We start from the raw sequence: 72,089 nt of genomic DNA, 5'->3' as shown, positions 1-72,089 counted from the left end.
GTTAACGACATTAATATCCAGATCATTGATATACATGACCAACAACAACGGATACAGCAACGATCCCTTGGGCACTCCACTCATGACAGGTCCCCAGTCAAAGAGACAACTATCCATTACCACACTCCAGCTTCCCCAGCGTACCCAGTGGCGAATCCAGTTTACTTCCTCATTGTGAGAGCCAAGCGACTGATCCTTCCCGAGCATCCTCCCACACGGAAACTTGACAAATTTCTTCAACAGCATTGCAGGTAACTACCTGTTAAAGATCTATAAGATTGATTAGACATGACCTACTACGCACTGGCCCATACTGACAATCGCTAATGATCCTGGTTGTACAGATACTTCCCTTCGTACCCCATGACCAGCGTAGATTTAACACCGAGGATAATTCCTCATTACATAATACTTGGCGAGTCCCTTCCAAGCAAAGTTATCGAGATGATCCAGCGGTCGGTACTGACATTTATGGCCTATTGTTTGTTTTTTTTTTAATTCTCCTGCACTTTATTATCGGACGCATTGAGAGTAGTCTGGAAAAGCAAGGCGTCATGGCTTTAAATGATTAATCGACTTACTTAACTACAGCAAGATACGGTACGCTCGATCAAGCACAGAACATAGAATATTACAGCACAGTACACGAGGTTCTGAGAGGCTTTCAACTAATGTAAGTTCGATCTGACACATCCCCCCCGCATCTAAATCAGAATCAGAGGTTTCAAACGTACATTTCAAGAATCAGAACCAGATTTAATATCACAGACATACGTCGCGAAATTGTTAACTTTACGGTAGCAGTACAATGAAATACAAAATAAATAAATATAGAGAAAACAAAACTGAGATACAGGTGGCAGCGCGGAAAAAAGCTGTTCTCAAATCGCTGAGCTTTCAGGTTTCTGTATCTCCTTCCCGATGGTAACACTGTGTAGAGGGCACGTCCTGTTAGTGGGCAATGTTAATGATGGACGCCACTGTGATAAGATTCATCCCTTGTAACAATGAACAATGAGATACAGATAATCTGTATTTGCCAACAATTAGATTTTATTATTTATACTAAAACCACGTAGATTTACAAACTATCTCCTTTGCGCACCCTACTGGAAACCCTGACACTCCATGAACAGTCAATGAAGGGAAAAGGTATTACCCGGGAAAAGAGTTTACGCTGGCAAGACATTCCATAGAAACATAGAAAACACAGAAAATCTACAGCACAATACAGGGCCCTCGGCTCAGAAAGTTGTGCCGAACATGTCCCTACCTTAGAAATGACTAGGCCTACCTATAGCACTCTATTTTCCTAAGTTCCATGCACCTATCCAATGGTCTCTTACGAAAACCCTATCGTATCCGCCTCCACCATTGTTGCCGGCAGTCTGTTCCAAGCCCTCACCACTCTCTGTTAAAAAAAAAACTTACCTCTGACATCTCCTGTGTACCGGCTCCCCAGAACCTTCAGCCTGTGTCGTCTTGTGGAAACCATTTCAGCCCTGGGAACAAGTCTCTGAGTATCCACACGATCAATGCCTCTCATCATCTTCCATCCTCGTGTTCCCGATCTCCACGTGTCCGTGTGGCCCTACTTTTCGGCAATGGTTGGTCTCTGGCCGCTGGAGAGTTATCACCCCTGCATATTTGAAGCACCGGAATCTTATATTGTTCCTCATCAATTGAACCATTGGATCCCCAAACCATTGGCTCAAGGTCACCTGACCTACCTGGGTCACCTGGTTACTGATCATTGTACAGAGCTACAACCAACATATTGTACGTGGCTCTGCCCACCCCAGCCTTGTGTGTTCGTATGTTTACACCCTGACTGGTCCAAACCAGTTAATGAGGCAACCCAGACAGAGTCTAACGAGACTGCAGATTGCTTCTTTGATATGTCTGGCATTTTACATAACAAGTAGCTGCTCCTCTGAGCATGGTCTCAGGTTTATTGCTCTGATTAGATTGTCTCTGGGTCAAGAATCATTTCAGAGTCCGCACCCTTCACGTAACAAATGGCGACTTGTTTGAGAATGGTATCAGGTTTAGCAGATCATTACCTGAAGCTCCCTGTGTCCACATTCAGTTCCTCTAATTAAATTATTCCAGTGCAAGAATCAATTCATAGTCCAGAAAATGCGGGGAACCAGAGAAAACAGGTTTGCCTGCTTTCCTGTCCTTGATCAGTCTGTAGTTTCTACTGGCCAACAGTGATTTATGAGCCATTCAATCTGACGCGACGGTAACTTTCTCGGGTCTGCTGTCGTCTGAATGCACCAGGGTGGATGATGGAGGTTTTGTAGAGATGCCGAGTGCTGTAGGGGTCGAAGGGGTTTACAGAAATGCGGTGTGATGTAGCGGTTAGACCGGTTTTCTTACGGAACCCGTAATGGGTTAAAATCACCAGCAGTAATTGAAAACACCTGGAGTCTGGTATTGTTACAAACAAAACACTATTCATTAGTATCTACGTAATGTAATGGTATAAAACCAGATACATCAGACAGGTTTGCAGAGTTTATACGTTTAAGTGTGTAAATATGAAACCTCAATCTTCTTCAAACTTCGGAGGTAAATGATACAGTCTTAAGATGGAATGACGTCAGTTTAGTTTTTGATATTATGTTGAGTAGAACTGAGGAGAGAGAGAGAGAGGTGATTTGTTTCCCAAGTAAGCCGATGCCGTCAATCTTTCCGTTGTCCTCCAGAGTCCTGTTAAAGTCACCGACTGTGACCACACAAAAGGCTACCGTCTTCACGCGGTAAAGCTATCAGCCCAGTCAAGGGTTAAACACACTGATATCATTCCACCAGTGTCCCCTTTTCCACACTGCGAGTAAAATCTACCTTTTTGTAGGCACTGAAATCTCACCCGGTGTCTATTTCTTCTGTAGTTCTGTCCGTGTCTTCTGTGTATCCATGTGTTTTCCTGGAAAGCCAGTTGACCCTGTACATATCCCAAAGATGATAAAAGTCAGTTGCCCTTTATATAGCTTCGCCCCTCCGTAAACATGGAGTCTCACGAGCTGTTCGGTGCTGGCTCTCTCTGAATCAGTGTAGCCCACTCTCTCTCTCTCTTTTTCAAGCTACTTTCCGTATTGAATAATGTAGAGGATCTCGTCACAACTCTCTCCTGTTGGGAAAAAAACTTGGTTGAAGGACCAAAATTTTTGTCTATCTGTAGATCACAGAATATAAAGCAATACATATCTGATTAACATGTAGCAGACTACGGAATGTATAAAAATGCTAGTTTCTATTTTATTCTTAAACTTAACATTCACACAATCAATCCACCATGTTGTTGTCTTTACCTTTCACATACTTTTTTACAAAACCAAATTCCTGAAAAACCAAATCCTGGTATCTTCAAAATGGTGTTTGATCACACATTTTATCTTTTACACTTCACCACAGAACAATGAACCATCACGTGATCAGCTCCAAAAGGGCTTTCAAGAACGTTGTCCTGCACAAGTGCTAACTCCTCACTCATGTTTTCTAAACTAAGCCCATACGTTGAACTTTCAAAGAAGTCCTTTGTTCCAAGCAAGTCATTAATTCTATATCCAAGACCTTTAGTTCTATATGTTTCCATAAGAACAATTGCAGATGTCCTCCCTTGCTCCAAGCAACACTACCCTTTATTTTGAGAAGTCTCCGAACCCTGTCTCTCCAATTCGCAAACTTGAACAACATCACCAAGTTTTTTTTTAAGATCTTTAAATTTCAAAATATAGTTAAACAATTCAACGTTACTGTCTCAGCATCTGAGAGAGCTGCTTCTGTCAGCAAGGTCAATGATTTTGAAACCAATCCAGACTTCAGAGGTACTTTATTCAAAAGTCCAGAGACAGCACCCTTCTCAATATTTTCAATAACATTCACCTCACCAATTTTCATCTCATAGCCAACTTTTAGAACACTGTCTAACTCAAGTGATTGAGATTCCTCAATTTCCGCTGGTACCAAGTTTAACCCATTATTCACTGAACCAAGACTATCTGACACAAAAGGACTGCATTCCTTTTCAACCGAGTCAGGTACCTCAGACCTTAACTGAGTTTTAACTCGAGGTTCAGTACCCTGTGATTTCGCATGTGCTTTAACAACCAGAACACAGGCAATCGGACCAGCTTCCACTTCTAAGTTTTCATTACTAGTCCCAGTTTCAAATTCAAGTTCACTCTGATTATCCCAGCTGCTCTCTTGGAAGCTCTCATTCAGGACAAAACATAACCTCATGGGTTAAAAGATGCTCATCTGCTGACTTAGTATACCCTGAAGGGGTCTCAGCCACTTTCTCATTCTCCCTATTTAAATTTTTAACCGAAACTGAACCTCGGCCTCAGCTTACTCTTTACTTTCAGCAACATTCCCCACACATCCTCTTCAAACGTTCATTTGGATATAAAATGCTCCGCTATTAACGCCCGTGTTATCGACTTCATCATTCTAGTGGTCACCTTAAGCTTTAAGTTATGAGTAATTCCCAACAGCACATCCCTCTTAACATCATTTAATGCTTCATGAGATGATTCCATCGAAGCCTACCAACCTCACTCTCCATTGCTGCAGTATTTCCACTCAAAAAAAAAATCAGAATGAATATTCCCCTATAGGATCAACCAATAATCACTCAATTAAGCCCCCAACAAATTTAGAATGACTCCCTAATAAATTGACGTATACCGGACAAGCCCCCAATTATTTATAATTTGACGTATACCGGACAAGCCCCCAATTATTTACGTACCCCGTAACGTGCTAAAAGAATCATCAGAAATTGAATACACTGGAGTCTGGTACTAGAACATAGAACATAGAATAATACATCACAGTACAATCCATTCGGCCCACAATGTTGTGCCGTCCCATAAACCCTGCCTCCCAATTTAAATTCCTTCATATACCTTTCTAGTTGTCTCTTAAATTTGACTAGTTCATCTGCCTTCACCACTGACTCAGGCAGTGCATTCCACGTACTAACCTCTTTCTGAGCTAAAAACCTTCCTCTAATATCTTCTCGTCCCTTATCTTAAAGCCATGTCCTGTTTAATTGAGCAACTGTGCCCTGGGGAAGAGACACTGGCTGTCCACTTTATTTATTCCTCTTAATATCTTGTATACTTCTATTACATCTCCAATCATCCTCCTTCTCTCCAAAGTGTAAAACACTAACTCCTTTAATCTATGATAATAGTGCATACTCTCTAAACCAGGCAGCAACCTGGCAAATCTCCTCTGTACCCTTTCCAACGCTTCCACATCCTTCCTATAGTGAGGCGACCAGAACTGGACACGGTACTCCAGGTGTGGCCTAACCAGAGTTTTATAGAGCTGCATCATACCTCTCGACTCTTAAATTCTATCCCTGGACTTATGAAAGCTAACACTCATAAGCTTTCTTAACTAACCTATCTACATGTGAGGCAACTTTGAGGGATCTGTGGACATGTACCTCCAGATCCCTCTGCTCCCGTAATTTATTTTGTACTCTGCCTTGGAGGTTGTCCTTCCAAAGTGTGCCACATCACACCTCTCCGGGTTGAACTCCATGTGACACTTCTTAGCCCACTTATGCATCCGATCAAAGTCTCTCTGAAATCTGCAACAAACAAAACACTATTTATTAGTATCCACGTAACTTAGTAATATAAAACTAGATAGATCAAACAGGTTAGCAAAGTTTATGGATATTTAAGTGTGTAAATATAAAACCCCAAACTTCTTCAAGCTTAGGTGGTAAATGATACAGTCTTACAATGGTATAGGAATGACCTCAGTTCAGTTCCTGATATTAAGATGAATAGAACTGAGGAAATACAGAGAGAGAAGTCATTTATTTTCCAAGTAAGCCGATGTCGTCGATCTTTCCGTTGTCCTCCGAAGTTTTGTTAAAGTTACCGACTGTGACACACAACGGTGAAGCTATCAACCCAGGCAAGGGTTAAACATCCTTATGACCTTCCACCAGTCACCCCTTTTCGAGCAAAACCAATCCTTTCGTTGGCACTGAAAGCTCATCCGATTTCTACTTCTTCCGTATTTCTGTTCGTGTCTTCCGAGTGTCTGTGCGTCTGTCTGAAAAGCCAGCTGACTTTGTATATATCCCAAACATACTGAACGCCAACTGTCCATTATATAGCTCCGCCCTTCCGTAGCCAATGCTGACTCTCTCTCTTTGAATCGGCGTACACCAACTCTCTCTTTTTTAAAGGCACATTCCACAGTGAATGCTCCTCAGGATCTCATCACAGTTTTTACAGATAGCGAGATGTGTCAGCAAACTTATCCGGCAATATGGAAATGTAGTTTACTTGTAGTAGCAAACTGGCACATTTGTCTGTAACAAAATGAAACCAGCATCGTGTCGGAGTGTGTTGCAACATTATGCTGAGTGAACCTGAGTCCCTGACCGCAGACCGTAGTCCCTACACTGTATTTCATCTGCCACTTCATTGTCTGTTCTTCAAACACGTCTGAGTCCTTCTGCAGACACCCACTTTGCTCTAAGCTGCCTATCCGGCAGCTACCTTCGTAACAACTACAAAGTCGGTCACCAAGCCACCAACTCTGTCATCCAAATCGTCGATTTTAACATGAACAGAAGCAATCTCATTACCGACTCCAGAGGAACGCCATTGGTTACCGGTAGCAAACAGAATTGGCACTCATTGTGCTAACAGTTTCTCTCATGCCGGTAAACCCCAATCTTCGATACGTGCCAGTATCCTTCCTGTAATACCATGAGATGTGATCTTGGTTGGCAGCCTCATGTTGCTGCAAGTCGTTAAAACCATCTGAAAATCCAAGAGAAAAACATCCACTGCCTCACCTTTTTCTATTCTGCTTGTTATTTTGTCAAACAATTCCAAGAGATTTGTCAGGCAATATGTACCCTGAATAAAACCATGCTGAATTTGGCCTAATTTAGCATGCACCAAGTACCCCGAAAAATCATCTGTAATGGAATCCAACTACTGAGGTCAGACTAACTGTTCTATAATATCCTTTCTTCTGCCTCCCTTCATTCTTAAAGAGTGGGGTGACATTTGCAACTTCCTAGTTCGGCAGAAACATTCCAAAATCGAGACACTCTTGAAAGATCATTACTCATTTTTAAGAGAAACATGAGGGGGAATTGCTTCACTCAGAGGCGGTGAGAATGTGGAATGCGCCGCTAGAGCAAGTGGCAGGGTCGATTTTCAACATTTCAGAGAGGTTTGGATGGGTATATGGATGTGAGGGAATGGATGACTATTGTCCCGTTAGAGGCTGCTGGAACTAAGCAGATTATTGGCTTGGCACAGACTCGACTGGCGGAATGGCATTTTCCTGTGTTGTCATGCTCCGTGACTCTAATGACTTCACAAACTCTTCCACTACCTCTTTCTGAATCCTGAGGTGTACACCGACTGGTCCAGGAGTCTTATCTACATCCAGGGGTTCAAGTTTCCGAAGCACATTTTCTCATTAGTAATGGCATCTATGCTCACTTCTGTCCACGATACTCTTGAATTATTGTCTTTTTTTCGGATAAAGAAGATGATGTCAGAGTAAGAAGAATAATAGGAGAGGAAGAATAACAAGGAGGTTCTTCATCGGTGAAACTAGGAGAAGGGGAGGGTTGGTATTTTTTTTTTAAAAAAACCTCTTCAGGTGTTTTTCTTAACGAAACCAGAATTGAGCACTGCATACCTGCATGTGTAAAACTAATACAAAATTCACACCACTAAACCTAAATGAAAGCATAATCCAGAAACATGAAGAAATGGTCACTGTGGAAGATCTGGTGAAACACTCCTCTCCATCCACAGAAGACATCCCAGCGATCTGAGCAAACAATTCCTTAGCGAACTGAGAAATGAGTGCGCTTCGCGACCGCTTCCCTCAAGTTATACTGGCTTGAGCTGAGAAGCAAGTAAAACATAATAATTATTATTATTGGTTAACAAACCCTTTATAGGCAGTTGATCGTCCCTTCATCATCAAAGGTAGAAGAATTAATTAAATAGTAGACCTGTATTTTAAAGATATAAGCATGAACCTTAGACAGGATAAGTGCAGAGCAAAATTATGAAAGTTGCAGTAGAGCTGGTAGCGTGTGAACCAGATCAGCCAGATACAATACAACTGAGAGATGGATATTTAAACATAAGACCAAAAGACATGGGAGCAGAGTTAAGATATCGAGTCTGCTCCGCCATTTCGTCATTGCTGATCCAATTTTCCTCTCAGACCCAATCGCCGGCTTTCGCCCTGCATCCCTTCATGTCCTGACAAGTCAAGAATCTATCAACCTCTGTCTTAAATAAGCACAAAATCGTGGCCTCTACTTCTGCCTGTGGCAACGAATTCCACAGATTCACCACACTCTGGCTAATCTCATCAACGTTGCAAATGGACGACCCTCTATTCAGAAACTGTCTCCTCTGGTCCTAGACTCTCCCACCATAAGACACATTCAGCCATCATCCAGCCCATCGGGGACATTCGATAGATTTAACTTGTATCACCCATCACAGTCTCTTCATATGACAAGATATTCAGTTCTGGAATCATTTCCATAGACCTCTGTTAAACTCTTTCAAGTGTCAGCCCATATCCTTTCTGAGATCAGCTGCCCAAAACAGCACACAATCTCCAACTGAGCTGTCGTGCCTTTTTCAGTTCACGGCTGGTATGTACAGACCACGTGAGGTCCTCGGTGATGTGGATGGCAGGAATTTAAAACTGTTCACCGTCTCAACCCCAGATCCATTGATGTCAATAGGGGTTAGCACGTCTCCATTCCTCCTGTAATCCACAACCAGCTCCTTTGATTTGCGACATTGAGGGAGCAGCTTCTTTTACATGCCGTCACTGTGTCAGAGATATAACCTTTTCCCTGTAGACAACTTCGTTATTTTTTGAGATGAGTCCAATCAATGTAGTATCCTCGGCAAATGTATTTAACAGATTGGAGCTGTGGATTGCGATAAAGTAATGGGTATACAGAGAGTAAGGGAAGGGACTCAGTACATGGCCCTGAAGGGCTCCTGTGATGAAAATCAGAGGGGTGGAGGTGAGGGTGCCCACTCTTACAGCCTGCTGGCGATCTGAGAGACAGGGTCAAGGACGAGATCTCTGAGCTTCCTGTGGAGCCTGGGGGGAATTATGGTGTTGAATACTGAACTGTAGTCCAATAATAACATTTTCACATAAGCATTTTTCTTCTCCAGATGTGTAAGGCGTCGGTGGTGTATTTAGAGATATCATAAGTGGTCCAACGCCCTCCTTTCGTAAAAAGGGTTACATACACTACTGACACAGGCCCGTGTCAGTCACCAAGTAATCTCCACGCCCCGCTGTGTCCCCACAACCTCGTGTCATTCCGCATACCCATCCCATTGTCCCACTCTTTGTCCACTGCCCCGTGTCAGGGTCCAAATTAATCACACCACCCGCTGCCGTCCCACAGCCCTGTATCAGTTCCCAAAGTAATTAACCTTGTAAGTGGAATTATGATGAAATTAGGCTGAAACATCGAAGTATCAGTCGGGAACGGAGGTGTCCTGGAATTGCAAAACTGAAATGTGATGTTATTTTAGGCTGCACTTACATGGGGTTCTGGACAGGTTTACCCCATTCAGACAGGGGAAGGACGGCAGGGTGAAGGAACCATGGTTGACAAGAAATGTGAAACATCTTGTCAAGAGGAAGAAAGAAGCTTTAGGAAGCTCTCAGGATTATGATAATATGAATATGACTGTAGATTTACAAAGTAGCCGGGAACAAACCGAAGAATGGAATTATGATAACTAGAAACATCTACAAAAAGTCTGCAGTAACTTTAAGGAATATCCCAAGCCATTCTTGATGTATGTGAAGAAATGAATAACTAGAGTGAGTGTAGGACCTGTTGGGAATAGAAGATGAAATAACCCCCTGAGTTCAGGGGAAGAAAGGCAGATCCTGAATGAAGTCTTCAGTACAGTATTCACCAGTCAGAGGGACGTTTGTGAGGAAAGCGTTAAACGGGTCATGTGCGACAACATATCGAAATGAAGAGCGAGGATGTGCTGGAACTTTTGAAAGAAGAACATTAGGATAAGTAAGTCCTCTTGCGTGGTCAGGGAAATCCCTGGGTGACTGCTGGAAGCGGTGAGTCCTACTTCAGTGACGAGCAAATTATTGGAGAACATTCTTAGACACAGGATTTAGGAGAATTTGGAGAAGCATGACTTGATTTGAGAGAATCAGTATGGTTCTGTGAGGGGCAGATCGTCTCTCACGGGCCGGGTTCAATTCTGTGAGGATGAGGCGGTCAGCCTTCGGCTAAACATGGTAGGACCTTTCAGAACGTTAGAAAACTTTGTATCCTGGAAAAATTGGCCTGTGGATTTAGGACTAACGCCTAAGAAGGCAGAGAATAGTTGTGGATGGAACGTTTTCCCTTTGGATTCTGGTGCCTGTGGTTTCCCGCAGAAATTTGTTCTGAGACCCCCGGATTTCTGTGCTTTAAAAATAATATGAAGAAGGAACAGTGAATTACTGTATTTTCAATGATGTGGACGTTGGGGGAATTATGGATAGTATAGAAGATAATCAGAGTTTACAACAGGACAGTGACAGGACGCAGAGCAGTGCTGAGAAGTTACAGATGGTGCTCAACCCAGAAAAGTACAAAGTGATTTACTTTGGAAGGATGAATTTGAAGTCAGAGAGGTGATACTTTCTCTAGTCAACCGAGGGCAGCACATAAGCACGAGTTCCACAATGGAGATAGAGTGATGAGACTTTCTCCAATAAGCCGAGGGCCGCAGATCGGAGCGAGTACCACAATCAGCACGGTCCGGTGTACTACAGGAGCAGAAGGAAGTGTGATTGACAGATGAGATTGAACACATCCGCTGTTCTGCACATGCCCATAGTGACGCTCGCAAGGCAATATACCTGCCAGTAAATCAGGGGAAAAAATACAACTTCGTGGCAAATAATAGAACAGCTTTGGAAACTGCGGAGGATTCACAGATTTCACTTGCTACTTTTGTTCAAAGAGAGAATGGATGGAGAAATAGTGGTAAAATTGTGGCAGGTCTAAGAATATGTTTAAAGTTAAATAGACTGCATCGCACGTCACGGGTGTGTGGTGGTCAAGTCATTCACTGGCAGAGGTCAGGCTCCAGCCAAACACCCCATGTGTGCGCTGGAAAGCATTGCTCTTCAAACGTTCCACAACCCTCGCTAATTTCCCGAAAACACGTTCCCTTTTTGATCACAGATATCTGGAATATCGCTGTGGATCTTTTAAATTGTGTCGCGGAATATATGTGCAGTATATTTTATTGTAACACGTGTCAGCTCTCACAGTGATTTCCAACACTCAAACCGCCCGGAATGACTGGAACGAACGAAAGAAAAGAGTGAACGGATATTCTCCTTTTAGAAAGACACGTTCTCAATTTCACAAACTCCTTCACTCAATTTTAGAAGCAAATGTGCTCCGTTGAATGCTACAATATAAATCGACTTCATTATGAACGCCTCCATAAACACTGATACAAAAATGTCCTGTTTAAATAGCTGAGGTCAGTTGACATGGAATTTAAATTGGCAAATTCACATTATACTTTGATTTAAAGTAACTAGATTGCAATGTCCCTTGAGGAGTCAAATTCATGGCACGGTGACAGAGTGAGTAAAAATAGTTTAACGTAAGTGTTTGTGCAGTTGGTCGTCACTAATGTCCCTGACGTGATAGCCACGCTAATTACCTCAGTGGAATTGCTCTCACCTCAATAAAAATCTGCTAAACCGATCACCAGTCCATCTGAGCAACTGAAATGCTCCGTACAACTGAACGCTGCTTCTGACGGAATATGGGATATCCGGCGATTTACTACATCGCGGCCATTTTCTATCCCACACTTGTAGCGGTCGGTGTCCCCGGTAAGATTTCGGAGCTGGTTACTTTATGTATGGTGCCGTCTTAACTCTGCTGCGGTATCCGCATTGTTACTGATCACAGATTCTATCATCGTCTGAAACGTGCTCCCGCAATGGAGGATTCAGGCACCTGATTGTTTTATTTTCATTATCCGTACTTTGATCGCAGTGTTTCTTTATTTTGTCAATTACATTGGTGCCGATATTGTCGTTGTTTCACAATTTCACATCGGTAAGCTTTCTGAACTGATGCTGGTCTCTGCTTTTCCAGGCCCGAGTCTCTATCAGTGCAGACACTTCTAGCTTATAACAACGAGGCAGCTTATTTAAATGACACGTAGATCTGTTCCTCTCTTAGTCAGTAAAATGAGAACTCGTGCTTTATATCTCCATGACTCCACTTTGTGACCGCTACAAACAATCCCTTCAGCTACTTCACCTCTAATAATGGAAACGGTGTTGTTTACAGGAGCGATCGACTGCTCACCGGTACGTGAGTCGTGGAACTCGGATGCCTCGCTCTAAACTGTGGGAAGATCGCCAATCCACTGACACTCACATCCGTCATTGTCCTCCAGCCGGAGTGTAGCGACCGAGACCGCACACACTGGATTCCCGCTTTCCACTTCCAAACAGACCATACCCTCCATAGCATCGGTATAATGGGTGCTTCACGGAGATGCTGCTAACAATATTTCTATTTTATTTCCAACTATCTTATATTTAATTTAACAGCGACTGTGATGCTCTCTCGGGGAAAATGCATCACCCATACCTGGTTGGAATGGCAACAGCGGATCTGAAGGTGGTTATCGATGTTACTTTAGTGGAACAGACCAACTTTATCTACATTTAGTCTAATTATATTTCTTTTTGTTTCAATTTCTTGAAGTTAATTTAACGGCGATTGTGATCCTACCTCGGGGAAAATGCGGACTCTCCAAATGCATCACCCGTTACCTGGTTGGAATGGCAACAGCGGATCTGATGGTGGTTATCGTTGCTGCTTTCGTAGAACAGACCAACAATATCTACCTTTATTCCAGATCCCTGCTCATCACTCCTGTGTGCACTCTGACACTTGTATTTCGGGTTGTAACGACGGACTGTTCTGTTTGGTTTACGGTCAGTTTTACCTTCGATCGCTTCATCGCAATATGTTGCCAAAAGCTGCGGGAGCGATACTGCACCGAGAGAACAGCAACGATGGTTATCGTGACCGTGGTTATGGTGAGCTGCGGGAGAAGTGTCCCGATTTACTTTGCCATTGAACCTTACGTCATCATTGACAACACGCCGTGGCGGTGCACCACCACTTATGAATACGCCACTTTACCCGTGTGGAGAGGATACCAATTACTGGACAGTATTTTAACACCATTGATACCAATCGGATTAATCCTGGTGTTTAACGGATTAACCGTAAGACATATCGTTGTGGCAAATAGAGTCCGCAGAAGGCTTCGGCACAGCAGCGACAATCCGAAAGATGCCGAGGAGGAAAAACGCAGAAAATCGATGATTTTGCTGTTTTCTATATCAGCTAATTTCATATTATTTTGGATGCCCAATGTAGCCCATTCCCTGAAATGGCAATTGGAAAACTATTTCTACGAGGACAGATATTTCAGTTCCTCGGTATACATCCTACAGCAATTTGGGTTCATGTTGCAAATGCTCAGCGTGTGTACCAATACTTGTATCTATACACTGACACAGAGGAAATTCAGAGAAGAGCTGAGGAATGGAATGAAGTATGTGTTTACATTAAATGGCCATCTGTGTAGATAACGCTCGGGTCTAATGGCAATTCAGCTGAGCTTTCAATGAAAGCCGTTTTACAATCAAAAGGTTTGGCAAATATGTCATTAATTCAAACAATCATATTCCAGAAATTGCGGAATTGGCGGTAGATTGCTGACTTCATACAGTTCTGAAAGGTAGCAATGCAAATGTTCAATGCTGCTGGCGTTAGTGTTACATTGGTTCAAGTCATCACAGACCCTCGATTGTCACAAGGGCAGGGATGGACTTTCCTGGTTTAAGATATTTCAAAATGGACAAGGTCGGGTAACAGGTTCAGGTATGGCATAATTTCTCTGTTGTGTCCAGGATGTATTCATCCCACTATAAGAAGAAAGGCGGAGTCGCAAACAGTCGATACCGGATCTACTAATAGGAAAGCAAACCGGTCCGATGACAGATCTCTCTGCGGGTCAGCATTTCAAAACGACAGGGAGATCTCCCTGACAGTCACATTGCACAGGGATAGGCGAAGAGAGCCTGGAATTTGGGGTCTGCAGTGTATGGTGTTACCTGGGAGGAACTTGGAAATGTACATTGGGAAATGATGTATTCAGGGAAATGCGCAACAGATATGTCGAGATTGTTTAGTGAGCACTGACATCGGGTTTGGTATAGGTTTGTCTCGTTGACGCAGGGAAAGGATGATAACTTAAAGTAACCCTGGGTGACAAGAAACCTGCAACAACTCGTCAAGAGGAAGAAAGAACGAAACTTAAAGATTAGGAAGAAAGGATCAGCTAGCGTTATGGCGAGTCAGAATGTAATTAGGAAATAACTTAATGGACTTAGAAGATTTAGAAAGGGACTTTAGAAAGCCTTGGCGAGTAGCACTGTGGAGAACAGGAAGAGCCTGGAGTGAGGGTGGGCAGATCAGAGGCAAACGCGTCACTGGAGGCCAAGGAGGTGGTGAAGCTCCTTACTGAATACATTGATCAATGTGAACACAGCGTAAACAGGCAGATATGCCAGAATATGCCGCCGCTCAGAAAGAGGATGCGATGGAAACTTGGAAAACATTGTGATAGTTGATTTTAATACACCTGAATTTGGTATGCCAGGTAATTTGTGAAAGCGAGCGAAGTTATTGCTGCTCTTTTGGACATTATACGTGTGTCTTCGCTGGCTACCAAAGTAGAACTAGAAGATTGAAAGGTGGAAAATGTTATTCATTTGTTGACGAAAGATAGTAGGGATATTTCTTGGAATTATCGACCAAACTCTTGTCAAACTCTTCAACTACCTCTTTCTGTACCCTAGGGTGTACATCATCTGGTCCAGGAGTCTTACATACCTCCAGGCGTTCCAGCTTCCAAAGCACATTTTCTCTTTAATAATGGCATCGATACTCACTTCTGTCCACGATACCCCTGAATTATTGGCTTTTATTTTGAAAATGAAGATGTTAAGACAGAGTAAGAAGTGCAGTGGGGCAGGAGAGGAAGAATAACAAGGTGGTTCTTCATCAGTGAAACTGGGAGATAGGGAGGGGTGTTGATTACAAATAAACCTCTTCAGGATGTTTTTCTTAACGAAAACAGAATTGAGCACTGCATGCCGGCATGTGTAAAACTAATACAAAATACACACCACTAAACTTAAATGAGAGCACATGAAGAAATGGTCTCTATGGAAGGTCAAGTCAACCACTGATGTCCGTCCATAGAAGACATCCCAGCGATCTGAGCACACAATTTCTTAGCCAACTGAGAAATGATTGTGCTTCCCGACCGCTGTGCCTCAAGTTATACCAGCTTGAGCTGAGAAACAAGTAAAATAACATAATAATTATATGTTGCCAAACCCTGAATAGACAGTCGATCGCTCCTTCATCATCAAAGGTAGAAGAATTAATTAAATAGTAGACCTGTATTGTAAAGATATAAACATGAGCTTGAGACAGGATAAGTGCAGAGCAAAATTATGAAAGTTGCAATAGAGCTGGTACTGTATGAACCAGATCAGCCTGATACAATACAACTAAGAGATGGATACTTAAACATAAGACCAAAAAACGTTGGAGCAGAGTTAGGATATTGAGTCACGGCTGATCCAATTTTCCTCTCAGGCCCAATCGCCTGCTGTCTCCCTCTAAACCTTCATGTCCTGACAAGTCAACAATCTATCAGTCTCTGACTTAAATAAGCACAAAGTCTTGGCCTCTGCAGTTGCCTGTGGCAACGAGTTCCACAGATTCACCACTCTCTGGCTAAACTCATCAACGTTGCAAATGGAAGATCCTCTATTCAGAAGCTGTCTCCTCTGGTCCTAGACTCTCCCACCCATAGGACACATCCGGTCCATATCTAGCCCATCGGGGATATTCGATAGATTTAAATTGTATCACCCATCACAGTCTCTTCATAGGACAAGATATTCAGTTCTGGAATCGTTTTCATGAAGCTCTGTTAAGCTCGCTCAAACGTTAGCCCATCCTTTCTAAGACCAGGTGCCCAAAACAGCATACAATCTCTAACTGAGCTGTCGTGCCTTTTTCAGTTCACGGCTGGTATGTACAGACCATGTGAGGTCCTCGGTGATGTGGATGGCAGGAACTTAAAACTGTTCACCCTCTCAACCCCAGATCCATTGATGTCAATAGGGGTTAGACTGCCTCGATTCCTCCTGTCGTCCACAACCAGCTCCTTTGTTTTTGCGACATTGAGGGAGAGTTTTTTTTTACTTGACGTCACTGTGTCAGAGAGATAACTTTTTCCCTGTCGGCCACTTCGCTATTTTTTTGAGATTAGTCCAATCAATATAGTATCGTCGACAAATCTAATTAACAGATTGGAGCTGTGGATTGCGATACAGTAATGGGAATACAGGGAGTAAGGGAGGGGACTCAGTACATGGCCCTGAGTGGCTCCTGTGTTGAAAGTCAGAGGTGTGGAGTTCAGAGAGCCCACTCTTACAACCTGCTGGCGATCTGAGAGGCGGGGTCAAGGACGAGATCTCTGAGCTTCCTGTCGAGCCTGGGGGGAATTATGGTGTTGAATACTGAACTGTCGTCCAAGAATATCATTTTCATATAAGCATCCTTCTTCTCCAGATGTGTAAGGCGTCGGTGGAGTGGTAGGCCCTCCTTTCGTAAAAAGGGTTACATACACTACTGACACAGACCCGCCTCAGTTACCAAGTAATCTCCACGCCCCGCTGTGTCCCCACAACCTTGTGTCATTCCGCATACCCATCCCATTCTCCCACTCTCTGTCCACTGCCCCATGTCAGGGTTCAAATTAATCACACCACCCGGTCCCGTCCCACAGCCCTGTGTCAGTTCCCAAAGTAATTAACCTTGTAAGTGGAATTTTGATGACATTAGGCTGAAAAATCAAAGTATCAGTCGGGAACGGAGATGTCCTGGAATTGCACAACTGAAATGTGAAGTTATTTTTGGCTGCACTTACATGGGGTTCTGGACAGGTTTACCCCATTCAGACAGTGGAAGGGCGGTAGGGTGAAGGAACCATGGTTGACAAGAAATGTGAAACATCTTGTCAAGAGGAAGAAAGAAGCTTTAGGAAGCTGAGCTCAAGATTAGAAAGCAAGGATCAGACATGACTGTAGATTTACAAAGCAGCCGGGGACACACCGAGGAATGGAATTATGCTAACAAGAAACATCTACAAAAAGTCTGCAGTAACTTTAAGGAAAACCCCAAGTCATTCTAGATGTATGTGAAGAAATGGATAACTGGAGTGAGTGTAGGACCTGTTGGGGATAGAAGATGAAATAAGCCCCTGAGTTCAGGGGAAGAAAGGCAGATCCTGAATGAAGTCTTCAGTACAGTATTCACCAGTCACAGGGACGTTTGTGAGGAGAGCGTTAAACGGGTGATGTGCGACAACATATCGAAGTGAAGAGCGAGGATGTGCTGGAACTTTTGAATGAAGAACATTAGGATAAGTAAGTCCTCTTGTGTGGTCAGGGAAATCCCTGGGTGACTGCTGGAAGCGGTGAGTCCTACTTCAGAGACGGGCAAATTATTGGAGAACATTCTTAGACAAATAATTTAGGAGAATTTGGAGGAGCATGACCTGATTTGGGAGAATCAGTATGGCTTTGTGAGGGGCAGATCATCTCTCACGGGCCTGGTTCAATTCTGTGAGGATGAGGCGGTCAGCCTTCGGTTAGACATGGTAGGACCTTTCAGAGCGTTAGGAAACTTGATATCCTGGAAAAATTGGCCTGTGGATTTAGGACCGACGCCTAAGAAGGCAGAGAATAGTTATGGATGGAAGGTTTTCCCTTCGGATTCTGGTACCTGTGGTTTCCGCAGAAATTTGTTCTGTGACTCCCGGATTTCTGTGTTTTAAAAATAATGTGTATAAGGAAGTGGAACAGTGAATTACTGGATCTTCAATGATGTGGAAGTTGGGTGAATTATGGATAGTATAGAAGATAGTCAGAGTTAACAACAGGACAGTGACAGGACGCAGAGCAGTGCTGAGAAGTTACAGATGGTGCTCAACCCAGAAAAGTACGAAGTGATTCACTTTGGAAGGATGAATTTGAAGTCAGAGAGGTGATACTTTCTCTTGTCAACCGAGGGCCTCACATTAGCACGAGTTCCACAATGGAAACAGAGTCATGAGACTTTCTCAAATAAGCCGAGAGCAGCTTATCAGATGGAGTACCACAATCGGCACCGAGAGGTGCATTGCAGGAGCTGAAGGAAGTGTGATTGACAGGTGAGCTTGAACACTTCCGCTGTTCTGCACATGCCCATCGTGACGCTCGAAAGGCAATATACCTGACAGTAAATCAGCAGAAAAAAATACAACTTCGTGGCAAATAATAGAACAGCCTGAGAACCTGCGGAGGATTCACAGATTCCACTTGCTACTTCTGTTCAAAGAGAGAATGGATGGAGAAATAGTGGTAAAATTGTGACAGGTCTGAGAATATGTTTAAAGTTAAATAGACTGCATCGCAATCACGGGTGTGTGGTGGTCAAGTCATTGACTGGCAGAGGCCAGGTTCCTGCCAAACGGCCCATGTGTGCGCAGGAAAACATTGCTCTTCAAACTTCCCACAGCCCTCGCTAATCTCCCGAAAACAAGTTCTCTTTTTGATCACAGATCTCTGGAAATCGCTGTGCATCTTTTAGATTGTGTCGTGGAATATATGTGCAGTATATTTTATTGTAACACGTGTCAGCTCTCACTGTGTTTTCCAACACTCAAACCGCCCGGAATGACTGGAACGAACGAAAGAAATGAGTGAACGGATATTCCCCTTTAATAAAGAAGCGTTCTCCATTTCACCCGCCAGAACAAACTCCTTCCCTCAATTTTAGAAACAAATGTGCTCCGTGCAATGCTACAAAATAAATCGACTTGATTATGAACGCCTCCATAAACACTGATACAAAATGTCCTGTTTAAATAGCTGAGGTCAGTTGTCATGGAATTTAAACTGGCAAATTCACATTATACTTTGTTTTAAAGTAAGTAGATTGCAATGTCCCTTGAGGAGTCAAATTGATGGCACGGTGACAGAGTGAGTAAAAATAGTTTAACGTAAGTGTTTGTGCAGTTGGTTGTCACTAATGTCCCTGACGTGATACCCACACTAATTACCTCAGTGGAATTGCTCTCTCCGCAATAAAAGTCTGTTAAACCGATCACCAGTCCATCTGAGCAGCTGAAACGCTCCACACAACTGAACGCTGCTTCTGACGGAATATGGGATATCCAGCGATTTATTACATCGCGGCCACTTTCTACCCCACACTTGTAGCGGTCGGTGTCCCCGGTAAGATGCCGGAGCTGGTCACTTTATGTATGGTGCCGTCGTTACTCTGCTGCGGTATCCGCACTGTTATTGAACACAGATGCTACCGTCGGCTGAAACGTGTTTCCGGCATGTAGTATCCAGGCATCTGATTGTTTTATTTTCATTATCCGTACTTTGATCGCAGTGATTTCTGTCTTTTGTCAATTAAGTTGGCGCCGATATTGTCATTGTTTCACAGTTTCACATTGCTAAGCTTTCTGAAGTGATGCCGATCTCTGCTTTTCTAGGTCCGAATCTCTATCAGTGCAGACACTCCGACCTTCTAACAACATGGTAGCTTATTTAAATGGCACGTAGGTCTGTAAATGAGAACTGATGCTTTATATCTCATTGACTCCACTTTGTCACGACTACAAAAAATCCCTTCAGCTATTTCACCTCTTATAATGGAAATGGTGTTGCTTACAGGAGCGATCGACTGCTCACCGGTCCGTGAGTCGTGGAACTCGGATGCCTCGCTCTAAACTGTGGGAAGGTCGCCAATCCACTGACACTCACATCCGTCATTGTCCTCCAGCCGGAGTGCAGCGACCGAGACCGCACACACTGGACTCCCGCTTTCCACTTCCAAACAGACCATACCCTGATAGTATCGGTAGAATGGGAGCATTCACGGAGATGCTGCTAACAATATTTCTATTTTATTTCCAATTATTTTGTATTTAATTTAACAGCGACTGTGATCCTCTCACGGGGAAAATGCGTCACCTATTCCTAGTTGGAATGGCAACAGCGGATCTGACGGTGAATATCGATGTTACTTTGGTGGAACAGACCAACAATATCTACATTTATTCTAATTACATTTCTTCTTGTTTTTTTCAATTTCTTGCAGTTAATTTAACGGCGATTGTGTTCCTCTCTCGGGGAAAATGCGGACTTTCCAAATGCATCACCCGTTACCTAGTTGGAATGGCGACAGCGGATCTGATGGTGGTTATTGTTGCTGCTTTAGTGAATCAGACCAACAATATCTACATTTATTCCAGATCACTGCTCATCACTCCTGTGTGCGCTCTGACACTTGTATTTGCGGTTGCAACGACGGACTGTTCTGTTTGGTTTACGGTCAGTTTTACCTTCGATCGCTTCATCGCAATATGTTGCCGAAAGTTGCGGGAGCGATACTGCACCGAGAGAACAGAACGGTGGTTATCGTGACCGTGATTATAGTGAGCTGCGGGAGATGTGTCACGTTTTACTTTGCCATTGAACCTTACGTCATCATTGACAACACGCCGTGGCGGTGCACCGGCACATATGAATACACTACTTCACCCGAGTGGAGAGGATACGAATTACTGGACAGTATGTTAACACCATTGCTACCAATCGGCTTAATCCTGGTGTTTAACGGGTTAACCGTAAGACATATCGTTGTGGCAAATAGAGTCCGCAGAAAGCTTCGGCACAGCAGCGACAATCAGAAAGATGCCGAGGTGGAAAAACGCAGAAAATCGATGATTTTATTGTTTTCTATATATGCTAATTTCATATTATTTTGGATGCCCAATGTAGCCCATTCCCTGAAATGGCAATTGGAAAACTATTTTTACCAGAACAGATATTGGAGTTCCCCGGTATACATCCTACAGCAATTAGGGTTCATGTTCCAAATGCTCAGCATGTGCACCAATACTTGTATCTATACACTGACACAGAGGAAATTCAGAGATGAGCTGAGGAATGGAATGCAGTATGTGTTTACATTAAATGGCCATCTGTGTAGATAACTCAGCTGTCTAATGGTATGTCAGCGGAGTTTTCAATTAAAGCCGTTTTACAATGAATTAGTTTAGCAAATATGCCATTAATTGAAACAATCATATTCCGGAAAATTGCAGAATTGGCGGAAGATTGATTACTTCATACAGTTCTGAAAGGTAGCAATGCAAACGTTCAATGCTGCTGGCGTTAGTGTTAAATTCGTTCAAGTCATCACAGACAATCGATTGTCACAAGGGCAGGGATGTCTTCAGGACTTGCCTGGTTTAAGATATTTCAAAATGGACAGGGTCGGGTAACAGGTTCAGGTGTGGCATAATTTCTCAGTTGTGTCCAGGATGTATTCATGCCACTATAAGAAGAAAGGCGGACTCGCAAACAGTCGATACCGGATCTACTATTAGAAAAGCAAACCGGGCCGGTGACAGATCTCTCTGCGGGTCAGCATTTCAGAACGACAGGGAGAACTCCACGACATTTACCTTGCACAGGGAATGGAGAAGGGAGCCTGGAATTTGGGGTCTGCATTGTATGGTGTTACCTGGCAGAAACTTGTGAACGTACATTAGGAAATGATGCCTTCTGGGTAATGCGCAACAGACATGTGGAGATTGTTCAGGGAGCACTGACATGGGGTTCAGTAAGGGCTTGTCTCATTGAAACAGGGAAAGGATGATAGCGTAAAGTAACCCTAGCTGACAAGAATTATGGACGAATCAAGAAGAAGAAAAGAAGATAGTTTAGGTTTAGGAAGAAAGGATCGGGTAGGGTTATGGCGAGTCACAATGCAGACAGCAAAGAATTGAACAATGGAATTAGAAAAGGTATAAGGGGAGTTGTGAATGCCTTAGCGAGTTGCACTGAAGTAAAGGAAGAATGCAAGGATGACCAGATCGAGTGTGAGCAGACGAGAGGAAAATTGTGTTTGGAGTCAAGGAAGAAGTGAATGTGAACACAGCGTCAAAAGGCTAGAACATGCCGACGCTGAGAAAGAGGATGCGCTAGAACCTTGGAAAACATTATGATAGATGATTCCCCGGTGCCGGAAGGGATATAGTCTAGGTGATTTCGGAAAGCGAGCGAAGATATTGCTGTACTTTTGGACGGGATATTTGTGTCTTCGCTGGCCATGGAAGTAGAACAAGAAGACTGGGGGGTGTGAGCGGTGGGTGGCAAATGTTATTCTTTTGTTGACGAAAGATAATAGGGAGACTCCTTCGAATTACAAACGGGTGAGTATTATGTCAGTAGTGGGCCGAAATTTCGGTACACTTTCCAACTATATTTGGACTTCGCAGTTATAGAGGGAAATAACCGATTTAATCTAACCACCCAGCAGCAGCTGGATAATTAATGGAATTAGGGCTGATGATGTAAGCAAATAGTTGAGCTAATGATTACACCGCCACGTTATCTAAACTGACCTTCAATTTACATATTACAGGGCAGATGCTACAATGACCTCAAAACAATCTTTTCCAATGAGACATACAACTTAAAGCTAGAATTTCAAAGTGTTCAGCAGCAGCTTTTGCTGCTCATTAAAAGAACCGGCCTTCCAAAATGCCAATTCCAAATTGCCAATTCAAGTAGACACCATTTTATCCCAATGCAAATTTCCCTCTGAATCGTGAATTTATCGTGTCGGGTGTAGAAGCGGTCAAATTTCGATCCCTTTAATCCTGAATCCACACGGCCGGTGTGGAGTCCGTGTCTCCATCAGAAATCCATAATAAATGAATCATACATAATTACACAAACTAAATACGCGGCGAAAGCAAACCAAACATTTGGACTCAGACTTGTCTTCCTGCAAAACCATCGCAGGCAATTGGAGAGCACAGAATAAACCATTTCCAAAGTAAAAGGCCTCAGCCCGTATTCTAAAGAACATAGGAGAGTGAGATGTGGAGACCTGAGTCTCACATACATTAACACTTCATAGAATTTCGGAAAGATATGCAGACTCCGAATTTCGCATCAGTTCCTTTAAAACACTTCTCGCAAGGAGACACAAATGTTCTGCCTCATCTAAAGTGAAAAAGTGATTAATTCAATCATCCATCCCATACAAACTACAGAAACACACGACCACCATGAAGTTATTCTTGGCCGTAATCTTTCTATTTCTCTTTCGATTGAACTCAATTATGTCCATACCTCATGCTATATTTTAAATCCGCAATGGATTCATATTTTCAAAATATCGCAGAAAATAGCATGCCCTTATTTGTTCAATAGTTAACAAACATCTGTAATTGCAATCATACAACATTTAGTAAAGACTTTCGACTCCAAGACAAGGAGACGCAGAAAGTAATATATCGTCCAGAAGTTAATATTCAACACAATAAAAATATGGCGTCTCCACAACTCCAAGCATCCAACGACCTCCGAGGTTTCCCACCTCTAATTTCTGACCTAGGACAGGATTCGGATTAAAGGAACTCTTTGTTGTTTAGTATCAGGGCTAATGATTCCCTGTACAACTGATGAAGCAACAGATTTGACCACTGTCACACCCACCTCCAGACCGGAACTATTGTCTGTACCGCCTAACTGAAGGAGTGAGGGCATATTCCTGTGGTGTGATACTCCCCTTATCATCTCACATTTCTGCTTCCATATCGTCATGCTGTAACCATCCATTTCACTCAGTCTCCATGCTTCAGTGTGTGCAAGGACAGGGGGGTCGAACAGTACCACCGACTTCCTAGATTGGACGGTGCTGTGAGACACTGAGGTTCTAACCTAGACACACAGTTAGACAGCAATAGGAAACCACTGCACAGAAACAGGGTCCTCAGCCCGTCAGGTCAGGGTGGAAATATTTACACTGCCTAATCCCATCGACCCAGACCCGGGCCGTGGACATCCGTATCCCTCTCATCCGTGTACTTCTCCAATCATCTCTTAAACGTTGAAATTGGAATCTCAATTACCACTTGTGTTGGCAGCACTGTCTACACTCTGACCACCCTCTAGGTAAAGAAATTTCCCCTCATGATTCCCTTAAACATTTCACATTTCATCCTTCGCCCATGATCTCCAGTTGTATTCATCAACATCTCCAACATCAGTGGAGAAAGCCTGCTTGCATTTACACTCTCCATCCGCTTCATATTGTTGTATACCTCTATCAAATCTCCCCTCAGTCTTCTACCCCCTCGGGAATAGTGCTAACATAGGTAATCTTTCTTTTTAATTAAAAACATTCAGTCCCGACAATAACTGTGTAATTCCTTTTCTGCATTCGTACAGTCTTATTTGCATCTTTCCTGCAGATAGTTGAGCCCAACCGCACACAATATTTTAAATTGGGACCCAATAAAGCCTTAAATCACAGCAACGTAACAACCCAACTCCTGCCTAACCCAACTCAGTCCTTTGGTCTAGGAAGGCCAATGTGCAAAATGCTGTTTTTACGACCCTGTCTAACTGTGCGGCAACTTTCATTGAATTATGGACCTGCATTCCCAGATTCGTTTGTTCTATCGTACTCTTCAGTGCTCTATTTCTCATTGTGTCAGACCAACCCTGGCTTGTCCTCCCAACTGCAGCATCTAACACTTGTCTGCGTTAAACCAGATCCGCTTTTTTTCAGCCCATTGTTCCAGCTGGTCCAGATCCCTTTTCCGGTACCATGCACTGGGACTCTTCCTCGCTGTCAACTGCGCATGTAATGCTGCTGTCATCGGCAGTTTGCTGATCCAGTTAACGACATCATTATCCAGATCGTTATTATAGATGACAAACAACAAACAACGATGACAGCAACGATCCGTGCGGCACTCCACTCGTCACAAGTCCACAATCAGAGAGACAACTATTTATTACCACACTCTAGTTTCCCCGACGTAGCCAATGGTGACAATAATTTAACAGTTCATCATGAAAGCCAAGCGACTGAACCTTCTCGAGCATCCTCCCCTACGGAACCTTGAGAAATTCCTTGCTGAGCTCCCTGTAGACGGCATCCATTGACTTGCCTTCAACACCATTCCTGGTAACTACCTCGTAAAGCAATGTGAGATTGGTTAGACATGACCTACTACACACTGGCCCATACTGACTATCGCTAATGTTCCTGTTCGTCCAGATACTTCCCTTCATACCCCATGAGCAGCGTAGTCTGAACACCGAGGACAATTCATCATTACATAATACGTGGCAAGTCCCTTCCAAGCAAAGCTATCGAGATCATCCAGCGGTCGTTACTGATATTTATGGCCTATTGTTTTTTTTTTAATTTCTCCTGCACTTTATTATCCGACGCATTGAGAGTACTCTGGAAAAGCAAGGCGTCATGGCTTTTAATAATTAATCGACTTACATTTCAAGAATCAGAACCAGATTTAGTATCACAGACATACGTCGCTAAAATGTTAACTTTACGGTAGCAGTACAATGAAATACAGGATAAATAAATATAGAGAAAACAAAACTGAGATACAGGCGGCAGCGGGGAAAACGCTGTTTCTGAATCTCTGAGCCTAAGCTTTCAGGTTTCTGTATCTCCTTCCCGATGGTAACACTGTGTAGAGGGCACGTCCTGTTAGTGGGCAATGTTCATGATGGGCACCACTGTGACAAGAATCATCGCTTGTAACAATAATCAATGAGATACAGAGAATTTGTATTTACCAACAAGTATCTTTTATCATTTCTACTAAAAGCACGTAGAATTACACACTATCTTCCTGTGTGCACCGTACTGGAAACCCTGGCACTCCACGAACAGTCAATGAAGAGAAAAGGTATTATCCAGGAAAAGAGTCTACGCTGGCAAAGCATTCCATAGAAACATAGAAAACATAAAAAATATACAGCACAATACAGGGCCAACAAAGTTGTGCCGAACATGTCCCTACCTTAGAAATGACTAGGCTTACCTATAGCCCTCTATTTTTCTAACCTCCATGTACCTAATCAAAAGTCTCTTAAAAAGACACAATCGTATCCGCCTCCACCACTGTTGCCGGCAGCCTATTCCACTCACTCACCACTCTCTGAGTAAAAAAAACTAACCCCTGACAGCTCCTCTGTACCGACTCTCCAGCACCTTCAACATGTCTTCTCTTGTGGCAACCATTTCTAGCACTGGGAAAAAAGATTCTTAATATCCACACGACCAATGGCTCTCATCATCTTCCAATCCTCATGTTCCCGATCTCCACGAGTCCGTGTGGTCCTACTTTTCGTTTATGGATGTTTTCTGGCCGCTGGAGAGTTATCACCTCTGCATATTTGAAGCTCCAGAATCTTATATTGTTCCTCATCAATTGAACCATTGGATCCCCAAACCATTGGCTCAAGGTCACCTGACCTACCTGGGTCACATGGTTCCTGATCATTGTACAGAGTTACAACAAACATATTTTACGTGGCTCTGCCCACCCCAGCCTTCTGTATTCGTATCTTTTACACCCTGACTAGTCCAAACCAGTTAAATGATGCAACCCAGACAGAGTCTAACGAGACTGCAGATTGCTTCTTTGATATGTCTGGCATCTTACATAACAAGTAGCTGCTCCTCTGAGCATGGTCTCAGGTTTATTGCTCTGATTAGATTGTCCCAGAGTCAAGAATCAGTTCAGAGTCCACGCCCTACACGTAACAAATGGCGACTTGTTTGAGAATGGTATCAGGTTTAGCAGATCATTACTTGAAGCTTCCTGTGTCCATATTCAGTTCCTCTGCTTAAATTGTTCCAGTGCAAGAATCAGTTCATAGTCCACAAAATGGGGGAAGACAGAGAGAACTTGTTTGTCTGCTTCCCCTGTCCTTGATCAGACTTTGGTTTCTTCTGGCCAACAGTGTTTTATGAACCATTCAATCTGATACGACTGTATCTTTCTCGGCTCTGATGTCGTTTGAAGGCACCAGGGTGGATGATGGAGGTTTTCCATAAGACTTGATAACTTCAGACTTGTCTGCAATATGCCTTGCATTTTCTATTGATAAAATTGTGGCTCCGTTGTTCTGTGCAGCATTGAGAGAGTTTGTGAATAGGAATGCGAGGGAAAGTCAAGTTCCACCTTTCGAATTATCCAAGTTCCACATTGCAGCACCCGGTTCATTGATGACCTCCTGAGAAGTTGACGTTATTGGTTACGTCGCAGCTCAGACGGCACTGTTCCGCCCGTCTGGGACAGGATGGAAGGAAGAGATGACTCCTGTGTTGCAAGACACCGTGTCCTATATGACACAGTGCTGAAGAATGAGATGAATGGAGGAGAATGGAGAGATGATAATTAATAAATTGATATTACAATGCGAACACATCAGCTGGAGATATTGGGATCCTGGGAACAGTACAGCACGGGAACAAACCTTTTGACTCACTACTTCTGCGCTGAACAACATCTCGAATGAGATTAAACTCCGATGACTGCACCTGACCCATCTCCCTTCATTCACTTCATGCTCATGAGCTTTGGCTAAATATTTACCGTTATGGGAAGCTGGAGGTTATAACTCAAAAGATGACAAACCAGTACGATCGGCGCCCACGTTGAAGTAAATATTTGAGGAGGGAACTGGAAACACTTAGGGATTAAACTAAAAGGTGAAGGCTCAGTTACAGACTTCCCCGGAAGGAAGCAGGAAGGCTGGTGAGTTCGCCAAACCAGAATCAATCTGGGTAGTGAAAGGGAATCCAGATGTAGAGGTCGGGATGACAGAGAAACCAGCAACCTGTACAGATATAGACTTAGTCATGACTCATTAACCGGGTCATGAGTTAGCAAAGCTACAAAGAGGCGAGGATTCTGACGAGTTTGGGAAATATCGAGGGATATAGGCACGGTATCGGATTGTACTTAATAATGGTATTATTTTGTGCCAGAATGTGAAAGAAACCAGGTGGTGTATTGTCACCAGGACATTAGTGGGTATCAAGGAGCAGACAGAATTATGGAACAGTTGAAGAATCTGTGTTGGAGGTCGAAATTGCGAGAAGATATACAATATTACTGTAAGAATTGTTTGATTTGTAATTTATTTTTTATTGAAGTTCATCATTAAACAAACATTTCCATAAGATGTATTTCAGACATTGTATATTTTTACCATATAATCATACATATCACAAATCTCCACAAAGTATTTATCTACACGCTGCATCTGAAAAGGAAACAGCATTATGAATGGACAGTGCACCCCTTATACAATCTCTTCTCCCTCCTGCCATCTGGGAAAAGGCTCCGAAGCATTCGGGCATTCACGACCAGACTATATAACAGTTTCTTCCCCCAAGCTATCAGACTCCTCAATAACCGAAGCCTGGATTGACACCTTGCCCTACTGTCCTGTTTATTATTTATTGTAATGCTGTTTTTGTGCACTTTATGCAGTCCAGTGTAGGTCTGTAATCTAGTATAGCTTTCTCTGTGTTTTTTGTATTACGTAGTTCAATCTAGTTTTTTTGTACTGTGTCATGTAAACCATGGTCTTGAAAAACGTTGTCTCATTTTTTCTATGCACTGTACCAGCAGTTATGGTCGAAATGACAATAGAAGCTGACTTGACTTGACTTAACTTGACTTGATCTACGGTATACACGACCTTAGAAAAGAGTATACACGACCTTAGAAAAGAGTGGAAAGAAAGGAAATAAGCAAAAAGAACGAACTATGTATAGGTAGGGCGTCATCATTGTTTTTTACAACATATTCAGTAATTTGTGAGAATAAAATCAGGACTATGAGGCATTATATAGTTAAGCCATTTTTCCCAGTATGAATCAAATTGTTCCAGCTTATGATTAACAGATTTTGTTCTCTTCTCCATTTTGTAAATGTCCATTGTAATTTCCATCCATGCATTTAAAGTTGGGCTCTCCTGTGATAACCATTTCCTAGCAAGAGTCTTTTTAACGAGCAACCAACAGTATATTCATTAAATATTTATCTCTTTTCAAACATTCTTCCGCTGTGTACAGAAAATATATGGTCTTACTCTCTCAGGGTATTTCACATTTAAAGATGTCTTGTAGGGCATCGTGTATCCCCCTCCAATAGTCTTTGATAACGGGGCAGTGCCAAAAAATATGATAATGATTTGCATTTTGATTTTCACAATTTCTCCAGCAAACAGGGAGGTTACTATCATAATGGTATTTCTGAGAGGGTGTAATAAAATATCGTATCAAGTTTTTCCATCCGAACTCCCTCCATTTCTGTGAACTGATTCACTTCCATTGATACCTCCATATTGTTGTCCATTCTTCCTCAGATATAATTATCCCTCCTTCCTTCTCCCAATTTGTTTTAATGTATGAAGTCAAATGTGTTCTGAGATTTAACAACCCCTTATACATGCTTGAAATGATTCTACTACCATTATCTGAATTATGTGTTTTTCTAAAGAGTTCAATCAAGCATGTAATTGCTTTGGTAACATCTTTAAGCGTCTTATTAACATATTGTCGCATCTGTAAATACCGATTAAAATCTTGTTTTTCTAGTAAGTGTTTCTCATTAAACATTTCAAAACTGAACAGTGTTCCTTCTTTCATTATGTTGCAAAGAACTGTTATTCCTCTGGCTGTCCAGTCCTTAAATCTAGCATTAAGTTTATTCGGTGTAAAATCCAAGTCACAGACACACCATATAAGAATTGCAATATCTCCCTTCAGATTATATTCTTTTATAGTAGTTTTCCATATTTTAAGAGTCAATTTCACCCATGGGTTATCAATAGTATTTAAGTACCTTTGCAGGTTGTTATCAGCCACAATTGTTTGTATGGGGATGGGAAGTACCCGCTCCTCCATGTGTTTCCACTGAGTGTCAGATGATGTGTTGCACCAAAATATCACCGCTCTCAACTGTGCTGCAAAATAATAACCTCTAAGAGAAGGCAAGCCCCATCCCACCTTCTCCTTTGCTAATTGCAAAGTTTTGAGAAGAACTCTCGGCCGTTTACCCTGCCAAATATACCTTGATAGCGTCTTGTTCCATTCATTAAATTGATTTTGATTAATCTCTATTTGTAGTGTCTGAAAGAGATATAACAGTCTGGGCAGTGTATTCATTCTAATAGACTCAATCCTTGAACTGAGACTGAGAAAACGAGTCAGGCTCCATCTTGCCACATCTTCCTTATTTTTCTTTTTTATATAAAGGATGATAGTTACATTTTGATCATTTTGCCAAATCTTTTGGCATAATGGTGCCCAAATACTTGAAAGACTTGAAAGGGGTTTCGAATTTTACTTTCTCTTGGTGGGCTATAGTAATATGAAAGTAATTGGGTTTTATCTATGTTGATCTAACCCAGATAAATCGGCTCGAGAAACAGTTTCCCGTCGAATGACCACGTGTTGATTTGCTGGTTTATTTTGTTGGATATTCGCATCCATCCCCTGGAGGACTGAAATATATCCTCGAGATAGTGGATGCTGTCACCAAGTGGATAGAGGCTTCCACAACGAGACAATGAAAAGTGCTGACGTCACAGCCAGGATTTACCCGTCTTTACCCGTTGGGGATTGCCAAGGACTCCAGAACCAAATCACGGTCCCCGCTACACTGTACAGGTGATACAATATCTAATGAAACTGTTTGGAGGTAAAATAGAGGTTCCATATCGCCTATCGACCAGAATGCAGTGCGATTGTTGAACGGATGAACTGGACTTTAACAACAATGTTGTCCAAAATGAATAAACGGCTCATGGGTCTTGTCTTATTCTATGTTCTTATGATAGTGTTCACCACAAAAGCGTTTTCTCCTGCATTTATACGTTTTAAGTTGACAATAGGGAGAAAAAATGAGTGTGTTCGTATTATTTCTTGGCTAGATTTATCACAGACCGAGTATGATGGCGCTGAAAAGGACGAATGCAAGCAGCAATTAATTGACTCTATTAAGGAGGCCTATTATGATGCCGCCCATAGTACGTGACGGAAGAAGCGGCAGGGCAAAGCTTGTTTCGAGGTTCGAGCAAAACCGCGGGCGTTTAAAATAGGACTGAAGGTTATGATGTCACTACATCAGCCAAGACCCATTACACCTTCCAGTTTTGTCGGCACAGAGCCAGTCCATCAGTATATCGAATTCAGACTGCTCCAAGCAAGTTGTGTTGGTATCATATTAATAAACTAAAACCCCTTAGAGATAGTCATTGTCCTCTAGTAGCTGAGTTCCATGAAAATATATTGCCAATGGGGTGCCCTGGACCGAGATAAGGTGATCCTCTTAGATTTATGTATCGACGATGACGTGGAAGAAGCTTCTTCAATGAGTTGGGAAATCACTTCCTGTTTGTACCCTGAGGATGAGGACAGGTCACATCTTTGCACTCGCCCGATTCAAAGTGGATAGAGGCTTTCCCAAAGAGATAATGAAAACCGCTGACGTTTCATCGACACTTTTGCTTTTGAAAGAGTTTTTACCCGATGGCGATTGACAAGCACTTTAGAATCAGTCATGGTCGCCGCTGCACCGCACATGTGATACAAAATGTAATGAAACTGTTTGGGATAAAACACAGTTGGTATCGCTTATCGACCACAATGCAGTGCAATTGCTGAATGGATGAACATAACTTTAATGACAATGTTAGTTAGAATGAAAGGGTTAGAATCCTTGTTTGGGCTAGATTTATCATCAGCCGAGTGTGCTGGCATTGGGTGAACAAATGCAAACAGCAATTAATTGACTCTATTCAGGAGGCCCATTCTGCTGCCACCTATAACAGGAGACGGAAGAAACAGAAGAGCAAAGCTTATTTCGAGGTGCGATCAAAACCGCGGGTGTTGGAAATAGGACAGAAGGTTATCATGTTTCTAAATCAGTCACGCCACTTTACAGCTTCGTGATTTGTAGGGTCATATGATATCGCTGACAGAACCGGTAGGATCAGTATATCGAATTCAGACTGCTACAAATAAGTTGGGTTGGTATCATGTTAACGAACTCAAACCCCTTGGAGATAGTCAAAGTCCTCTCGTAGCTGAGTTCCAGCAAACCTATTGCCAATGGGTTGCTCTGGACCGAGATGAGTGATCCTCTTAGATTTATGTTTCAGGCAATCGACGGTGATGGGGATGAAGGAGCAGTTGCCCCCTCAGTGACTTGGGCAACTACTTCCAGTTTGCTCCCGTAGGATGAGGATAGGTCAAATCTTTGCACTCGCCCGAGCTAAGGTGGTGTCAATGGAAAAGAGAAACAGATGGGAGAACGTGTTTGTTGTGTGGTCTTCTGGAAATAAAGTGGGGGATAATTGATATGATATGAACGGATTTTAACAAGGCGTTAAGCTTAGTCATGGTAGGACCATCCATAATGGCAGATGGTTTCGTATCCATGGAAAATTAGCTGCTAGATTCAGAAATGACGCCCACAGAGGATAGTTGTGGATGGAGCGTTTTCTCTCTGGATGTTGGTGACAGGTGTCCTGAAGAGATCTGTCTGAGACCCAGGATTTTATTGGTGTTTTTATGTGGAAGGATGGTTTATTGTATTTCCAGTGATGTGGAGGTTGGTGGAATTATAGACAGTATAGAAGTTTGTTACAGATTGCAACAGGACAGTGACAGGACGCAGAGCAGCGCTGAATAGTTACAGATGGAGTTCCACCCGGAAGGTTACGGAGTGATCCATTTTGGGAGGACGAATTTGAAGTGAGAAGTGATACTTTCATGAGTCAATCGAGGGCCGCACATCAGTACGAATTCCGCAATGGAAACGGAGTGATGACTCTCTCCAATCAGTCGAGGGCCGCTCATCGCTACGTGTATCACAACAGGCACGGAGCGGTGCACTGCAGAAGGAAGTGTGATTGACAGGTGAGCTTGACCACATCCGCTGATCTGCTCACACTCATAGTGACGCTCGGAAGGCAATATACCCGACAGTAAATCCGGAGCAAAAAATACAACTTCGTGGAAAATGACAGAACGGCCTGAAAACCTGCGGATTGTCCATAGATTTTAGTTACTATATTTACTGAAACAGAGAATGGATGGAAAATTAGCGGTAGAATAGTGGCAGGTTTGAGAATATCTTTAAGGTTAAGTAGACTGCATGGCACGTCATGGGTATGAGGGCATCAAGTCATTGACTGGCAGAGATCAGGTTCCTGCCAAACTGCCCATGTGTGCGCTGGGAAACATTGTTCTTCAAACTGTCCACAGCCCTCGCTAATCTCCCGAGGACACGCTCCCGTTCTGATCACAGGTCTCTGGGATATCGCTGTGGATCTTTACAGTGTTTGCAGGAATACGTGCAGTGTATTTTATTTTATGTCAACTGTAACTGTGATTTCCAACACACAAACAGACTGAAATGACTGGAACGAACGAAAGAAAAGAACAAACGAACGTTCCCCTTTAATAAGGAAGTGTTGTTCATTTCACCCGCCAGAACAAACTCCTTCACTCAATTTCAGAAGCGAATATGCACGCTCAAATATTACAAAATAAATCAACTTCAAAATGAATGCCGGTTTTAAAGCAATAATGATATAAAAAGTGCCATTTAAATAGCTGAGGCCAGGTATCATGCAAAATAACATGGAAAAAAGCACATTCTATTTTGTTTTACAGTAATGGACTCTATTGAGGAGTCAAATTCATGACACGGGGACAGAGTGAGGATAAATAGTTTAAGATAAGTGTTTGTGCAGTTGGTTGTCACTAATTTCCCTGACGTATTAGCCACGCTAATTGCCTCAGTGGAATTGTTCTCTGCTCAATAAAAGTCTGCTAAATCGATCACCAGTCCATCTGAGCAGTTGAAACGCTCCGTACAACTGAACGCTGCTTCTGACGGAATATGGGATATTCGACGATTTACCACATCGCGTGCATTTTCTATCCCACACTTGTAGCGGTTGGTGTCCCCGGTAAGATGCCGGAGCTGGTCTCTTTATGTATGGTGCCGTCGTTACTCTGCTGCGGTATCCGCACTGGTTCTAAGCACAGATGCTACCGTCGGCTGAAAATGGAGGACTCAGGGATCTAATGGTTTTATTTCTATTTTCCATACTTTGATCGCTGAGTTTTCTTCTTTTCTCAATTAAGTTGGTCCCGATATTGTCACTGTTTCATAATTTCACCTCGTTATGCTTTTGGAAGTGATGATGGTCTCTGCTTTTCTGGGTCCGAGTCTCTATCAGTGCAGACACTTCGACTTATAACAACGTGGCAGCTTATTTGAGTGATGTTCCAGTCTATTTTCGACACGTAGGTCTATTCTTGAAATGATAACTTGTGCTTTGTATCTTCTGATTCCACTTAGTCACGGCTGCAAACAATCCCTTCAGTTCTTTCACCACTAGTAATGGAAATGGTTTTGCTATCAGGAGTGATCGAGTGCCCACTGGTACGTGAGTCCTGGAACTCGGATGCCTTGTTCAAAACTGTCGGAAGGTCGCCAATCCATTGACACTCACATCCTCCAACCAGAGTGCAGCCACGGAGACCACACACACTGGATTTCCAAACAGACCATACTCTGCATATCGTCGGTAGAATGGGGGCATTCAGGGAGCTGACCATATTTCTATTTTGTTTCCAAATTGTTGCAGTTAACTTAATGGCGATTGTGATCCTCTCTCGGGGAAAATGCGGACTCTCCAAATGCATCACACGTTACCTGGTTGGAATGGCAACAGCGGATCTGATGGTGGTTATCGTTGCTGCTTTATTGGAACAGACCAACAATATCTACATTTATTCTAGATCCCTGCTCATCACTCCTGTCTGCGCTCTGACACTTATATTTCGGGTCGTGACGCAGGACTGTTCTGTTTGGTTCACGGTCAGTTTTACCATCGATCGCTTCATCGCAATATGTTGCCGAAAGCTGCGGGAGCGATATTGCACCGAGAGAACAGCAACGGTGGTTATCGTGACCGTGATTATAGTGGGCTGCGGGAGAGGTGTCCCGTTTTACTTTGCCCTTGAACCTTACGTCATCATTGACAACACGCCGTGGCGGTGCACCGCCACATATGAATACACCACTTCACCCGTATGGAGAGGATACCAATTACTGAACAGTATTTTAACACCATTGCTACCAATCGGCTTAATCCTGGTGTTTAACGGGTTAACCGTAAGACATATCGTTGTGGCAAATAGAATCCGCAGAAAGCTTCGGCACAGCAGCGACAATCAGAAAGATGCCGAGGTGGAAAAACGCAGAAAATCGATGATTTTGCTGTTTTCTATATCAGCTAATTTCATATTATTTTGGATGCCCAATGTAGCCCATTCCCTGAAATGGCAAGTGCAAAACTATTATTACCAGGACAGATATTTGAGTTCCCCGGTATACATCCTACAACAATTTGGGTTCATGTTACAAATTCTCAGCATGTGCACCAATACTTGTATCTATACACTGACACAGAGGAAATTCAGAGAGGAGCTGAGGAATGGAATGAAGTATGTGTTGACATTAAATGGCCATCTGTGTCGATAACGCCCGTGTCCAATTGCAATTCTGCGGAGTTTTCAAATAAAGCCGATTTACAATGAACGGGTTTGGCAAATTGTTATAAATTCGAACAATCATATGCCTGGCCATCCTGAAATTGTAAAGTTGGCAGAAAATTGCTGACTTCACACAGTTCAGGTAGGTAGCAATACAAACGCTCAATGCTGATGGCGTGATTGTTACATTGGTTGAAGTATGTTCCAAACTATCACAGACACTCGACTGTCAAAAGGGCAGGGATGGATTTAGTTGTTACAAAATGGACAGGGTCGGGTAACAGTGTGTAAAGGGGGCGCAATAGGAAACCAGGTTAGTATCGCAGCTGCAGAAAGGGAGGACAACGTGGAGCGTTTGCTTATTAATAGATAGTGTGACTAACACACACACATGAAGCTGATCACTCCGCTTGGAGTATTCTATACAGCCGCCCACCAGATCAGCCAAATAAGTGCAACGGGAGCGGTAAAGATCCGATCGGGAAGCCGATATTTGACATCGGCCAGTTATTGGCATGGGTAACAGAAACTTCCAGAATATTCCCTGGCACCTCCCCAGTGTAAAATGTCTTGCTATAGCATAATTTCTCAGTTGTGTCCAGGAAGGATTCATCTCACTATATGAAGACTGCCGGACTGGCGAACAGTCCATACTGGATCTAATATTAGAAAAGGAAACGGATCAGGTGACAGATCTCTCGGTGGGTCAGCATTTCAGTGCAATAGGGCAGATCTGCCCTCTATTTAACTTGCACATGAATAGGACAGGAAGCATGGAATGTGTTTAATTGGGGGTCTGCTGTGTATGCTGCTACCTGTCAAGAACATGGGAACGTACATTGGGAAATGATGTACTCTGGGAAATGTGCAACAGATATGTGGAGATTGTTTAGGGAGCACAGACATGGGGTTCAGTAAGGGTTTGTCTCATTGACTCAGGGCAACGATGATAGCGTAAAGTAACCCTAGGTGGTAATAAAGTTGCAACAACTCGTCAAGAGGAAAAAAAGAAAGGTTCTTAAGTTTTCGGGGAAAAGGATCTGGCAGGGTTATGGAAGGTCACAATGCACACAGAAGAGAATTTAGTAATGGATTTAGAACATTTAGAAGGAGATTTGAGAAATCCTTGGCGAGTTGCACTGTGAAGAACAGGAGGAGACTGGAGACAGTGTGAGCAAATCAGAGTCAAAAGAGGAAATCTTGCGTCTGGAGTCCAAGCTCCTCACTGAATACATTGATCAATGTGAACACAGCGTCAAAAGGCAGACATGCTCGAAAGTGCCGGCCCTGAGAAAGAGGATGCGCTGGAAACTTGGAAAACACTATGATAGATGATTCCCCGGTGCCGGAATGGATACAGTTCTGCTGATTTGGGAAGGGAAACGGAGACATTGCTGAGATTCCGGACAGGATATTTCTTTTTTCCTTGACCACGGAAGAAGAACTAGAAGATTCGAAGGTGGCAAATGTTATGCAAATCGCTACAATGCATTCATATTTTCCAAATATTTCAGAAAGTAACATGCTCTTATTTGTTCAATGGTTAACAAACATCTGTAATTGCAATCATAAACAATGTAATGAAGCCTTTCGACTCCAAGACAAAGAGGCGCAGAAGGTAACGTATCCTCCACGAGTTAATATTCAACACAATTAGAACATGACGTCTCCAAACCTCCAACGACTTGCAAGATTACTGACCTCCAATTTCTGACCAAGGATAGGATTCGGATTAAATGACCCTTTGTCGTATAGTATCGAGGCTAATCATCCCTTTTACCTACTAGCACCTCTATAGCAACAGATCTGTTCACCGTACTGAGACCACTGTCACACCCACCTCCAACACGGAACTACAGTCTTCATTTGTTTTCTCTATTCTTTCAAACTTATTTACATCTTTCCTGCAGGTAGATGAGCCCAGCAGCACACAATATTCCAAATGAGACAACAATGATGTCTTAAACAGCATCAACATAACATCCTCACTCCTGTACTCAGTACATTGGCCTATGAAGTCAAATGAAGTCAAAAGCTTCTTTTTTTTTACGGCCCGGACCGTGGCCATCCACAACTTCCAAAACAAAAGGCCTCAGCACCTATTCTAATGAATTTAGGAGAGTGAGATGTGGAGATCTGAGCCTCACCAACACTAACGCTTCATGGCTGAGGCTCACATACATCAGCACTTTAGAGAATTTCGGAAAGATATGCGGCCTTCTAATTTCACATCAGTTCATGCAAATCACTTTCATCCGTGTATTTCTCCAATCATCGCTTAAACGTTGACATCGGTATCTCAATTACCATTTGTGTTGTCAGTACTGTCTACACACTGTCGACCCTCTGGGTGAAGAAGCCTCCGCTCATGTTTCCCTTAAACATTTCACATTTCACCCTTCACCCATGACCTCCAGTCGTATTCTCGCCCAACGTCAGTGCAGAAAGCCCACTTGCATTTACACTCTCTCTATTCGCCTCATACTGTTGTCTACCTCTATCAAATCTCCCCTTAGTCTTCTACTCGCTCGGAAATAAAGTGCTGACATATGTAATCTTTCCTTTTAATTCAAAACATTCAGTCCCACCCATGGCTGTGTAACATTTTTGCTGTACTCTTTCAATCTTATTTGCATCTTTCCTGCAGGTAGTTGAGCCCAACCGTACACAATATTCCAAATTAAGCCCCAATAAAGCCTTAAGCGACAGCAACCTAAGATCCAAACTCCGGTACTCCGTACTTTGGTCTAGGAAGGCCAACGTGCGAAAAGTTCAAGACGCTCTCTAACTGTGCCGCAAATTCCATTGAATTACGGTCCTGCATTCCCAGATTCGTTTGCTCTATCGTGCTCCTCGGTGCCCTATTTCTCAGGCACTGAGGAGTACGATAGAGCAAACGAATCTGGGAATGCAGGACCATAATTCAATGGAATTTGCGGCACAGTTAGAGAGCGTCTTGAACTTTTCGCACGTTGGCCTTCCTTGACCAAAGTACGGAGTACCGGAGTTTGGATCTTAGGTTGCTGTCGCTTAAGGCCAACCCTGGCTGGTCCTCCCAAAGTGCAACATCTAACAGTTGTGTGCGTTAAATTCGATCTGACAGTTTTCAACCCATTTTCCCTGCTGGTCCAGATCCTGACTCATGCTCCGGTACTCTTTCTTCCCTCGACTACACCCGTAATGTTGTTGTCATCGGCAAACTTGCTGATCCAGTTGATGACATGATTATCCAGATCGTTGATATAGATTACAAATAACAACGGACACTGCAAGGATCCCAATTTACTTCCTCATTGTGAAAGCCAAGCGACTGACCCATCCCGAGCATCCTCCCATGTGAAACCTTTCAAGTTCCTCGCTGAAGTCCCTGCAGACGGCATCCACTGCCTTACCGTCAACACCATTGCTGGTAACTATCTCGTAAAACTTTGTACGTTTCGGTAGACATGACCTACTACGCACTGCCCCATCCCGACTATCGCTAATGTTCCTGTTTGTTCATATACTTCCCTTCATATCCCATGACCAGCGTAGATTTAACACCGAGGACAATTCCTAATAAAGTAGAACTTGACGAGTCCCTTCGCGGCAAAACTATCACTATCATCCTGTGGCTGTCACTGATATTTATGGCCTATTGTTAAATGATCCTGCAATATTATCAGGCGCATTGAGAGTAGTCTGGAAACGAAGGTGTCGTAGCTTTAAATAAATAATCGACTGGACTTAAATAGTGAGATGCGGTACAGTAGATAGAGCATAGAACGTAGAATATTACAGCATTGTACAACCCTTCGTCTCACGAGGTTGTGACATACTTTCAACTAATTCAGAATGACACATCCCCACTGCAAGTGAATCAGAATCAGAAACAAATTTAATATCACAGGCATACGTCGTGAAATTTGTTAACTTTACGGTAGCAGTACAATTAATCTCCCTCCCGGTGGTAACACTGTATCGAGGGCATGTCCTGTTGGTGGGCAACTTTAATGATGGACGCCACTGTTACAAAAATCATCCCTGTAATAATGATAAGTGATGTACAGAGAATCTGCACTTATCAGCAAGTATGTTTTATTATTTCAACTATAAAACACGAAGGTTCAGACGCTGTCTTCACTCCACGACACTCCATGAGCAGTCAATGAACAGAAAAGTCATTACCCGGGAACCGATTCGAGGCTGGCCAGAGAGAGGGACTCGGGAGAAAGAGACGGGGACAGAGACTGGTGAGGTAGCGAGAGAAAGAGGATGGCAGAGAAAGACCCTGGGGAGTTCGAGGTATCTGATGTAGAGAGAGATCAGGATTTCGAGACTGACATCAGATGTGGAGTGAGATCGGAGTCCGGAATTTGGTGTCGGAAGAAAGCGGGAGGGGGATAGCTGGGAGAGAGAAACGCGACGGAGAGGGGGACGGAGCAGCTACCAGAGGCCGATAAAATGACTGAATGAGAACCAGATTTGCGGAGTGAACCTCCAGAGGAGGTCGAAGGGTTGGGGTAGGTAGAGACAGAGAGAGAGAGAGGCAAGGAAAGAGAGGCCGCGGTTACGGAGTGATCGGTTAGAGAGAATGTGAGAGACTGGTGGGGTGAGAAAGAGACTGGAGAATGTAGAGAGACGGCGGCGAGTGTCTGAGAATAGAAGGATGGTGGGGGGGGGGGGAGAAGAGAGATGCCGCCGAGATTCTAGGAGAGGAGAACGGCAGAAGTAGAGGGAAACTGAGCGAGATAGAGTGGGGCGGGGTAAAGTGAAAATTGTATGTCAAAGATGAGGCAGAGACTTGGGACGAAATGACTGAGGGGAGAGTCTGGGAGAGAGACCGGTGAAGTAGAGAGAGATCGACGGGGAGGGGGCAGGGGAAGTCGAGAGTTCTGGGGTGAGGAGCGATATTTGGGAATCGGGGTGTGGAGGGAGATTTGAAGAGAACTCAGAAGGAGAGATTCCGAGACGCGGCTGTGTGATGGGTAGAGTAGGTGTGTCGGCATGTAGAGAGAGAAACTCGTGTGAGGGAGAAACCAGGATTGGGGAGTCAATGGAGAGGGAGAGGTGGGTTTAGGTACTGGTGGCCAGAGGAGTTGGGGAGATGGGTGAATACAGGGAGACGGAATATTATAAGAGCTGGGGAGGGAAACAGACACTGGGGTTGAGAGAGAGAGAGAGAGAGAGAGAGAGAGAGAGAGAGAGAGAGAGAGAGAGAGAGAGAGAGAGAGAGAGAGAGAGAGACTTGGATGAGGTAGGGAAGTGTGAGTCAGAGAATACTGTACATAAATACACTGAGCGATTTTGACTTTCCTACCTGCGGGGTATTCTGGGATTACAGCGCTTACATTCTATAGTTCCTCTGAAACAAGCAACCCGTGCCATTTCTCTGACCTCTCCCACCCCGCCTGCTTGACCCGAGTCCTTCCCACACCGTATCCGCGATCTCACTTTCTTCAACCTGTCTTCGCGATATTCATCCTCCCTCCCCGTCTCTGTGACCACAAAATACTGCTGTTGTAACGAAAGCGCAGAGTGGTATGATGAAACTCTCATACAGAGTCCTGTTAGTAACGGAACACTCTGGGCAATTTCCAGCGTTGGAGGCAGGAACCGAACCCACCCGAGAAGAAAAATACGGAGACTCGAAAGCCGGCGCGGAGACAGCGCCTAGTACGCGCAAGAGGTCCAATCGACCATGGTGGTTCAACTCTGCTTTGCTTCAGGATTTAAATTTTGTTAATTTCATTAAAGAACAAATTGTATTTTTCTTATCAACTAACTCAACGGAAGAAATTTCCAGTGGAACATTATGGGATACCTTTAAACTATATAGCCGTGGGCAAAATTTTTCTACTTTGCAGGAAGAAAGCAGAGGGTAGCAGTGGAAGGAAAGTATTCTGCCTGGAGGTCGGTGACTGGTGGAGGGCCGCAAAGGTCTGTCCTGGGATACCTGCTGTTTGTGATTATGATAAATGACCTGGATGAAGAGGTGGAAGGAAGTTTGCAGATAACACGAAGATTGGAGGAGTTGTGGGTGGAGCTGGAGGTTATCGAAAGTTACAGGATGCAGAATTGGTTGAAAAGCGACAGATGGAGATCAATCCGGGGAAGTGTGAGGTGATGTATTTTGGAAGGACAAACCAGAAGGCTGAGTACAGGGTTATTGGTCGGTTACTTAAGAGTGTGGATGAACAGAGGGACTTTGGGGTTGAAATCCATATATTCCTCAATGTCGCTGCACAGGTTGATAGGATAGATAAGAAGGCCTATGGGATAATAGGGGGATTGAGTTCAAGAGTAGTGAGGACATGCTGCAAATCTGCAAACATCTGGCAAGAGCACACTTACAGTACAGTGTTCAGTTCTGGTCACCTCATTATAGGAAGGATGTGGAAGCTATGGAGACAGTACAGATAAGATTTACCAGGATGTTGTCTGGATTTGAAATCAAGTCTTATGAGACACATTGGTGCGTAGAAGAATGAGAGGGGACTTGCTAGAGGTCTACAAGACTATGAGAGGTATAGATAAGATGGATATTCAGTACCTGTTCCCCAGGGCACGAATAGCGAACACCAGAGGGCATATGTGCATGTTTAAAGGAGGGAAGCTTAGGGGAGACATCAGGGGTAAGTTTATTACACAGAGGTTTGTGAGTGCCTGGAATGACTTGCCAGTGATGTTAGCGGAGGCTAAAACATTAGGGGTATTTAAGAGCCCCTTGATCAGGCACATGGATGAACGAAATATAGAAGATTACGGGGTAGAGTGTGTTTAGTACATTTTAAAGGAATATATGGGTCGGCACAACATTGAGGGCTGAAGGGCTTGTACTATGCTGTAGTATTCGAGTGTCTAGTGTCTAGAAGTCCCACTCATAGCAGATAATTCAAAGGTTAATTTATTATCAAAGCATGTATCCATATACAACTCTGATTTTTTTCTCCTCCAGACAGCCATGAAACAAAGAAAGAACATGAACGCCGTTCAGAGAGAAACATAACCCCCCCCCCCCACACACACACACACATACATAAACATAAATAGAATGGCAAACCGATCGTCAACCTCAAAAAACTCCTCTCCCCTCAAAAAATGCAACAAGAACATCAACACCCCCTCTCCCCCAAAATAAAACCTAACGCCGCACAAATGTGGAGGAGTTGGTGTCACCAGTGTAGAGGAGGCTGCATCGAATTAGGCGACCACAGGGGGATTCGCAACTGAACTGTTGCCTCATCTGGAAGGATGTTTGGACAATGGAGAGATTTCAGCCGTCCGGCTCTTTCACTGTGACATCCCGAACTCCAAACTAAATCCATCCAACCAAGTATGTGCGAGGTTTTATGACCAATAAACTTAATTCTTTTCTGCGCTCAGCTGTCCAAAATATTCACTGACTTTTAGAGGACGGGATATCTATGGTCCACATGTTAAGGTTGTTGAGTTTACCAGGAGACAAATACTGCAGGGACAGGAGGTTTTCTGTTGACTAATACACTGTGTGTGGACCCCGCTGCCAATTCTGGTGTTGTGACCCGAATCGAGACAAACACCACGCTGCCCACTACACCAACAACACGGCACAGCCGGACACATAACAGGGGACTTTACATCCCACAACACTGGATTCAGTGATGAAATCCGTGATTAATGTCGTTGTCACACTGAAATCATAAGAATCGTCCATTCAGGTGTTTTTAATTACGAGCTCTCTTCCACAAGTGGCGTCACCCACACACTGCCGTCAACAGGGATTCTGGAGCTGAGCTGTCCCATTGGTGCGAAGTGATATCAATCACTGGTTACACCCAATAGCGGATGGAGAGCATCCAAGAGTGCGGTAACCCCGCTCCCTCAGCGAGCACCCCGTCAAAGCGGAGCCAACCCCAAAGTAAATGTCCCTCTTTTTGATTTATTTCCATTTCCCTCCCAGGGAATTTCCGGCGCTTGTGAAGTGTCTCCTGCGGCCGGATTTTGATGTATCGCTGAGAGTTTGGAGTAAACCGCTCGGCCCATCAGCTTGAATCAGCTCCCGGGGGAGTTAGGGATCCTGGCAGAAGACGGAGGGGAGGGGGATTTTATTGAAAGGATACCGGTGGTGTGAGAAAGAGCAAAGACGATATCTGTCCCTGTGGGGATAGGAGGGGTTCAGCTGGGAAATGTCTGAAACCATGGTGGTGGTGAGCTGGTGGACAAACACCGAAAGACTTTTGACCTCCAGGACGGGCCAATGGTCTGGGAAAAGTGGGGATAGGAGTGGTGTTGTGGGGCAATGATGGACTGGCCCGGGATCTTATTGAATGACAGTACAGGCTGGAAGGGCCGAGTGGCCTGCTCCGGTTCCTGTTGTCTCTGTTTTTAAGGAGATGGAATAACCAAATCCTTCCTGGGTCTGTGAGATGTTTCAGTGTGTGTTGTAATGACCGGTGGTTGGAGCCCAGTTTTTTACAAACTCTATCAGCAATTTGACCGAGGGACCAAATCCAACATTTCTAAGTCTGTTGTAGACATGTAAGTATAGTTATATACTGATAATGACACAAATGTATATTAAGATATTGTTAAGGACCTAAAACTTATATCTCTACATTGTTGATGGGATTTCTGTCTGTTATTGATACATTAAATTATATTATATATTATTGATACATAATATATATTATATCATTTCATTGAACCTGTATTTAATGACATAAAACACATTTCGATATTGTTAATGGCACAATTGTTTAATTTGTGTTCTGTGTTTTATCTGAATGTACTTGCCTGCGATGCTGTTGCAGTTCAGTGTTTCTCTGGACCTGGGCCTTCCCGTAGTTGTGCACTTCGTAATGAATTCAACAGGACCCCACAAAACTCAGTGAGATTTGATTATCATCCTGTCATCTCAGTGGGTCAAATGTAGAGACAGAACACTGTTAAGTACAAGAACCTGACCATTGTTGATGAGCAGAAGTATCTTGGAGTCCAAGATCACCGCTCCCTGAAAGAGACTACTCAGATCAACAGAGTAGTTAAGAATGCAAATGGCATGCTTACCTTTATAATCGAGGCGTTGATTTCAAATGTCAGGAAGTTATGTTAAAGCACTAGTTAGACCACATCTGGAGTATTTCATACAGTTCTAGTAACCTCATTCTCGGAAGGATGTCGTGGTTTTGGAGCGATTGCAGACGAGCTTTACCAGGAAATTTCCTGGATTACAAGGCATGCATAATTTCAAAGGGCATATGCAAAGTGTACATTGGTTCGTTCTAGCTTTTTCACTTTAGGATCATTTATATTATTTATACTGTTAATTCAGTAACTGTCTATTTCTGTAGGACCATCAGTGATCGTCCTTGATGTATTCTTCCATCAAGTTCTATCTGCTCATTCCGTGCTGTATTGTTCATATTGTACCTGTATCTTATCAATAATTATACATTAGCAATCTTTCTCCTACTCCCACCTCATTGTGAAGTATTCTGCCTCACTAAGTTATTACCGCACTCAGTGTTTGTTACCTAGAACTAGAAGAGGATTTATTGAATGCCGCATGAGGTAGGGTAAAGGCAGCCATTTCAAATTTTAGTTTCAACGGTATGAAATGGCAGCTGTGTTAATTTTATATAAAGGCACTTTACAGGACAATATCAGGGTAGCAGTCTGTCACCTGAAGTTTAATTAAAGTTGGATAACGCAACAAGACAATGGTCCGAAAGACAGGAGAAAATAAATAAGACAATAATTTCAAAAGAAAATTTCGCGTTTTGGAATGGCCGAGCCAAAGCCCTAACGTTAATCCCATAGGAATGTTGTGGAATGGCCTGAAGCAACAGTTCAGGCAAGGAATCCCACCAACATCCCAGAGTTGAAGCGCGTTGACTGTGTGTACTGAATGAAGAGAAAACTAATGATGATCCCTTTTCCATTCTGGTTCCACCTGCTCATTCCCCGCACATCTTGTTTAAACACTGTCCAGCCTGTAACCCACCATCCCAATGACATGCATCAACCATCTTGTTGAACCTCTGTCCAGTCTGTGTCCACCATCTCAATAATATATATCAACCATCTTCTTCAAACTCTGTCCAACCTGTATCCCACCATCCCAATAATATGTATCAACCATTTTGTTCAACCTCTGTCCAGTCTGTATGCCCTCACTTCAATGAAATATATATCAAACTTCTTGTCAATTTCTGATCAGTCTTTATCACATCAATAATTACAATTTTAGGTTCAACGTTACAAAATGGCGAAGTGTTAATCTTGACAGCTTTTAAAGTGAGTCTGTTATTGCATTTTTTGTCATTTTTGGAGAGCCACTTTCTCCGTTACCAGGGTAACAGCCCATGTGACTTGCAGGGAGTGGTGCTCATTTTTATCTCTCTCTGGTCACGGTCCCTCAGTGAGAGACATGGGCCTCGGGAGCAGATGTAACAGACAGATAGTGGGGTGGGGAGGATTTTGTGAGCAGTGAATGTAACGACTGTATTAACTCTGTGTTGTAATGAAGACGAAACTAATGAATGTGGGCATTACATTTCTGCAACTTAGTTCAGGCCGTCACAAACATCCTGTAACCAGTCAATAATTGTGCATAATTTAAAGTAACCAGAGAAAATGCTGGAAACGTTCAGCAAATCAGGCAGCAACTTGGACAGTCCCAGTCCTGATACTGGGTCTTCCACAGTTTCTCTTTCCACAAATCTAATCTGAGGAAACAAGTTTCCAGCACTATTATTTCAATTTTATATTAAAAACATTTTATTCCTGTTAGCCTACAGGAAACGTGATGACCAGTTGTGTTGGGCAAGACCTGATTTATCAAAAAGACCATGATAAATTGAATTCGGTTTAGTTGCAGGGGACAATGTGAAACGTATCCCCAGTATCTCGTGACTCACGCCCAGGTTTTCCAGCCCGATCATTGGTCCAGTCAGATGACCATCAGGTTCCCATTCTGCCATAAGTTGACGCAGTGTTAGGTTTTGAACTCTGATTGGCCGAAACACTGCATCATATTACTGGTAGCAAGGAGTCCTGGGAGAGTTGCTGTTTGAGTTGTAATCCTTGAAACTATTACTGTCGCTTCATTGTGAAGTTTTTTGCCTCAATATCAGTGTTTGTTACCTAAGAATGGCAGAGGATTTATTGAATGCAGCCTGAGGTAAGGTAAAGGCAAACATTACAATTTTAGTTTCAACGTTATAAAATAACTATGAGTTAATTTTATATCAAGACACTTTACAAGAGAATGTCAGGGTAGCACTCTGTCAACTGAAGTTTAATTGAAGTTGGATAACCCAACAAGTCAATGATCCAAAAGACAACAGTAAATCAATAAGAAAATAATTTCAAAAGAAAATTAGAATGGCCGAGTCAAAGTCCTAACGCTAATCCCATTGGAATATTGTGGGATGGCCTGAAGCAGCAGTTCCGTCGAGGAATCTCACCAACATCCCAGAGTTGAAGCAGTTTTGTAAGTCGGAATGACATAAAATTCTTCCAAGCCGATGTGCAGGAAGATCAACATTTAACGGAAGCATATGGTTGAAGTTATTGCTGTACGGGGGATTGGGGGCGCGGCGGAGTGGGGGGGGGGGGGAGGTCACATCAATTAATGAAAGCCAAGGTTCACAGACTTATTTTGAACAAGCACATGCAATATTGAATGATGTTAACATTGTCATAACGAGACTCACAGCGTTTGAAATTGACCCTGTTTACATTTTCGGTCACTTTTGGAGAGCCGCTTTCTGCATTGCCAGGATAACAGCCCATGTGACCGGTACGGAGTGGTAAACATTTTTATCGCGCTCTCGTCACCGTTGCTCAGTGAGAGTTAGTGGCGTCAGGAGCAGATGTAACAGACTGATAAAGGGGTGGTGGTGATGCTGTGAGCATTGACTGCATGTACTGAATTATTCCTGTGTTGGAATGAAGAGAAAATTATTGATGATCCCTTTTCCCATCTGGTCCCATCTGCTTATTCCCCGCGCATTTTGTTTAAACTTTGTCCAGCCTGTATCCTACCACCCCAATGACAGTCTGTATGGCATCAATAATTACAATTTTAGGTTCAACGTTACAAAATGGCGAAGTGTTAATCTTGACAGCATTTAAAGTGAGTCTGTTATTTCATTTATTTTTTTCAGTTTTGGAGAGCCACTTTCTCTGTTGCCAGGGTAACAGCCCATGTGACTTGCAGGGAGTGGTGCTCATTTTTATCGCTCTCTGGTCACGGTCCCTCAGTGAGAGACAGCGGCCTCGGGACCAGATGTGACAGACTGATAGTGGGGTGGGGAGGATTTTGAGCACTGACTGTATTGACTGTATTATCCCTGTGTTGAAATGAAGACAAAACTAATGAATGTGGGACTTACATTTGTTCGACTTTGTTCAGGCCGTCACAAACATCTTGTAATCAGTCAATAGTTGTGCATCAATTAAAGTAAAAAGAGAGAACATTGGACACGTTCAGCAGATCGGGCAGCATCTTGGACAGTCCCAGTTCAGATACTGGGTCTTCCACAGTTTCTCTTTCCACAAATCTAATCTGAAGAAACGAGTTTCCAGCACTATTATTTCAATGTTATATTAAAAGCGTTTTATTCCTGTTAGCCTACAGGAAATGTAATGGCCAATTGTGCTGGGCCAGACCTCTTTAAACAATAAGATAATGATAAATTGTGTTCAGTTTAGCTGCCGGAGACAATGTGAAACGTATCCCCGGTATCTGGTGACACATGCCCAGGTTTTCCAGCCCGATCATTGGTCCAGTCAGATGATCATCATGTTCCCATTCTGCCATAGGTTGATGGAGTGTTAGTTTCTGAACTCTGATTGGCTGAAACACTGCATCATTATACCGGTAACAAGGAGTCCTAGTGTTGAGGTCTGGGCTCTAATCCTTAGTACTTATACAGATGGGACATGATGTTCCTCCTTCCAAATGAATCAGAAGTCTCGGGCATCTGGACATTGGTTGTGGGTATATCCCTGAATACACCACTTGCTGTGAGATGTGGGGACGATGTGCGAGGTTTCTGGCGTCGGTAAGTGACAGGTTCAGCTGTGTGACCCTGTGAGGTTGGATCATGGGATATCATTGTTTTAGATCAAGTAAAATGAACCCGGGGGTCAACTTGCCCAGGCTTATAAGGTGTTGAGTGAGTATTTCTGGTCTGTGGGTTCATTTTTCAAACCGTATTTGTAAATCCCCTTTCAGTGTCACACGCCTGCCAGGCAGTGGAAATCTAACAGAAACTCAAGATGCTGGAGATCTGCAGTAAAAACTGAAAATGTTTGAAGTAATTGTGACGAAAGGTGTGAACCTCAATCGTCAAATGTGTTCCTCTCCCCACAGCTGTTCCTTACCTGCTGAGTGTTCCTCATAATTCCAGTCTCCTTTTATTACATTCACCCTGGAATGTGTTATATTTCCTGAAATTGACCTGATTTAACCTGGGAATGGAAATGGCACTAAATTGTTCTGGTATCCATTTGCCTGTTGTTCCTGGGAATCTGTTCAGTGCAGTTGATGCTTATTCACATGAATAATCTCAGGAATGATCGGCTTTATGTATGAGGAGCATTTGATTGTTCTGCACCTATGGTCAATGGAGTTCAGAGGGACGGTAGGGGTGGTGAGGGGGATGTATGGTTAAGTAAACCTACGAATGCTGAAAGGCCTGGATACAGTGGACATGGAGATGATGCTTCCATTAGACAGAGAGTCTGTGATCTGAGAGCACATTCTCAGAATAAAGAAGCCTACCTTTAAAATTGTGTTGACAGAAAGGCAGACAGACAGACAGACAGACTTTACTGATCCCAAGGGAAATTAAGTTTCGTTCCAGTTGCACCAACCAAGGATAGAGTAGAAATATAGCAAAATAAAACCAGAAATAATTAAATAATAGTAAGTAAATTATGCCAGTTGAAATAAGTCCAGGACAAGCCTAACACCCCAAGGGAGGAGTTGTAAAGTATGATGGCCACAGGCAGAAATGACTTACTATGATGCTCAGTGTTGCATCTCGGTGGAATGAGTCTCTGGTTGAATGCACTCCTGTGCCTAACCAGTACGTTATGGAGTGGATGGGAGTCATTGTTCAAGATGGCATGCAACTTGGACAGCATCCTCTTTTCAGACACCACTGTCAGAGAGTCCGGTTCCACCCCCCACAACATCACTGGCCTTACGAATGAGTTTGTTGATTCTGTTGGTGTCTGCTACCCTCAACCTGCTGCCCCAGCACACAACAGCAAACATGATAGCACTGGCCACCACAGCCTCGTAGAACATCCTCAGCATCGTCCGGCAGATGTTAAAGGACCTGAGGAAATAGAGACTGCTCTGACCCTTCTTGTAGACAGCCTCAGTGTATTTTCACCAGTCCAGTTTATTATTAATTCGTATCCCCAGGTACTTGCAATCCTCCACCATGTCCACACTGACTCTGTGGATGGTAACTGGTGCCTTGATGCTCCTCAGGTCCACCACAGTAAGCTGCAGATGATTCTGCTTGCACCATGTGACAAAGTTTCCCACTGTAGCCTTGAACTCAGTCTCATCTCCCTTGCTGATGCATCCAACTATGGCAGAGTGATCAGAAAACTTCTGAAGATGGCAAGACTCTGTACAGTAGTTGAAGTCTGAGGTGTAGATGGTGAAGAGAAAGGGAGGCAGGACAGTCACCTGTGGAGCCCCAGTGCTGCTGACCACTCTGTCTGACACACTGTGTTGCAAATGCACGTACTGTGGTCTGCCAGTCAGGTAATCAATATTCCATGACACCAGGGAAGATCACTGTCAGTTTCTCACCCAGCAGGGCAGGGCGAATGGTGTTGAACGCACTGGAGAAGTCAAAAAACATGACCCCCAAAGTGCTCGCCGGCTTGTCCAGGTGGTCATAGACAAGGTTCTGCAGGTAGAAGAAGTCATCCTCAACTCCTCGTCGGGGCTGGTAGGCGAACTGGAGGGGGTCTAACTGTGGCCTAAACATAGGCCACAGCTACTCCAGAACAAGACTGTCCAGTGTCTTCATGATGTGTGAGGTCATTTCCACCGGTCTGTATTCATTGGAGCCACTGGGGCGCGGCAGCTTTGGTACAGGGATGAGGCAGGACGTCTTCCACAGCACAGGAACCCTGTGGAGACTCGGGGTCAGTTTGAAGACATGGTGACGTACTCCACATAGCTGGGGGGCACAGGCTTTGAGCACCCTGGGGCTGACACCATCCGGGCCTGAAGTCTTGCTTGACAAAAATCTCTTCAGCCAAAGGATGGCTGCTGTGTGGAAACTGTTGCCGCAGAGGGTGGTGGAGGCTGACCTTTGCGCATATTTATGGCAGATTTTAATATGTTCCTGATTGCTCAATAGCAGGATGAAGGCAGGAATATGGTGTTGGAATAAAAATCATGTTTGAATTATGGAGCAGACTCGATGGACAGAATCATCTAATTCTCCTCCTACATCTTGTGTCGGGCCATAACTGAACGATGACCCCTTCGCATCCCATATCATTCATTGGGAAGTGCGAGGGGAAATTTCAGATTTGTTCTTTGAGATCGTTATATTTTTCATCAACATTTAAACTTCAATAAACAAAAATATTTTTTGACATTTGTATTGCTAATGTGTTTTATTATCTCTCAAGTTAAAGTTAGACCTGCAGTGAGCGATTTGTAGGAAGAAAAACCCGAAATGGAAGGAAACTACAACTGAAAACGAGGGAAAAGCAACAAGTGAAGCAGCCCGAAGACTGAGAGCATCAACTGGACAGAACCCTCCTGACTCAGAGTTTCCATTAATTCGGTCAGCAGAAAGTCAGGTGAGTCTCTTTTAGTCAAACACTGGTCCTTTTGACATTACATATCTATACAATGGATGGCAGGAAACAATTGGAATGGGACTGAATGTGCCAGTTATTCCTCTGTCAGACCCAGCTGCATTCACTCCAAGTCTGGTAATGTGTTGTCAGCAGCCCAGCTCTTTAAAGCCACTCACATTCCCTCAGTGTTTGCTCATTTCAAGCTTTTGCGCGTTTGGAAGTAGATTTTGGTCAGTTCTGAGTGGGGAGCGGGAATGAGAGGGGTTTGTTTATACTTACTGTCTTTCAGAAATGTAACTACTTGAATTTAATTTGTACCGACTTACTAACCATATCCTGTACCTTCTCAAATAAATTATCGATATACACGACAAGTAGGAATGGGTGAAACCCCGGGAACATCACTAAGCACGGAACTCAAGTCCAAGTAACAGCTTCTCACCGTGAACTTCTCTTTCCTAACAATAATCTGTTTGGAGACTCTGGGGCCCTGTAACAAACTCATTGTTCACAGCAAGATTAGACAGTAACTAATACAAAGAGGAACTTGCTGCTTCCTGAAAGGACGCGTATCCTGTCCGATCCAAAGAGAAAATCCTCCGTCATTTACAACTTGATTTGCCTCGGGATCCATCCTTCCCGGTACGCTGCATCCGATAATCCGTAAGCCCCCAGCCTCCCCCCCACCCCGCCAATAACCCCACATCCTTCCCATTGTTCACCCCACAATCGAACCCGTGGACAGATTCCCTTCTCCCACATCCACACTCGCAACTTGGGTATCATAACTAACTGATCGTACATTCCCGGCTCGGGCGCAAAACTGAAACCAGGCCTGCAGCACTGGCGACCCCGGACACCCCAGATGACTGGTTAAGTTTCGGCCCTTACCCATTGCAACCGACCTTCGATTTACACAAACCCGAAATAAGCCCCTTCCTCACTGCCGCCCGATCAGGAAAACCGCTGGATTCAGCTGGGTTCGGCACTGTGCCCTGACCTGTAGGAGGTCCCCACAGTGCCAGCTGTGGCAGGATGTCGGACGGACAACACAGAGCGTTCGGGTGTCGGTTCTTTTACTGTGACATCCTCCAAACTTTACATTAACTCCATCCAACCGACTCTGGGCGAACTTCAACGAGCAAGAAATAAATCCCTGTCAGCGATCAGCTGTCTGAATGATTCGCTCACTGTCGGGGTGGTTTAGATTACCGGGAGACAAGGACAGCAGGGACGAGAGGTCTTCTGTTAACTGATATGAATCTGTGTTTCCCCTGCTGGCAATTCCTGTTTACAGTAGTAAAACTGTTGTTTATGAAAATACTAAACAAAGAGACACTGCACTGACCGAACCACCTCAAATCAAATCACCCTGGAAAATCTTCCCCAGAAACATTCTGGCTTTTGTGTCCCAACTCGAGACAGGCACCGCACCGCCCACTCTACGGACAACATGACAGAGCAAGGCACCTGGCAAGGGACTTTACATCACACAACATCGGATTCAGTGCTGGAACCCGTTAAGTTTCCTTCGTTCTCCCCCTGATATCATTAAAACCTCCACTAAACAACTTTTGAATGCAAGCTCTCACCCACATGAGACGTCACTCTGGCGCCTCCAGATAAAACCATCAAATACTGGATCAGTATTAGGCCATTTGGCCCATCTGACGTCACGTGCGTCTGCGGGTTTGTTTCGCATGGTTGTGCAGTTCAATCTTTCTTCCGTTCAGATCAAGGAGTGACATCCGTATATGTCACGTCTTCTCATTGTGGATGGGCATTTATTTGTTCCTTGACTCCATGTCACTGTTACAGATTGCCGAAGTGCAGAAAATGTTTCCAGGTATATAACCCTATTAATGCAAAAAGGAAGCCTTTCCATTCTTTCGGGCTTCTCAAACATTTGTACACTTCAGTGAATTCTCTCGCCAGAAGTTCCAGAGCAGAAGCTCAGTCTGTCTCATATTGCCACACAATAAGTGGGGACACATTTATTATTCTCATGTACGGAGGGACAGTGAAAATCTTGTCATGCATACATTCCAGCTGGAGAGGGTGCAGAGCAGATTGCTGAAGATGCTGGCTGCATTAGGAACGAAAAGTCGACTGTACTCATTTCCATACAAGCTGCCTGGCCTGCTGAGTTCCTCTAGCTTTTTGTGTGTGTTCTTTTATATTCCATGTCCGGTTTTGTAAACTGTGCGGGACCGTTACAGATTTCATCACTCAGATCATTATATCTGCGTTCAAGATATAAATTCCAATGAATTTTGTTTTCAAGAGTATTCAACAGTATGTTTTGTTCTTCCTTATATTGCAAATGTGCTTCATTATCTCTCCGATAGAAGTTAGATCTGCGCTGAGAGATTTGTTGCTTCCCACGACTGGAAGCAAAGAAAAACTGAAGACCAGGGAGCAGCAACATTTGAACGAGACGAAAACTGAGGACACCAGCTGGAGAGAACCATTCTGACTCAGGGTTTCCTTTCATTCAGTCAGGAGAAAGTTTGGTGAGTCTCATTTACTCAAACACTGGTCCTTTAGACATTACATACCTGTACAAAGGAAGGTAGGAAATAGTTGGAGTGAGACTCAATGTGCCCACAGGTACCAGTTATGCCTCTATTAGACCCAGTTGCAATCACTCCAGGTCTGATCATCTGCTGTCTGTAATCCCTGTTTTTTAAAGCCACTCCCATTCCCTCAGTGTTTGATCATCTCAAGCTCTTGCTTCTTCTGAAATAGATTTAGATCACTTCTGATGTTTCCTTACTTGGCTGTGTTAAGTCACAATCATCTCAAAATGCTTTGACAATTCCCTCTCTTCACGAGACGCCGCAATTGCTTCGTTCTGTAGTGATCTCAGAAATGTAGAACTGCCACGATCTACAGTGACATGTAATTAATTCTTCCAGCTGTTGCAAGCTATAATGATATACTTCCTTCGAACATATGGTTGTGCAAGCCTCTGCTGAGAACCAACCCATCTGATGCCAAAAGTCCCAGCAGCACATTTCCTTCAGTCACAGAAAGCAAAAGCCAATCGATAATTTACATTTACATACCCTTATTTCATCAAATATTTCTACTAATAAATTCTCAGAACCCATGACCCTGTGATTAAGCAGAAAAAGGTTTTGCAGCGAAGTTATGATCCAATTTGACCCTGTACCAAAGGGACGGGTTGTACTGTACATTTGACTCTGTCCCTCATTGGTGGTTAACAAAACTTCCTAAAATATACACCGAATGCTTCTGAAAAATCTACAACATCTGACGAAGCATTGACGTACAATAATCACCGACTAACAACTGCAAAGGAACAAAACTGTTATCAAAATAAACGTACGCATTTTCTTGAGCGAAACGCTAAGCCTGCTATGGTTTTGTCTGGTTTTAAACCCGCTCTCTAATTTACCGTATCGGAGAAAAACAGGAAAACATGCATTATAGCTTGACGCAACTGCTATAGAGAATGATTTGAAAATATTCATTGTTGCATCTGTAAAGCAACTAATTCAAATAACGGAACTAATTTCCAAAGATATAAACATTAGCTTTAGACGAGAGAAGTATAGAACATAAACATTACGAAAGATGCAGTGGAGCTTGTAGTATATGACAGATCATCATGAATCAATATAGCAGATACATAAATATGAAATATGTAAGTGTATTTAGGATATCAACAAGCAAAGGAGATAGTTCACCGCGTGATAAAGAGACATCATTCAACAGAATTTACTTCAGGGCTAAAGAAAGTCTGCCAAACAGAGCTGAATAGTAACAATATAACAAGAGCAATAAACACGTTCGCTCTGCCTATATTAGCGTATTCCTTTGACATAACACCTCGGTCTGAAACTGATCTGGAAAGCTTATACATATGCTCCACTCCAGGACAGTACGTTTGTTGTTTTTAACCTCCTTCAGTATAGGCTTGGCTTTACACTTGGGGTCATTGTCTTGCTGCAAATCAAATATTTTCCCAAGTCGCAGTTCTCCTGCAGACTAAATCAGGTTTTCTTCCAGGATTTCCCTGTATTTTGCTGCATACATTTTACCCTCCACCTTCACATGACTTCCAGGACCTGCTGTAGTGCAACGTCCCCAAAGCATGATGCTTCACGGTAAGGACAGTCTGATTTTGATGATGTGTAGTGTTAGGATTACATCAAATATAGCATTTAGTCTGATGGGCAGCGCTCAGTTTTGGCTTCATCGACCTGAGAACATTCCGGGTCTCCCACATATCTTCTGGAAAACTCTGGCAGAGATTTCATGTGGTTTTTTTTCTGTTTTTTTTTCAACAGCGTCCTTCGCTTTGCGACTCTCCCATAAATCTGTGACTGGTGAAGCACCCAGGTAACAATTGTTGTCTGCGCAGTCACTGATGCTTGCAACTCCACCATAGTTGTCATAGGTCCCTTGGTGGCCTCCTTCACAAGTCTTCTTGTTGTAAGTTCACTCAGTTTTTGAGGACAGCTCCTCCAGGCAGATCTAGGGCTGTAACATTTTCTTTCCATTTATTGATGATTGACTTAATTGTACTCCAAGGGATATTCAGTGACATGGAAATTTCTTGTATCAATCTCCTGACATGTACTTTTCAATAACCCTTTAACGGAGTTCCTTGTAGTGTTCTTCTGTCTTCAGGGTGTGGTTTGACCCGCCAACAGTTGAAACTTCCTGGTACATTTGTAGACTTACTACAATAAATTCAGACATCTTGACTGCACACTGGTGTCCAAAAACAGATCTCAATTTAAATAATAATGTGACTTCTAAAACCGATAGGCTGCACCAGTGCTGACTTGTTGTGTCATATTAAAGGAGGAGGAATGCTTACGCAATCAGTCATTTAGTGTTTTATATTCAGAATTAATTTTGATCACTTTACAGAGATTCTTCCACTTTGACACAAGTCTTTTTTGTCACCCGGTTCGGATATCGCCCAAGTACGGAGTGAGAGACACTGACGCAGGTCAATAGTTCACAGAATTTAATGCAAACGATATTACAGGGAAAAGAAGACAATAAACACTAGGCCAAACAGGGTGGTTGACGAAGAATTTCAAATGGAAAACGAAGCCTACACTGCGGCTGAAAAAAGCAACTAAATATAAAACTAATAGCGCTAGTCTTCAGACCCAGTTGACTCGACAGTTCAATTTCTCAGGTCGAATGCAAGCAGGCAGCGAAGAATTGTTGAGTTCAGCTCTCGACAAACACTATGATGACAAGTATTGAGTTAAATACTATCAAAATGAAATAATAATTAACTGTCACGCGCATATTCACAAGCGCATGCCGTATCTACTGCGCTGCTGAATCCTGGTTCTGACACTTTTATGTTCATCAGCGTCAAAAAAGCCACATTAATGCCACTGTGATTGAATGTTGTAAAACAATAAAACATAAAAAAAAAACATAGAATAGAGAAATCTGCAGCGCATTACAGGTCCTTCAGCCCACAATGTTTTGTTGACAATCTACCCTTCTCTAGAAACTGCCTAGAGTTGACCGACAGCAGAGCCCGCTATTTTTCTAAGCTCCATGTACCGATCTATGAGTTCCTCAAAGGACCCTATTGTGTCCGCCTCTACCACCGTTGCTGGCAGTGGAATCCATGGTCCCACCAGGATCTGTGACATCTCCCGTACCTCCTACTTCCAAACACCTAAAACTATGACCCCTCGAGTTAGCCATTTCAGCACGATCAATGCCTCTCATCATCTTATGCACCTCTATCAGGTCACCTCATCCTCCGTGGCTGTAAAAGGAAAAGACCAAGTTCTCTCAACCTATTCTCATAAGACATGCTCTCCAATGCAGTCAAAATCCATGTAAATCTCCCCTGCACTCTCTCTACATTATCCATACCCTTCCTCTAGTGAGGTGACCAGAAATAAACACAGTACTCCAAGTGCGGTCTGACTGAGGTCATATATAGCTTGGACATTGTTTCACAGGTCTTGAACTCAATCCCACAGGTGATCAAGGCTATCACACCATATGCCTTCTTAACAACACTGTTAATCTGCACAGTAGCTTTGAGTGTCTTATGGACACAAATTCCAAGATCTCTCTGACCCTCCACACTGCCAAGGGTCTTACCATTAATATTATATTCAGTCTTCAAATTTGACCCACCGAAATGAACCACTTCACACTTATCTGGGTTTGAACTCCATCTGCCACTTTTTAACCCAGTTCTGCATCCTATCGCTGTCCTGCTGTAAGCTCTGACAACCCTCCAGACTATCCACAACATCCCCACATTTTGTGTCATCAGCAAACGTACTAACCCACCCTTCTACTTCCTCATACAGGTCATTTATAAAAATCAGAAAGAGGAGGGGTCCCAGAACAGAACCTTGCATAACACCAAGGGTCACCATCTTCCATGCAGTATTCCAACCATCTACAACTTCTGTGGGAAAGCTAATTCTGTATCCACAAAGCAATGCCCCGTTTGATCCCACACCTCATTACTTTCTAAACGAACCTTGAAATGGAAACCTTATCAAACGGATTACTGAAATCCATATACACTGCATCCACTGCTCCACCTTCATCAACATGTTTTGTTACATCCCTAAAGAATTCAATCAGGTTCATAAGGCATGACATGCCCTTGACCAAGCCATGCTGACTATACCTAATCAGATTATGTCTCTCCAAATACTCATAAATCCTGCCTCTCAGAGTCTCCCACAACAACACACTCACTCAACTTGCTGACTGGGTCTATAATTAAGTGGGCTATCTCTACTCTCTTTCTTGAACAAGGAAATGGTATTTGCAACCTTCTAAACCTCTGGTCCTTCTCAACATACGATTGACAATGATCATCGCCAGAGGCTCTGCAATCTTCCCACAGTAGCCGGGGAGCAGATCTCAACCGGCCCCGTCAGCTTATCTAATTAATGCCTTTCTAAACCTCCAGCACATCATCTTTCTTAATGTCTACACACTCAAGCATTTCAGTCCACTGTAAGTCATCCCCACAATTGTGAAGGTGCTTTTCACGCGTGAATACTGAAGCAAAGTATTCTTGAAGTGCCTCAGAATATTTAAAATGATCGGCAGATTGAGAAATGTCTGTTGATAATGTAGCGGTGAATTCTAACCAAACCAAGTTGACATTGCTGGTGACCCACCCACAGATTTGTTTTAATTTCCTGGCGTCCCGTCAGCTCCAATGATGATTGTTACCAAAGTCGCTAATAAGTATTTGATACTTTATTAGCAATCAGCAAACATACAATCTTGAAGTGATGAAACTGTAATGTCCCCAGGTGTCAGTTCAGCGTATTTGAATGGATAATAATAAAATATGTGACAACGGTCAGTTCCCAGCTGTGTTTCGCACAGAGCAAAGCACAAATATGTAACTGCTTCCCTTTGTGTTTACCACACCTCGACTGATGTGACTAGTTGCCATAAAAAGCATCAGAAAAAAACAACACAGAATACAATGCAGGTAGACAGCAGATGCATGGTTCCTACACACTGGTTCAGCACTAATACAGCGACTTCCACCTGAAATGTTAACATGCCGTCTGTCTTGTTGAATAATTACAGTTTTATTTATGGTTAAAAATATCCCAACTTGTTTTGGATGTACGGCAGTCGACATTGTGTTTAGCAAGGTGCCATTTAACTATCTGATAATAGCCAGGTGACATGAAAGCTTGACCAGAGTTTAAGTGCAAATGATTTTCTTAAAGTCGTACAGGAGAAAATGTAGTGGCTCAGAAGATGTCGCGATGCTGTGTGTGTGTGTTTGGTGCGGGGTGGGGACGGGGAGGAGGGTGGATTGCATTGTTCAGGATGTCACAGTGCTTCTATATAGAATCAAACCATAGAATAAAATCATAGAATCAAAAAAGTTACAGAGAAAGGTTGAACAAGTCTCTATTCATTGGAGCGTAGAAGGTTGAGGGGAGATTTGATCGAGGTATTTAAAATTTTGAGAGGGATAGATAGAGTTGACGTGAATAGGCTGTTTCCTTTGAGAGTAGGGGAGATTCAAACGAGAGGACATGATTTGAGAGTTAGGGGGCAGAAGTTTAAGGGAAACACAAGGGGCTATTTCTTTACTCAGAGAGTGATAGCTGTGTGGAATGAGCTTACTGTAAAAGTAGTAGAGGCCAGTTCAGTTGTGTCATTTAAGGTAAAATTGGATAGGTATATGGACAGGAAAGGAGTGGAGGGTTATGGGCTGAGTGCGGGTAGGTGGGACTAGGTGAGATTAAGAGTTCGGCACGGACTAGGAGGGCCGAGATGGCCTGTTTCCATGCTGTGATTGTTATATGGTTATATATTGCCTGAAGCATCATTGCCAGGCGATGTTAAACTGAAAGGAGACGGTGAGAACAGGTGTGACAGAGAAATCTGTGTAATCCATTGATTGAGAGGAAAAGATGTCCTGTTGGTCAGCAGAAAAGCTTCAATCCACCCTGGTGTAACAGTTGTCCATTACTCACCATAGCGCCATCAGTGGTAGGAGGACCAAAACAGTGGGTGCTGTCTGCTCAACCTGCCTCGTATTCCATTGACGCATCATTCCCAGTCCAAGACACCGGATTCGCTCCTAAAAGGGAATTGTCTGCAATATAGCAGGCAGAGTAGATACCCCAGAGAATCCTGGTCCAGTGTACAATCCATGGAGAGATCGGAAATGGACATTGTCTGACTGTGGGTGGATGGACACAGGTGGAGCAGGTCATGTCAAGGCTTCAGTGGACAGGCCCAAGACATTTGGAAGTGTTTTCCTCAGTATAAAAGCAAAACAATGTTCTCCTTTACAGCTCAATTAATGTCTGAACCTCCTGTTAATTTTGTTTGAACAGAGCATCAAAACCGGATCACACCCGTCAAAATGGCACAAGGAGCAGGCATCGGAAGAGTTCCAGTGCAGTCAACATCGGGAAAGGTCACGGGTATGTCAGCGAATTATTTTAATTTATAAATATTGCCTTGACTCTGTGTCTGGGTGTAATTCAATATCGCCAATTTCCAAATTATTTGTGAGGGGACTGAGCAGAGACAGATATCATTTCTGGGGGAAGCACAGTCACACGTGGACAGGGTACAATTACTGTTTTCTTCCTGCTCCTCTCGCAGATTGTGATGCATATTAAAACAGTGAGTATTCCAGAACACAAGACATTCCATAGATGCTGAAAGTTTTGAGCCACACAAGGGCACACAAAATATTTTCGGAATTCACTAGGTCAGGCAGCATCCATAGAGAGAAATAAACAGCTGACGTTTTGGATTGAGACAACAAGGAGTAGAAATGTGGTAATATCTAGAATTTCTGTCCCCTTCATTTCCAGTCCCGATTAAGGGCGTTGGCCTGAATCATTGATTGTTTATTCTTCTCCATAGATGCTGCCTGATCTGCTGAGCAGCCTCAGCATTTTGTGAGATATTCCAGAGATTTGCTGAGGAAGGGTTTGGCCAGGCAGGCAGACAGTAACCCAGAGCAAAGCGATGGTGATGGGCAGTACCAGGAGAGTGATGGTGATGGGTTACTATATTCTCAGGAAGAAGCAGAGTTTTTCAAATAGAGAGGTATATACCCAGGGACACAAAAGGCAGCCTTCAATAGATGGAATTATGCCTCTTCAGCCTCGGCCGGCAGAGATTTTCATCTGCTCTTCCCAGGTCCGCGCCCATTTCACCACTCCCAACTCCCCTCCTATATATATTTCGGGGTGTTTGCTCACTTGGTGCATCATCTTTAGGTTCAAGAGAGAAAGTTCCTGCCCAATAATGCTCCTCATTTTCCTTCACAGGTCCGAGCACAGCAATCACTGAGCTCCTGGCAAGTTGGGACGATTTCCAGCTGCTGCAGCTGACGGACTTCTACCGGGACAGGCTGGAGCAGGCGATGGAAGGAGGGGTGCACGGAGTGAGCCTGGCGTTAACGGCCGAGAATCAGTTCAGCGGAGAGGAACATCGGGTGAGTGGGAGGGAGAATGGGTTTGAATTTTCACACTTCACAGGACTGATGGGTGTCGGAACTCTCACTCATCGGATAATAAATTAAATAAATGAACAATTGGAAAATAAATACTGTACATCCAATTACAAAACGAAATGTGACTCTGAACCAGTGGTGGAAAGAGGTGAAAATACGCGGCAGACTGGTGGGTTGCTGCTGAATGTTAAGAGTGAGCAGCAGCTGTATGGACCGAGAATAGAGGAGATTGTGGAAATATGCCAGGATGTTGTGCTTTCGGAAGTCCGTGCAGCGTAACAGCTGGATGGCACTGAGAAGTAGGGTATCATCTGTGTTCGCCACAGGAGCTTGAGTGTGTTCTGTTCTGGGTGGAGATCATTCTGTTACAATCTGTAACTGCAAACAATGTGGATCGGGGAACACTGCCATGTTGTAATGTGTAATCACTGAATAAACCTCCACTGGAAATGGCAAAGGAAAGGCATCAGGTGTCAGCCGGTAATCCGCTGTCATGTTGGACACTGGCGGACTGAGGAGATGAATCATTTTTTCTGCAACCTCTCCAAGACTGCTCACTCTGTTATAAAAACCTGCCTGACTTCTTTCTTCGTCTGTGATCGTTATTTTCTGATTTCTGTTTTACACCGTCAAATTCGATGAGGAATTATTTATGGATTTGGAGCCACGTCAATGGAGCGGTCACAGACCAGCCAGGATCTCATTGAGTGGTGGACCAGGTTCACGGTGAATGTCCCTCCGTGTGCTCTGCACTCAGAATGTACAGTCCATGTCCAGACAGGATCAGTGACTGCTCGGTGTGATCCCGTTACAGAGCACATCATTTACTTCTCATTCTCTGTGTGAATCTGTCAGTCCCCAATATGTTCACTGTTACTCTTCACAGAAAATCTGTGATCTCGCTGATAAGGGAGAGCGGGCGGACAGTTCTAAACTCCTCCTGAGCCTGGTGATGGAGAAAGGCTCCCGCGCCCGGAGGGTGATGTGGGAAACCTTTGTCAAAATGCGGATTGGTGTCCCAAAATTGGACAAAATACTGAAAGAAATACAGGAACATGGTGAGATAGCATCACAGATGAATTTAATTTAGGATTCAATCACAATTGACTTTATAATTTTATACATTTCAATTCCTCAAATGGTTTTATTCCGAATAGGCTGTGTTCCGGTCCATCGACCCGTACCGGAGATTCCCAGAGAACTGAAAGGTAAGTGAAGAAACGCTGTTTCCACCGATGGTAGATATTGTGTAGGGCCATATCGATGTTGAACCACCTGGATTTGACCAGGTATGTGGTGGCACCATGAGACACGTGGAAAATATTTGCTGGAGGGATATCTTTCTCAGGGCATTATCAGGAACAACTCATAGAGTTGGGGTGTTTTCTGATAGGGACCACTCCTCTCTGACTCTTACAACGACAGGTCCCTCCACCGGACCAGAGTGGAAAAGAGGACGATCTGGAGGAGTGAAATTCTTAGAAATTCTTCACTCCGAAAAGTGAAATCCTTCCCCTGCAGCTGCACTACCTGAGCAACAGCTCTCATCCTGGATAATTTTTCTAAATCCCCTCAGATCCTACAGATTATCATTTTTAGAATTGAGAGTCCACGGAAGCTCTCATCACAGAATAGCAATGAGAGCATCCATTTAATGAGAAAATCAGGTAACACCCAACTGCTCTGTTCAACCCCAAAGCAGCATATCAACCCAACTTTGTTCACATAAGTACTGCCTTACTGCAAACACTGCTACAGTTATCCAGTTTTACTTCCAACTCAATAATCCTGGGAATTCCATCAGGAGACAGTGTTAGTGAGCGTGTGATGGGGACAAAATCCTCAGCTCAGTCCACAGAAGCTGAAGTTCATGTGATGTGTGATGGACACTGTGGAACGGTGAGAGATGGGAATTGGGACAGAGAAACCAAGGTAGCCTGCAAACTTGTTCTTCACTGGTCTTCATGTTGTTTGCCGAAGGAACAGACACAGCAGTGAAATTCCCACACCCATTTCTAATACAAAACCGATACATTCCCTGATTATTGAAGAATATCATTTCTAACACTGTCACTTTGTCTGAAGTAACTATTTAAACTACCAATGTTTTCCTACGCTCCCCATCCCACCCGTATACATTGAACACAGACGCCACACATCCCTGACAGGGTCCCGACACACTGTGAGACCCCACACACCCCTGACAGGATCCTGACACACTGTGAGACCCCACACATCCCTGACAGGGTCCTGACACACTGTGAGACCCCACACATCCCTGATAGGGTCCTCACACACGGTGAGACCCCGCACATCCCTGCTAGAGTCCGGACATGCTGAGATCCTGCACACTCCTGACAGTCCCTTCAAATTCTGTGAAATCCTGGATACACTTTGCAGAGTCCTAACATACTTTTACACGTCCTTTCAAAGGATTGTGTTCAGCAGTAGTGCAGCTGCAATTAGCTGTTTCCACATTTTTCCTTCCCCTAATTCAGGTCTCAGGGCATCGACATCGCTTTCCATGATTGTGACAGATAGTCTCTGTGTCCAGAATACTCTCTCACTGGCACCCCAAACACTTGTCCAGCTACATTATCTCCTGCGTCGACGGGTCGACGGAAGATACAGGTTAGGCTAATAATCCTTATTGTATGGACGGCGGTCCGGGTGAGTGAACATGATGGAATGGTTGGGACTGAAGTGGATAGTTCTTTGGAAAGAGTGTTGTGGGTCAGGTAGTTGGACATTGAGAGTGGATCAGCACATGGAAGTGTGATGTTGTTGTCTTTATGAAGACTTGATTGAGAGAGACAAGATTGGCAGATCAATATTCCAGCGTTACAATATTTCAGATAGAGAGGGGAGGTAATACGTTTGAAAAGGTTTATTTGCTGACCTGGGGAATTTCACAGCTGCAATCAGAGAGGACACACTGGGGATTTCAAGTACTGAGGCAATATGAGTGCATAGAAATAAGATAGATACAGTCACTGATGGGTTTTTACAAAACATCTCCTGGTAGTCATCATGAGATACAGGAACCAATATGTAGGCAAATTCTGGAAAGATGCAAAAGCAGCAAGTTTGTTGTAGCGGGTAATTTTAACTTTCCCTGTGTTGCTGATGATCTTTCATTCTCTGTCCCGTGTTTCCTACCTGCAAGAATATTTTAGGAATCTCTGATGGTGAGATGTGTTCTGGGAACAACGTGTGTAATGTGTGAACTAGAGGAGAGGCCAGACTGCAGCTGGTATTTGAAAGTAATCCGGCAGGTTGCTGAGGTTTCAGTGGTGGAACATTTGGGAACAGTGAACACAACTCCTCTTCTCAGATGGTTATGAATAAGTAGAGGTCTGCAGCTTATAGAAATATACAAAACCTACAGCACAATACTGGCCTTTCGGCCCACGATGCTGTACCGAACATGTAATTATTTTAGAAATTAAAAGGCTCTATTGTTTCTGCCTCCACCATAATCGCCGGCAGCCCATTCCACGCCCTCACCACTCTCTGCATAAATAACACTTACCCCTAACAATCCCTCTGTACCTGCTTCCAAGCACCTTAAAACTGTACGCTCCTGTGTTAGCCATTTCAGCCCTAGAAGAAAGTCTCTGACTATCCACACAATCAATGCCTCTCATCATTTTATACACCTCTATCAGGTCACCTCTCATCCTCCGTTGTTCCCAGGAGAAATGGCCGAGTTCACACAAGCTATTCTCATAGGGCATGTTCCCCAATCCAGGCATTACTTGTAAATCTCCTCTGCACCCATTCTATAGTTTCCACGTCCTTCCTGTAGTGAGGTGACCAGAACAGAAGACAATACTCCAAGTGGGGTCTGACCAGGGTCCGATATACCTGCAACATCACCTCTCGGCTCCTAAACTCAATCCCAGGGTTGATGAAGGCCAATGCACTGTATGCCTTTTGAACCACAGAGTCAACCTGCATAGCGGCTTTGAGTGTCCGCTGGACTCGGACCCCAAGGTCACTCTGATTCTCCACACTGCCAAGAATGGGGTGTGCAGCATTGGGTGTGGGAAATATAACTTGGGGAAAGGCAGTTTCAGTGGTAAAGGCTTAGATTGAGAGCACCTCTTGTTAGACAAATCCCCAACGGGCATGATTAAATATTAGCTGAGCAGAATTTGGGTCTGGAATGTTGCAAAGAGGATTAAAGCCAACGACGTCAATGCCTGTAGATCTTGATGGGAGATGTTGTAAATTTAATCTGAAAGGGAGAGATGAGTTTCATGATGCTGAAATGAAACAGTCAGTTGTGGAGAGTGAAGAGGCATGCCAAAGAATGCATTGGGTTACAGATCGGTTGCAGATGCGGATGGGGAACTATCAGGTGGAGTTTAATCCAGAGAAGTGTGAGTACTTCCAATTCAGGAGATCAAAAGTATGGGGAAGTACAGAGTAAAGGTCACGACCCTGACGTCATTCATATCTACAGGGATCCTGATATCCATATCCATAGCTCCGGAGGCAGGCGGGATGAGTTTATGTGGACATCGTGCTAGCAGCAACTTTGTGTGAAGGTCCCATACCTATACTGTACTATACAGGTCTTGTGACAGCTGAAATCCTGAACCACCTGCTGCCAAAATTCCTCGGTCTCTGCTCTCTTCACGACCCGACCTGTAATCGGCATGGTTTCAAACTTGTATTTAAAGTCGCTGACCAGTAGCATCTCCCCTTTCTCCCCTTTCCACAGACGTTGTCTGACCTGTACTCACATCTACACTCCAGTCCTTCTACAGCTGTGCTGCAGAGGGCAGGCCAACATGCTGCATAACTGTGGTGGACTGGAAGGCTCTACTACCGGTAGTCAAAATTGCCCAACGCATCACCGGGACCCCCAGCCTACCTTCAAACAGGGACGTATAAACAGAAAGGCTCCGGAAAAGGACCAGTAGCATCAGGAAGGATCCCACCTATCCTGCCTATGGGCTGTTTGCCCCTCTCCCATGAGGGAGGAAGCTACGTAGCATCCACAGCAGGACCACCAGACTCAAAATCAGTTACTTTCCTCAAGTAGTAAGACGGATCAACAATGATTAAGCCACCCCTACACAACTAACAACCCCCACCCCACCACCAGCACGATTTGAAACTTTTCTGCCAGAACCACCTGAGGTCAAAATAACTCCTGTATCGTATGTATTTATATTTATTGTGTTTTCCATTGTGTTCTTTATCTGAGTTATTATGTGCTGCATCACATCCGGAATAAAATTCATGCCCTGACCTTTGCACTTGAGTATCTTCAATCTTGAATCTGTTGAGCATTTGCAGCTCATACTCTTTAAGAGACAATAGATCTGCCGTCTCAAACCATTTTCCGGAGGAACTCAGTGAGCTGAGTAGCATCTATGATGATGGGGGGGGGGGGGGGTGTGGGGTGGGGGGTTAATGTTTGCGTTTTGTGTCAAAATGCTGACAGTCCCAATCTCCTGAACAAGACATTGACATTTTCTCACCCAACATCACCCACCCACAGTGCACATGCTGCTCAATAAAGCTACTTCTTTGTATTTTGAATCAGTGATGGTGGGTGGGAGGGGAAGCTGTGATTGCCTAACCTGCTCCTTTCATAGAATGCTCACGATCCTTTTCTCCGTCTCCATACGCCACATGAAACATCCGGCTTTCAAAGTTCTTCCACAGGAACAAAGATAGCTCTGTCAGTAGTGGGAGTTTATCCAGTACAGGACAGTCGGGGGTCAGTAAACTACCAGGGAAATACTCACCTTCACAGCACAGTTAATGTGGAAATGTGAATATCTGGTGTTTATCTATACCAGGCCTCTCTGTCCAGTCAGGGCTCTGTTAATCATATTTACTTTACTGTAGGAGCATCCATTGATTAATCCATTAATGCAACAGTTCTGAGCTAACTCTTGTGTGCTTAAATACTGAGTTCTGAGGTGAGGCATCTAACAGTTTGACCACTGTCTGTTCCCATGGAAGATGTACAACAGAAACACAAGGAGACTCTGTGGGAACAAACTAAAACACTGAGAGTGAACACGATCCTGATGCGGGAGAAGGTGAAGGTTTTCCAGCTGGTTGATCGATACTTTGAGCTCACTGTCATTTCTACTGTTCGGGATCGGAGACTGGTGGAACACGAGCTGCTGGCAAGAGGCAGAGATCACGAGGAGTGGAGAGAGAAACATCTCGGCAGAGAGCTGGAGAAAATCCGGACTGATCAGCTGTTCCAGAGCAGCTTTTCCCGGAGTAAATCCAAATCTGGGAGTTCGGCAGCAGTGGCCGGAGTCCCGGGGATTGGGAAAACAACAATGGTACAAAAGATTGTATATGACTGGGCCACGGGGACAATATTCCAACAGTTCCAGTTTGTCTTCAGTTTCAAATTCCGAGAGTTAAACTCCATTAACTGTAGAATAAGCCTGAGGGAACTGATTCTGGATCAGTATCCTTACTTTGGGAATATCCTGAGAGAGGTCTGGAAGAACCCAGAGGGATTGCTGTTTATATTCGATGGTTTGGACGAATTCAAACACAGAATCGATTTTGCTGACAGTCGGAGAGATACAGAACCAAAGCAACAGTGCCCAGATCCCGAGTGGTGGTGTGAAGTGTCTGACGTTGTGTACAGTTTAATCCAGGGCAAGCTGCTCCCAGGGTGTTCAGTGCTGGTGACCACCCGTCCCACTGCGTTACATTTATTGGAAAAGGCAGAGATCAGTGGCTGGGCTGAAATCCTGGGATTGGTTGGTGAGGAAAGGAAGGAATATTTCAGCAGGCATTTTGAAGATCAGACGGTGGCGGCAGCTGTTTTCAAATATGTGAAGGAGAACGAGATCCTGTACACCATGAGCTACAACCCCTCCTACTGCTGGATCCTCGCTCTGGCACTGGGCCCCTTCTTCACACAAAGAGTCAGGGACCCGCAGCGAGTTCCCAAGACCATCACCCAACTGTACTCCTACTATATTTACAACATCCTGAAAAACCACGGCCGTGAGATTGAGAACCCCCGTAATGTGTTACTCAGGGTTGGTCAGATGGCCTTCAGTGGAGTGTCCGAGAAGAAGATTGTGTTTACTGATGATGATTTGATCAACCACAATCTGCAGCCTTCCCAGTTCCTGTCCGGGTTCCTGATGGAGCTTTTGGAGAGAGAGGATTCTGCCCGGAGCGTGGTGTACACATTCCCACACCTCACCATCCAAGAGTTTGTAGCTGCAGTCGCACAATTCCTGAATCCACATCCCGGGGATATCCTGATATTCCTCAATGAAGCCCACAACACGACAGATGGACGATTTGAGGTATTTCTTCGTTTTGTTGCTGGTCTCTCCTCCCCAATGACAGCTCGGGGCCTGGAAGAGTTTCTGGGTCCATTTCCTCATGAAACAACCTGCCAGGTGATTGACTGGGTGAAGAAGAAGGTTAAACACCAGAGTTCAAACACAGAGAGTGAAGCTGGTAAAAGGAGCCTCCTGAACACATTGCACTATCTGTTTGAGTCTCAGAATCTTGGACTGGCTCAGGCCGCACTGGAATCAATGGAATCACTTTCATTCCGTGGAATGACACTGACCCCGATTGACTGCGCGGTCCTGTCTTATGTCATCGGACTCCGTGACACAATAAAACACCTCGACCTGGAGTACTGCCTTGTTCAGAGTGAAGGAATCCAGCGGCTGGGACCCAGGCTGCACAAGTGCCAGGATTTGAGGTAACTTGACTTATCTATCACTCTGTTCCATTGTGTTGTTTCAATGTCAAGGGATTTGGTTAAAACTGTAGTAACTGAGGTTCTGAAAAATTGTGACAAATGCCCTAGTGATTGGCCACTAATTCCCCAAGTACAGGAGGTTTCTGTGATTCCTTGTGAAGGGCTGTTAGAGACTTTGTCAGTTCTGAGAACACCGGCCTTTGGTTTAATGATAATAAATCACAGGAATGGCCGTGTTTCTCGCTGCCTGTGACACGTCCATTGACAATGTTCCTTCTCACTGTTACTGATACCCAGACCGACACTGACTGCAGCAGGTGGGTCAGAGATTCACACTCCCTTCCCGGTGAGGGACAAGAGACAGTCCTCAGACTGTCCCAGTGAGAAGGAAAGAAATACCATTGTGAGATTGTCCTCCCCTGCCCTTCCTCTTGTGTGACTATCACCATCAGGCCACCTGTGTGACTGTGCTCACTACCAGATACCCAGACCCCATGGGCAAATCTTCTCTCCCGACTGTGGGCCTCAGTTCAGACCCACCTCTTCCATGAAATCTTTTTCTGTATCCTCTCGTCTTGTAGGATTAACTTTTCCCATCCTCCTTCCTCCTGTGGGATCTCTCTTCCCATCGAGTTTTCCTCAGGTGCGGTCTCTTCCACCATTCCCATTGACAGTCTCCCAGTCATAAATTTTCCACACTGTGGGACTTTCTTCCATCATTCCTCCCTGCTGCTTCTGATGCTCCCAGGCCAATAACACTTCTCTAACCGTCAGAAATGAGACAGAATATGTGTATTTTACAGGATCACACCAACAGATTAAATTACTGATACTCGGTGAATACCCTGGAGCTGGGCAGAGAGGGACGTTGACAGTCATGGGAACACCGATCAGTGATTTACTGAAGGGTATAGTGGTTCCTGAAATACCTGATTGAGAGTAATTCCCTCAGACCCTCATCAATACATCAATTTGATCAGTAATCTGTTTGTGTTTAGACTTGCGGGGAATGAACTGGGAGATTCAGGAGTGAAACTGGTTTCTGCGGCGCTGAGGAACCCGGAGTGTAAAATACAGAAACTGGGGTAAGTACCAGTCTGTGGGAGATTGTGTTTACAGTCACTGGGTGTCTGACATTGTACATTAATGTGAGCAGTAATTGAGATACAGATAAACTCTGGGAATTTGTACTACCTCCTCTCTCAGTGTCCTTCACCTTCTCTCATCTACAGGTTGGACAATGTCGATCTCACAGTTTCTGGCGCCGAGAATCTTGCCTCCGCTCTCGGAACAAACCGATCACTGATGGATCTGAACATGGATCGTAATAAACTGGGAGATTCAGGAGTGAAACTGCTGTCTGTGGCTCTGAAGAACCCGGAGTGTAAAATACAGAAACTGGGGTAAGTGCAAGACTGTGGGAGATCGTGTTTACAGTCACTGGGTGTCTGACACTGAACATTAATGTGATCAGTAATTGTGTTACTGATAAACACTGGGGATTTGTACCGTCTCGTATCTCACTGTGTACTTCATCCTCACTCTCTGTCATCTGCAGGCTGAGAGATATCAGTCTCACAGATTCTGGTGTCGAGGATCTCGTCTCCGCTCTCAGTACAAACCCATCACTGACGGAGCTGGATCTGAGTGAAAATAAACTGGGAGATTCAGGAGTGAAACTGGTTTCTGCGGCTCTGAGGAACCCGGAGTGTAAAATACAGAAACTGGGGTAAGTACCAGACTGTGGGAGATTGTGTATACAGTCACTGGGTGTCTGACACTGAACATTAATGTGATCAGTAATAGTGTTACTGATAAACACTGGGGATTTGTACCGTCTCCTGTCTCTCTGTGTCCTTCACCCTCACTCTCTCTCATCTCCAGGCTGTACAATGTCGGTCTCAGGGATTCTGGCGCCGAGGATCTCGCCTCTGCTCTCATTACATACCCATCACTGACGGAGCTGGACCTGGGATTAAACTCACTGACAGACCGATCTGTCCCCGCTCTCCGCCGCCTCATACTGACCCTCCCGAGTCTGGAGCGGATCTGGTGAGTGTTTGTGTTAATGTTCAATGTGATAAAATATCAGCGGATCCGTGGGTTTTCTGGTGATATTTGTCTGTGAGTGTTGTTGAAACATTAACCCCGGTCCCCTGTTGCTGACACTGTTGCGTAATCTGTTTATTGCATCTTTATTCTCCCATCTGTTTCAGGCTGCACTGGAATCGGTTCAGTCCAACAGGAGAGAGGGAACTGAGATCACTGCAGGAACCCAGACCAGGACTGAGAGTGGAGTTGTGAAGATCTGAATGTGTGAACATCCCTGCTCGCTGGATGAGGACATGTTGGCCGATTTCCTGCAATACACGTTTACTTTCTAACTGTTCTAACAGATCCTAGCTTCAGCCGAGCTCTCTGTGATCTCAGAGGCGGTGCCGCAGTGACGTGATTCCGCGTCCTATCCAGTTCACACATTCCTTAATTTGCATTTGTCATGATGAAATCAATAAACCGCTGTAACTTCCTGCGTTGGTGTCGGACCTGAATCTCACTAGAGGAGAAACAGTGACCTGGGGTTACTGCTGCCCCCGCACTCGGTGAACTGCAATAATGGTTCTGAGCTCCTCACACTGGTACAGCAGCGTCTCAGAGACTAGGCGCCCACAGACAGTTAACATCTACTGTAAAGTCAAACGTGATTTCACTGAGGTCCCAAGTACGAATGGAATGCGGGATGGAATACCGGCATTCAGCACAGAGTGAATCTCCCTCACCATCATCCCATCACACACTCGGAGACAGACACAGAGTGAAGCTCCCTCCACACCGTCCCATCACACACT

At 43.9% G+C, this 72,089-nt stretch overlaps 1 protein-coding gene across 3 annotated transcripts; it reads left to right on the top strand.

Annotated features, from left to right (window-relative positions):
* Positions 1 to 46,723: 46,723 nt before the first annotated feature.
* Positions 46,724 to 71,771, top strand: LOC132387991 (NACHT, LRR and PYD domains-containing protein 3-like). Of its 3 annotated transcripts, none has more exons than XM_059960327.1 (13): positions 46,724 to 46,853; positions 51,350 to 51,523; positions 53,872 to 54,036; positions 60,385 to 60,474; positions 61,336 to 61,502; positions 62,407 to 62,578; positions 62,678 to 62,728; positions 67,506 to 69,243; positions 70,242 to 70,328; positions 70,476 to 70,646; positions 70,802 to 70,972; positions 71,128 to 71,295; positions 71,460 to 71,771. In XM_059960327.1, the coding sequence occupies exons 4-13, from the start codon at positions 60,414 to 60,416 to the stop codon at positions 71,545 to 71,547; spliced, it is 2,874 nt and encodes a 957-aa protein (XP_059816310.1). In that variant the 5' UTR covers positions 46,724 to 46,853; positions 51,350 to 51,523; positions 53,872 to 54,036; positions 60,385 to 60,413; the 3' UTR covers positions 71,548 to 71,771. The 3 variants fall into 3 exon arrangements, with proteins under 3 accessions (XP_059816310.1, XP_059816312.1, XP_059816309.1); XM_059960329.1 differs by having other exon boundaries at positions 46,747 to 46,858; XM_059960326.1 differs by lacking the exons at positions 46,724 to 46,853; positions 51,350 to 51,523; positions 53,872 to 54,036 and adding an exon at positions 55,629 to 55,656.
* The last annotated feature ends 318 nt before the right edge of the window (positions 71,772 to 72,089 follow it).

Source organism: Hypanus sabinus, unplaced genomic scaffold (genome assembly GCF_030144855.1).
Source record: "Hypanus sabinus isolate sHypSab1 unplaced genomic scaffold, sHypSab1.hap1 scaffold_248, whole genome shotgun sequence".
Lineage (NCBI taxonomy): Eukaryota > Metazoa > Chordata > Chondrichthyes > Myliobatiformes > Dasyatidae > Hypanus > Hypanus sabinus.
Note: the sequence above shows the minus strand (reverse complement) of the source record. Positions and strands in the feature narration are given on the sequence as shown.

Excerpts from the sequence above, each read along its gene's own strand:
- LOC132387991 (XM_059960326.1), top strand. Across the intron at positions 60,475-61,335 it reads AACATCGGGAAAGGTCACGG|GTCCGAGCACAGCAATCACT; the intron begins GTATGTCAGCGA and ends TTTCCTTCACAG. Across the intron at positions 62,579-62,677 it reads GAAAGAAATACAGGAACATG|GCTGTGTTCCGGTCCATCGA; the intron begins GTGAGATAGCAT and ends TATTCCGAATAG.